This window comes from Daldinia childiae (assembly GCF_008694065.1).
Source record: "Daldinia childiae strain JS-1345 chromosome Unknown Scaffold13, whole genome shotgun sequence".
NCBI lineage: Eukaryota > Fungi > Ascomycota > Sordariomycetes > Xylariales > Hypoxylaceae > Daldinia > Daldinia childiae.
The window spans coordinates 681,384-742,369 of NW_022984654.1; the positions used below are offsets into that span (position 1 = coordinate 681,384).

The 60,986-nt window shown below is 42.8% G+C and overlaps 14 protein-coding genes across 15 annotated transcripts in view; 8 read left to right on the top strand and 6 right to left on the bottom strand.

Moving 5' to 3' along the window:
* The window catches only part of GL218_08614 (L-ascorbate oxidase), a gene marked incomplete at both ends in the record, with an annotated part of 2,079 nt that extends 920 nt beyond the window's left edge, over positions 1 to 1,159 (top strand). Inside the window, 3 exons of the mRNA XM_033585418.1 lie at positions 1 to 417; positions 479 to 948; positions 1,011 to 1,159. The exon at positions 1 to 417 is cut by the window's left edge and continues 584 nt beyond it. Coding sequence (XP_033440372.1) covers positions 1 to 417; positions 479 to 948; positions 1,011 to 1,159 — 1,036 coding nt within the window. The remainder of the gene's footprint in view (positions 418 to 478; positions 949 to 1,010) is intronic.
* Positions 1,160 to 3,788: 2,629 nt separating this feature from the next.
* On the bottom strand, positions 3,789 to 4,331 carry GL218_08615 (uncharacterized protein; the record flags this gene model as incomplete). The annotated part of the gene is made up of 1 exon (XM_033585419.1): positions 3,789 to 4,331. One exon carries the CDS (start codon positions 4,329 to 4,331, stop codon positions 3,789 to 3,791), a length of 543 nt encoding a protein of 180 aa, XP_033440371.1.
* A 1,035-nt stretch (positions 4,332 to 5,366) lies between these two features.
* Positions 5,367 to 7,522, top strand: GL218_08616 (Vanillyl-alcohol oxidase; the record flags this gene model as incomplete). Its single annotated transcript, XM_033585420.1, has 7 exons — positions 5,367 to 5,632; positions 5,704 to 5,714; positions 5,761 to 5,916; positions 5,971 to 6,355; positions 6,415 to 6,499; positions 6,561 to 6,599; positions 6,656 to 7,522. 7 exons carry the CDS (start codon positions 5,367 to 5,369, stop codon positions 7,520 to 7,522), a joined length of 1,809 nt encoding a protein of 602 aa, XP_033440573.1.
* Positions 7,523 to 16,167: 8,645 nt separating this feature from the next.
* On the bottom strand, positions 16,168 to 17,307 carry GL218_08617 (putative wsc domain protein; the record flags this gene model as incomplete). Its single annotated transcript, XM_033585421.1, has 2 exons — positions 16,168 to 16,903; positions 16,955 to 17,307. The coding sequence occupies 2 exons, from the start codon at positions 17,305 to 17,307 to the stop codon at positions 16,168 to 16,170; spliced, it is 1,089 nt and encodes a 362-aa protein (XP_033440572.1).
* A 1,683-nt stretch (positions 17,308 to 18,990) lies between these two features.
* GL218_08618 (Protein AIM2) lies at positions 18,991 to 19,947 on the top strand (the record flags this gene model as incomplete). Its single annotated transcript, XM_033585422.1, has 4 exons — positions 18,991 to 19,135; positions 19,196 to 19,283; positions 19,334 to 19,686; positions 19,745 to 19,947. The coding sequence occupies 4 exons, from the start codon at positions 18,991 to 18,993 to the stop codon at positions 19,945 to 19,947; spliced, it is 789 nt and encodes a 262-aa protein (XP_033440370.1).
* A 1,683-nt stretch (positions 19,948 to 21,630) lies between these two features.
* Positions 21,631 to 22,560, top strand: GL218_08619 (uncharacterized protein; the record flags this gene model as incomplete). Its single annotated transcript, XM_033585423.1, has 3 exons — positions 21,631 to 21,658; positions 21,724 to 21,792; positions 21,860 to 22,560. 3 exons carry the CDS (start codon positions 21,631 to 21,633, stop codon positions 22,558 to 22,560), a joined length of 798 nt encoding a protein of 265 aa, XP_033440369.1.
* Positions 22,561 to 24,365: 1,805 nt separating this feature from the next.
* On the top strand, positions 24,366 to 25,106 carry GL218_08620 (uncharacterized protein; the record flags this gene model as incomplete). The annotated part of the gene is made up of 1 exon (XM_033585424.1): positions 24,366 to 25,106. One exon carries the CDS (start codon positions 24,366 to 24,368, stop codon positions 25,104 to 25,106), a length of 741 nt encoding a protein of 246 aa, XP_033440413.1.
* Positions 25,107 to 25,453: 347 nt separating this feature from the next.
* On the bottom strand, positions 25,454 to 27,202 carry GL218_08621 (Proline-specific permease; the record flags this gene model as incomplete). The annotated part of the gene is made up of 2 exons (XM_033585425.1): positions 25,454 to 26,930; positions 27,015 to 27,202. The coding sequence occupies 2 exons, from the start codon at positions 27,200 to 27,202 to the stop codon at positions 25,454 to 25,456; spliced, it is 1,665 nt and encodes a 554-aa protein (XP_033440414.1).
* Positions 27,203 to 28,483: 1,281 nt separating this feature from the next.
* On the bottom strand, positions 28,484 to 31,453 carry GL218_08622 (putative endoplasmic reticulum mannosidase MNL2; the record flags this gene model as incomplete). 2 transcript variants are annotated; one of them, XM_033585426.1, is made up of 4 exons in its annotated part: positions 28,484 to 28,562; positions 28,624 to 28,839; positions 28,923 to 31,209; positions 31,261 to 31,453. In XM_033585426.1, 4 exons carry the CDS (start codon positions 31,451 to 31,453, stop codon positions 28,484 to 28,486), a joined length of 2,775 nt encoding a protein of 924 aa, XP_033440415.1. The 2 variants fall into 2 exon arrangements, with proteins under 2 accessions (XP_033440415.1, XP_033440416.1); XM_033585427.1 differs by having other exon boundaries at positions 28,923 to 31,453.
* Positions 31,454 to 33,046: 1,593 nt separating this feature from the next.
* On the bottom strand, positions 33,047 to 33,792 carry GL218_08623 (uncharacterized protein; the record flags this gene model as incomplete). The annotated part of the gene is made up of 3 exons (XM_033585428.1): positions 33,047 to 33,276; positions 33,332 to 33,475; positions 33,585 to 33,792. 3 exons carry the CDS (start codon positions 33,790 to 33,792, stop codon positions 33,047 to 33,049), a joined length of 582 nt encoding a protein of 193 aa, XP_033440417.1.
* A 1,994-nt stretch (positions 33,793 to 35,786) lies between these two features.
* GL218_08624 (uncharacterized protein) lies at positions 35,787 to 36,927 on the bottom strand (the record flags this gene model as incomplete). The annotated part of the gene is made up of 3 exons (XM_033585429.1): positions 35,787 to 35,924; positions 35,984 to 36,451; positions 36,664 to 36,927. The coding sequence occupies 3 exons, from the start codon at positions 36,925 to 36,927 to the stop codon at positions 35,787 to 35,789; spliced, it is 870 nt and encodes a 289-aa protein (XP_033440418.1).
* Positions 36,928 to 38,122: 1,195 nt separating this feature from the next.
* GL218_08625 (putative sterigmatocystin biosynthesis peroxidase stcC) lies at positions 38,123 to 39,191 on the top strand (the record flags this gene model as incomplete). Its single annotated transcript, XM_033585430.1, has 5 exons — positions 38,123 to 38,222; positions 38,280 to 38,472; positions 38,591 to 38,638; positions 38,698 to 38,969; positions 39,019 to 39,191. 5 exons carry the CDS (start codon positions 38,123 to 38,125, stop codon positions 39,189 to 39,191), a joined length of 786 nt encoding a protein of 261 aa, XP_033440419.1.
* A 6,823-nt stretch (positions 39,192 to 46,014) lies between these two features.
* On the top strand, positions 46,015 to 47,918 carry GL218_08626 (Oxygen-dependent choline dehydrogenase; the record flags this gene model as incomplete). Its single annotated transcript, XM_033585431.1, has 2 exons — positions 46,015 to 47,303; positions 47,372 to 47,918. 2 exons carry the CDS (start codon positions 46,015 to 46,017, stop codon positions 47,916 to 47,918), a joined length of 1,836 nt encoding a protein of 611 aa, XP_033440420.1.
* A 773-nt stretch (positions 47,919 to 48,691) lies between these two features.
* GL218_08627 (uncharacterized protein) lies at positions 48,692 to 50,579 on the top strand (the record flags this gene model as incomplete). The annotated part of the gene is made up of 3 exons (XM_033585432.1): positions 48,692 to 48,881; positions 48,974 to 50,462; positions 50,513 to 50,579. The coding sequence occupies 3 exons, from the start codon at positions 48,692 to 48,694 to the stop codon at positions 50,577 to 50,579; spliced, it is 1,746 nt and encodes a 581-aa protein (XP_033440421.1).
* Positions 50,580 to 60,986: the final 10,407 nt, after the last annotated feature.

Genomic DNA, 60,986 nt, shown 5'->3' on the forward strand with positions numbered 1-60,986 from the left:
AACTACAAAGAGTGAACATGAACTTGAAGCGGACGGGAAGAAGGGTCAGTATTGGTTTCGATTCGAAAGCCGTGGCCGTCCAGAAGACATGGGAGGATATGCGCTATTACAATACAACATCGATAGCTTAACAGCGAAGACAAGGAGAAATGCGGTACAAGAACATCGGTCGCCCAATCCACGAGATGGAAAACATAAGCGTAGATTGCCGAAATTCCCTGATAAGCCGCCTGTTACTCTACCTCCAGATGGTAGCTCAATTCCTCAGTGGCTAGAATACACTCTGTCGCCCTTGAATGTTAGCAAGCCATTCCCTACGCTCAAGGAAGTAACCCGGACCTTGTACATCACGGTGAGCCAGGATATTATCAATGGCACATACGACGGGAGTACAATAAATGGCTCAATGGTGTGGGTGTAAGTATTAACTCAGCTCATTTATGACTAGCATAACATGGATTATTAACTGACAGTGTAGGCAAAATAATCTGACATGGACGGAAGTAGAAGCGCAGAAACTACATTATACACCATACCTAATTCAAGCCTACATCGAAGGAAAGACGCCAGACTACCAAGCAGCATTAGCCAATAACGGATGGGACCCTAAAACAAGAGCATTCCCAGCCCTAGTTGGTGAGGTCCTAGATATCGTATGGCAAAGTAATTCGGGCCCTACAGGTGGCTTCGAGTATCATCCTATGCACGCACATGGCGAACATTATTGGGACCTTGGATCAGGCGACGGTACATACAATGCGGTGGCCAACGAGAAGCACTTCAAGAATTATACACCTATGAAACGAGACACGACGATGCTACATCGATATGCATCTAAGGGTGCCGATAACACCACGTCCGGTTGGCGAGCGTGGCGAATCCGAGTTACAGAAGACAATGTGGGTGCCTGGATGATGCATTGCCACATCCTGCAGCATATGATTATGGGTAAGACTACTTGATTGATACCGAATTTATTAATTTTATTTATACTAACATTATCGTGCCAGGTATGCAAACCGCCTGGGTTTTTGGCGATGCACTGTCGATCCTTCGGGAGATCCCCCCACCGTACATAAGCGGCTACTTAGACTACGGCGGTAATGCGTACGGAAGCGCAACCGATGACCCGCTAGTCTTAGAGTATTATACAGAGTAAATGACTGGTGGCGTACCTACCTAATAATCAATTGAACGCCTATCTCCTAGGTACTTAACATCAAACACGTCATGTCATGATTAGCGATCAAAAAGGATATTTAGAAGGGCATTTATTGGTTTTAAATGGGTTGTACGCGGGAGTATTCTTTATTTTAATAATTGCATGTATTATATCCTATCTTACATAACTTCACTATATTATATACCTGACTACCTCCTTCTATTGATATCCACTTATATTGCCCTCCAGTACCATGGTTCTGGATTCGTAGTGTGGTCAATTAAGCTATAACCGGTACTATCTTTGAACCTGTGCCACCGCGTTGCAGCTGAGCTGACTTCAGCTGCTCAGGTACCCGAACAACCGCCGGGGTCGCCTAGATCAAGATGTGACCAAGTTTTCGGCCGGTTCCGAGCTTAGGTAACTGGTGGATTAATGCGAAATACGGAAGTAACGTGGGCTCTTGAGAAGGTTTAATCATAGGGAAGGTCCTGCCGGTCCCCGACACGCATTGGCCACTGGCAGCGACAGCTGTATGGTCTTTAATGAAATGGTAGGTGTCTATCTACATCTTGCAAATGGAAGTGACTACCTCAAGAAAGAACTGTAGATATTGCGCAAAAGAACTTATCTAACATTCAAGATTTAAGTTCAGTGCTCAGTACTAATGTTCTCTAAAACATCATCTCTTCAACTTAACAACTACTAACTACACTTCTGGTAGCTCCACTCCGTCTTTTTCCTAAATCGTATATATTCATTCAGCCCATCTCGGCAGAAGGATATACCACAGATACCACAGATACCACAACGTCTCCCCGTCTTCTTCATCCCCAAACCTCATCCCCAGACCAGACCTACCCCTCTTCCTTAGTCAAACTTAAAACAGATGTCAGAGGATGAGATAGCAAATTGCTGCCAAGTGGCTGCATTCCTCCACGAGAACAACAGTCTCCCTTGGGTGCGTAAGATAACCTCTGAGAGGACACGAATTATAGCATTCGTAACTCTATTACCTCCAGAGACCAAGAGCAAATATCAAGCTCCCCCGCCATCTTCCAGACCAACACAAAGGGCTCAAAGTCAAGAGCTCAAACCCTACCCAGACGAATGGGTCATAGATACCTTTAAGGCGAAAACACATGTAACCCAAGCAAAGAAACTTGACCAAAAAAAAAAAAAAAAAAAAAACTATCCTAACCAGTAACCTGACAACAACTAAACAGCTATAAGCGAGACCGTATCTAACTATATTACGGCTTACAACTACACAACAGGCCAAAGAGGTTATATTTAACGTAGACCAACAGGAGATCTTCAATGTCGAAGACTAGTTCCACGACAGAGCAAGGAACTGCGACATGGCTAGCGGGCAGATGGAATGGATCGTAAAGCGCGTAAGTCACAAATATGTATATTTCATTACGGCGTTTCATTTAGATGCTAACATTTGAAAAGGATGATAATGTCCAGACGCAAGGGGAAAGGGTACGACAGTATGATCGACGATTTAACAGCCACACCTATAATATCACATCCATTGATGAACTAAATGATTCGTCGACACCCATACTCGGCGTATCAAGCCTGCATAAAACAAGAGCGCATTTCTATCAAGGCAAACAACTTCTACTACAACAAATGCGATTAGATAGAAGGTTACCTACCCAAGACATAGTGGTCGCATCATGACGACAAAAGTTTCGTTGTCTATTTGCAATATGTCATTGTCAACTTTCCTTATCAGTTAATTACCATCGCAATACAAACGCGTGCCTCAACAACAAAGGTGACAAATACGTCTCTCTCAAGAAAAATGGCTTCTGACAAAATATGCATACACCCATGAAGAGATCCGCATAGCTACACAAAAGTTAGATGGAAACCAAAAACCAAAAATCCGAAGAGGCGCGGAAGAACTTACGGAGAAGACCGTTTCGGTCTGAACGATGCCCAAATCGTCAGCAAGACAAATACTCCGACCAATTATTGGATTGAAATCCTACTAGCCCACAAACCCAGATCCAGCTACGATAGGTACCTAGGTACCTATTCAATTATAGAAGACTTGACCCAATTGGAAGTGGGGTGTTAGAATCGTCCCAATACAACATCACATTATCCTATCATTCCACCGATAGTGATCAACGATAGCAATGATGAAGAAGTGGAAAAAGAAATCACCGCAACAGGTAGATACTCATTCAACTATTGTTGAATACCCCAGAACGATGTATTGAACTTTAAGGTGGAGGCTCTTAGATAATGTTTAATAATCTGATATCTGACTATGGTTGAGAAATGTGTGGTTCTACGGTCAGCGAATTTCACTGTTGTATAAGAATCTTAACATGTGTAATGATCTTTTAGGCATGAAACCTTGCTATCCTTTTTACCCTAGTTATTAAATTCGCGAGAGCATTCTCTTCTGGCTAAATCCGATAAATCAGAGTGACTTGGTCGTGGAATTTGTGTCAAACGAGGCCAAAATATTCCGGACGATAACAAGACGTAGCCCACCAAAGTCCCTATAGCAACATCCAGATTGTAGTATAGGCAAATCGATCCCCAATCCTAGTGGGCATAGTCCAATATTGTCAACATACTGTCTATTATGGCTTCCTTATCAAAAAGGATAGGTCTCCTTCACGATATCTTCCACTTCTTTACCAAAGTCAAAGGGTTGGCCTCCAACCATTAGTCGAGCTTTAATGTCGGTGCGATTCTCGAGGATTATCTTCCGAGCCATGAACCCTCTACCTAACACGTCGCTCATCTTATTAACAGCATCGGCTTCCGGCAACTTGGGGAAATCGATAACATTGCCATCCTTATCCTTCAACGTCGACGTCTGCTCGTCCCACTCCCACTCCCACGAATAGGTGGGATCATTCCACGCCCATGGGTTAGCGATGGCTTTACACTTTCGAGTGGCGCCGGCTGGTAGGAAGGGGACGACGTATTCGACATAAGTCCTCTGAACGAAGTCGGAAACGAAGTAAAGACCGGCGGGGGTATCATCGAGGTTGGGTTTTATGAAGGTTGGCGTGGGGTCTTGAAGGTACTTGTACCGAGGGTCGAGAAATAGACCCCGCAGCAGAGCGGCATGGTTAGCGGCAAGTTTGAAGGCTTCAGCTGGGGTTGGATGCTTGATTTCGTCTCCAGGCATTTTGATAAGATAATAAATAGGTTAGTACACTTTAGCGCTATTGAAAAGAGAAGATGGAGCTGAGACAAAGAGGAAGCTGACTATTTTAAGACAGTTTTTATGTAAGTTGGATTCTTATTAGTTTAGCTAAATTTTAATAGCTTCTTTAAGCTGTTGGAGCTGTTTCGGTGTGGATGTGGAACAATGGAACTGTGGGGTAACTTGCATATTTTGAGGAGAAAAGGCGGGTCAATATGCGGAAAGTTGACGTAGTTTGTGGCACAGTACGAAGTATAAATAAGGGTGTTTGAGAAAAGGAGATAGGTAGCTCAATTCATGCATATGGCTGTTAATAGCATATCACAACCCCTTTTCTATCTTTTAGTGAGATGAAATAATTTCATTATCACCTGAATCATAATTAATTCCTTGACTTGATGATGCTATGTTTCAAGATTTCAGCTATATTCTGTAGCAATATGGTCGTATACTAAGTATTAGTTTCGCAGATCACGAACCGACTAAGTAAATGTTAAAAGCACACGATAAATTTGGAGAAGTATTCGGATACTGAGATACTGAATATGAGGTCCAGAAACCTCGGTTTAGCTATGCTCTTCAAACCAACAATTGCTATATTCCTACCTACTTGACATATTGGAGTCTCGAAAACTTCTATCATAAGGTAGGCTAGTTAAGAGCTAGGATGATGCACAAGCAGCTCAGCTGACCCCAAGTAGGCTTAACAGCTGCATGCGTGTATATTGGAGAAGAGTGACCCGAAGACACATCTGCTTGATAAAACTGGTCTAGATCTTCCGCCGTTCCTGGGACATACGAGTTTCTGGAGTTGGAATCCTCCTTTTAACGCCGGCGATCGGCACAATGCAGGGTCGATATTCGGCAGATGAGTTGACGAGGTTAGCTACCTGCGGGGTAGACGATAGCCCTTGGCTGCACGATATATGAGTGGCATATAAATAAGATGATCTAACAACGGAGTACCGTATTTGGTCCCCTAATGCTTGGTTGACTCACCTGTTAGATCTTTACGCCATGTCCTTTTTAGATGAGGCTCAGTCAGACGTGCCGCTTCTTTCGGAGAAGCACTCTGGTATCCCGGAATTCCTACTAGAGAAAGCTCGCGAGGCTAAAGCCGGCGTCTTTGAAACAAGAACAAAACCCAAAGCCACAAGTGACAGACGACCTGTTATCCCTCCTGGTGTTGAAGAGCAGGTGTTTGTTACTGCGCTTGGTGAACTTGAGAAGCAGCTGGGCCAAGATAATGTCGAACGTAATAACAAGCCGTTGAAAGATGGATGGTAAGTCATCAGTATCGTACTATAGACTACCTAGTCTACTAGTAACATGTATTCTAACATTGGTGCAATAGGTACATGGAACGTTAGTGAAGCGTAAATGACTAGAAACTGTTGTCTAACATATGTAGATCCGAATACCCATGACTTGATGACAATCCTCGATGAAGAGGAATTGGTACCATCAGCAATGGTCTATCCTGGAAGTACCGAAGAAGTCCAGCAAGTTGTTCTATGGGCGAACAAGTACCACATACCCATTTCCCCCATTTCAATGGGTCGAAATCGTAAGTCAGTGGGCAGAGGTAGAATATAATGGACATTGTAACTAATGGTATCAGTGGGATATGGCGGTGCAGCTCCTCGAGTGCGTGGATCCGTCCTTGTTGATCTTGGCAGACGCATGAACAAGATACTTGACATTAGCCCAGAAGATTATACGTGCCTTCTTGAGCCGGGTGTCTCCTTCTTTGCTCTTCATGACGCGATCAAAAAAAAGGGATACGATCATCTTTGGATTGATGTTCCAGATGTCGGCGGCGGTTCCGTCATAGGGAACACTGTAGATCGCGGCGTTGGATACACGCCTTACGGAGACCATTGGGCATGCCATTCGGGTTTAGAAGTTGTACTTCCAACGGGAGAGGTCATCCGAACTGGTATGGGCGCTCTTCCGGGTAACAATACTTGGCAGACGTTTCCTTACGGGTTTGGCCCATATTCCGAGTTAGTCATCCCCATTGACATTGAGAGTGGCAACCTTTTACTCACAAACTGGCATCTAGTGGAATTTTCTCGCAGTCTAACTTTGGCATTGTGACCAAGATGGGAATGACGTTGATGCCGAACCCAGGCGGACATGAAGGTTTTGTAAGGCTTCAATCATGGCTGGAAATCTGCAATTGTGAAGTACTAATGTTGTATTTGGCAGATGTACACCTTTCAAAAGGAAGAAGACCTTAACCAGCTAGTAAGTATCCTAATCAAGACAACGTTATGCGGAGTGCTAAAAGCTAGTACCTTTAGATCGAGATCATTCGTCCGCTCCGAATTAGCAATATCCTAGAGAATGTTGCACAACTGCGCCATGTCACGCAAACTATCGCAGTCCGCGGTAGACCGCGAACCGACTTTTATAAAGGTGAGGGTACGATTCCGGATAGTGTGGTCCACGAGGTTGCGGCCACTCTACCCATTGGTGACCATACGTGGGCATACTATGGCATGTCGTATGGCCCCCCGCATATCCGCCAGTATAAGCTCTCTATTATCGACACCGAATTCAAGAAGGTCCCGGGTGCTCGTCGGATTGATCCGTCGACGCTGCCACCAGATGAGTATTTTTGGGCTAGGGACCGCATCGCCTCAGGTACTCCTGAACTCCATGAGTTACGTTGGGTCAATTGGATGCCCAACGGCGCCCATATCGCATTCTCGCCTGTCAGCCCAATCCGTGGCACCGACGCGACCAAGTTATTCGAGCTAGCTAAGAAAAGACATGACGAATTCGGAGTTGACCTGTTTCCGGCGTTCTGCGTCGGTCTACGCGAAATGCATCTCATCGTCGAGCTTGTATATGATCGCGCAGATCCCAAGCGCCGAAAAGATGTGCTAGACTGCCTACGACATCTGGTGGAGGACGCCGCGGCGTGTGGGTATGGAGAATATCGAACGCATCTGGTGCTAATGGATCAGGTCGCTGGAACATATAACTGGAACGACGGTGCGCTGATGAAGTTCCACGAGAGGTTGAAGGATGCGCTGGATCCTAACGGCATCATGGCTCCCGGGCGCTGTGGTATCTGGCCGAAGAAGTATAGGAATCGAGGGTGGGAGATGACGAAGGCCAGCGGTGGGAATTCTCAAGGCGATGGCGTTGCGCCACCTTCATAGGGTGGTTAGCCTGCTCTGCCGTTATTAAATGAGAGTTCCAATTAAACAGCACATAAGAGAACTACAAGACATCGAAGTAACTTACCTTCAGAGCGGGTTCTTGACAGTTGCGGGTCGAGCAGGATATTGTCGGACTATGGTTCACAAATAGAATTTCATAAACTCTCACTTGCTACCATCAGATCAACATACCCCAAGGTCATATGCTGCTTTCGAATGGCTTAGAATCTAACAGTGATGGCCGCGGGGTGTTATGAATCGAAGCAGTCATATCTAGTCAGATGGGTCCGATAGATCGATATATCGGTTCCAACAACTCGGAATAACCGGTTAGGTCGACCTAGACCTACTCTATAGAACTTTTGGGGTTCTGGCTCTGATGATCTTTCCACTGTAGATAAAAAGCAAACAATAGTGTCTAAAACGAGAGCACATTCATTGGCCCCCTACCCAAATAGGTCGTTCTCGGTGTTACACGGCATATATATAAAGTACGTTGCTTCCAATAAGGACAGGCTCCATACAAACAACTATCGTCATGCAGGACGACGTGTAAGAGGGTTACGGCTTTACCTTACGAGCGTTTTTCCTACCTTCAAAGCTAGTATCTCTGAGCTCTTTTATACTCAGTACTGTAAGGTATTATAAGTTAACGTGTACAATATAATCTGCTAGTTAGATGCTTCTAAAGTTACGTCTCTCTGAATATATATTCTGTTGATCCCTCTAACACTTGTCCTACTTGGTAACCCGGACGCTGAGAGTTTCCTATGATGCTTGTCTGGATTTTTCTGATTGCAGCAGCCGTGGTCTCCTTCGTCTACCAAGCTTATAATGCGTTAAGCGAAAAGGCGAGACATTTGCATCGGCGATTAGGGGCTGATTCTAATATCGTGCAGGCGAAGTCATGTCTCGGGGAAGGGGACATACTTAGTTGCGACTCGGTCACACTGGCAAATAGATGGCCCCTGGGTATCGACTTGTTAGTAAGAACGCAGATTGCGTCTGATGAACTCTGCGTTATGGAGTTCTTCCTAGACAATTTCCGTAGATTTGGGAATACCTTTCGACAGATTATCGGATGGAATGAGTCTCTTATGACCGTTGACTCGGCGGTCATCGAGGCTATACTTCTGTCTAATGCCAAGGGTGAGCAATACCTATAGAACACCTAAGGGCTATGATGTTAACTACCTATAGATTGGGGTTTGGGTTTTCGACGCACCATTTTCTCTCCGCTACTTGGAGATGGTATCTTTATTCAAGAAGGTGATGTATGGAAACGTTCGCGGGATATTTTACGCCCACATTTCTATCATCGGAACTATGAAAGTTTAGATATCCTAAGACCGCACATAGATAACTTGTTACAAGTGATTACTAGCGCGACTACAGATATTATCGACTTGGAGCCCCTATTCTTCCGCCTAGCGCTCGACGTAACTACCGAATTCCTCTTTGGAGAGTCTGTAAGAAGCCAGCGCCTAGACTCTAGCGTGGCAGGTCGGGAATTTGAAGAGGCGTTCAATCTGGCCCAGGCCATCTCAGCTAAGAGGCTTCGACTCCAGAAGCTGCATTGGCTTGTTGGCGACAAGGAACTTCGAAAGGCATGTAACGTCATCCATCGATTCGTAGATCGTGTGATACACAAGGCTCTCATAGCTGGCGCTGATAAAGAGCATTTTGGGAGACCCCCTTTCCTAAAGAATATCGCTCAGTATTGCCCTGGGCGAGACACGCTAAGAGGCCATACTATCAGTATTCTCACAGCAGGAAGGGATACTACGGCTACTTTCCTATCCTGGACCTTGTAAGTGGCGTTCGTCTTAGTAAGTTTTAATGCGTCGGATTCTCACATTCAGCTAGCTTTCATCTCGTGAGGCATCCATCAATTATGGCGAAACTCCAATTGGAGATTTCTCAAGTAGATGAGACTGTTGTTCCCCTGACACGAGCAGATCTACTTCGATTAACTTATCTTCAAAACATCATAAAAGAAGGTAAGTTGGTGTATCAAGGAAGTCTGTATGCTCAGTTTATCTGATATGATATTACAAGTATTAAGATTACACCCTCCACTACCCCTGATATCTCGCACCGCACTCCGGGATACGATACTCCCAGCTGGGGGAGGATATGACGGGAAGTCGCCTATCCTCGTCCCGAAAGGAATGAGTGTACTATATAGCGCCTACTGTATCCATAGACGACCCGATCTCTACGGAATGGATGCCGAGCTGTTCCGCCCTGAAAGATGGGACGAGGAACCCCTCCGTTCTCGCGATACGATCCATCGTGGATGGACGTTCCTACCTTTCGGCGGTGGTCCCCGGACTTGTCTAGGCAGTATGCTAGTAGTCTATGCTAAGGGTTTTGAAACCTTGTACGCTGACTTGATCTACTAGTGGACTTTTCCTTAACCGGGGGCGCGTATGCTATAGTGCGCATCCTGCAGCGCTTTCCTTCCATCGGACTCCCGGCCGGCGAGCGGATACAAGTGTCGGGAAAGGAGAGACAGATGGCAACGATATCTCTGAAGCCAGCTGATGGATGCAAGGTGGATTTAGGCAAGAGATGATGATTCTTTTGAAATATCGCATTATGTGTATATGTTAGATCCGTACGTATAATTACTACTTACGAAATCATGACGATTGCGTCTGCCCTCCTAAAATAATGGTAGGCATTAAAGGAAGAACGATTAAGTAGTGAATGATGTGACACTAATATGAATAAAGCAATGGAGTTAGCATATCCTATCTCGATGGCCGATTACTCATTCTCCATCGAATCGCATCTAGAATCTTAAGCATATTGAGCGTTGGTCGATAGGTTTCATAGGATTCAATTAGGTTTAAATACTCGGGGTGGCCGATGGTCTATTTTTTATATATCCACACTTGATCACTTCCCGCCCGCTAGGGATTTTTAATCCCTATTGCAAACGAGAATACCTAAAGTTTAAAGCGTTTTCTTTTCAGATAAATCGTCGAGATGCTATCCTAGAACCTTTCGTGCTAAAGACCTAGAACCTCTTAGCTGCCGAGACAGAGTTTAGTGATCTTGAGTCATAGAATAGTGGGATAGATCGCTTGAGGGCAAAGAACATCTATTTATCTTGATCCATCGGCGGATGATTATCCTATTTCGGATTTGATATCGGTGATATCGGAGAAATGTAACGAGGTTGGTATTTATGGTGGTAGTTCTATGCTTTTCTAGATTTCTTGGAGAAGTTTTGTTTTTTCTTTCCACCCTAACAAATCGAAGGATGGCCCAAGGTTAAGTGACGGAAAAGCTAGTTTCTGTTAAGGCTAATTGGCAATCATATAGTGCATAATACTGTATATTATTCTTAATACCGTAGGGCTGGGTTTGAAATGAGCTTGTTTATCGCGTTCTTAGTTCATAATGATTACCTGGTATTCGTACGGAACATGCTTGAATTGGGCTGCCAAGATGAGCTGACAGACCCCTGGTCTACGTATGTAGGTACATATGCTGAGAAGATCAAAGCGCGAGCCGTCCCCCGGAACCATACATTCTCTTTCCGGGGCTCATTCACATCGAACTTACAGATTAGACCAGGTCGTCATTGAGCTCATTACTATGTACATACCTACTTACACCTCCAGCAGCATGGTAAACCATAGCGTACCCACTAAACCCATACATACTCCGTAAGTAGTTGCCAGGGGATTTTATATGAAAAATACCCTGGCTTTTACTTGCTGATCTTTTATTGATCTCGAATTTGAAAATATTAGGCCTCGCACAAGCCACTGCATAAGTTACTACGTAGTTTTTTCTCATATAAAATCCCCTGGCGACTACTTGCGGAGTCTAGTGGGTACGCTATGGTTTACCATGCTGCAGGAGGTGTAGATACGCAAGCGATCGCCTAGTCTGTAGAGTGGAATCAATCTAAGAGCTATTGTATGTACAAGCTTGACATCGACATCAAATCCCTTGTCTAGTCGGTCCAAGGAAACGGTTCCTCACCAGCTCAGGGCATTTAACCCCTCTGCCCGTCTACCCCTTACTGTTGCAGCCTCCACTTCCCCCGTTCTACACTAGAATCGAGAATCGCTCCCTAGTATCCTTGCCAAGGACTCATAACCCATGCGAAGCACGTTACTTCTCGCGTGACAACTTCTGTTTCGCAATATGCAAACGCTCATTTTGAATACACCTCCGATAGGTGTTGCATTGCTGAGAATATATATATATACCTACGTATAAGCTTGATTTGGTAGTGATCGAAATAAGTAGTATATGTAGATGAGTAGGAAACATTTACGTGCCTTAGATCTCATAGGTATTCAAAATGGGTCTATCGAATAATAAAAATTAGGGGTAGATTAGTCTAAGATTACTTGTACTTTTAAACCTTCATCGAAAGTACAGTAGAGCTGTAAAACAGCCCATAAATATTAACAAGTTTATCTAAGCGACTTGAGAACAGACTCTAGGGTCAAGGTTCGAAACTACTATCAATGCAGCTAAACCATGATGCGGATAGCTTCAATCATCATAGCTCAAGATCGACCGGCATAGTCCTAGAAGAGGCAAAGCTCATTCTTCCGTCGAACCAAAATTGTAGAACTGCCAGGTTTAACTACCCGCCAAGCCTTGAGTTTAACCGTCTGTTAATGTAGCATCTCCTAGCGGCAACCAACCTATCGGTTTCCGGTTACATGGATCCCTATCTCGAATTTCGGGCTCTACACATACTAAGTTCTATTATCCCATTATTATGTTTCCCCTCCAATCGTTCTCCCCAGTCGTGCAAGTCACTAGTTTCTAGCTTCGGGGATCAACAAGGGCTAACCTGTGGGGAGATGCTAGTTAATAGTAAAATAAGGCGAACTTAGATGATGACGACTCCGCTGCGAAAGAAAACTTGGGTGCTACTCTACATACCTACATAGTAGATAAACGACTTCTATCATTTTCTTCTTCATACATTTTTTACCTTTCTTACGAGATGCGCTAACGAACGTCGGACAAGATGCTTTAAAGATCGGTATTCTGTCATGGGAATCATATTCGTCTGAATCTACCGAACGTTCTGGTAGGAACTTCGGACGAGCCCGAGGAGGATTCGGCGACGATATGAGTTACTACAATGGCATGGACCCGGAGGAGATCAGTCGTCTCCCCCACGACAACCGCACCAGCGATACGATAACGGCTGTAGTTTTGTGTATGTTCTTCGCGACGGTAGCTGTGTGTTTACGATTATACACGAGGCACTTCATCCTGAAGGGAGTTTGGTACGATGATTATATGGCTCTGGCCGGAATGGTAAGCCATTTTACCACGTCTGCGAATTGATATCAATCTGCGGCATCGAAGACCGAACAATACCTAACTTGTTCTACTAGATCGGAATGCTCTGCAATGGAATAGTACAATGCATACATACAGGATACGGACTCGGCGCGCATATCTACGACATACAGGACGAAGTTAAACTGGTTCAATTCTTCAAAGTAAGAATACTGACACTCCCCGCCGTAACCCAACCGGTGAAGTTCTAATTTATCCGCTATAGATATTTTACGTCATGACAATTACTTACAACACATCATTGATGCTTATAAAATTCAGTTTATTCCTCCAGTATTACCGGTTAATCCAGGAGGTACCTCACTACCGTATATTCTATCTCGCTACGATGGCTGTAGTTGGAGGTTGGCTTATTGCACAAGAATTTACTCTTATTTTTCCGTGTTCGCCTATAGAAGATTATTGGACATTCAGTTCCAATCGCAGATGCTTGGATAGTAATCTTCTCGGATGGATGAACGCCGTTGGCAATATCGTAACCGATCTAATCATCCTCGCACTCCCTATCCCAGTTGTGATCGCTTTAAACTTGAAGAGGGGGAGGAAGTGGGCAGTTCTTGGCATTTTCGCTCTGGGGTTCTTGTGAGTATTTCAGATCTATCTAAGCCGTATCATTGTCATCTCTCCTAACTAGAAAAAGCACATGTATCGTATCGATATGTCGCATGGTATTCTTCGCCAGGGTAACCGATGATCTCTCATACGATCTCGTGCCAGTTGCGGCATGGGGAGAAGCTGAGTCTGCCTCTGGACTCATATGTTCGGCCCTCATTGCCTTAGGCCCACTGATCCGCCGATTTTCCCGACGTTTTAAGTCCGTCAGAAGGTCAACAAATACACCACCGAAATATTCGCAAAAGTATCTGGGCGCCACAAACCCCTTTTCGAATCGAGACAAGAGCTTGTTAAGAACGAACGGCTCTAGGAAGCCTTTTGACGGTAGCGAGACGGAGCTCAACCGCATGGACCTCGAACGATCACGGAAAACCGATGGGCAGGACGACGGAAGATCGATCCGAAGTACTAAATCCTCAGAATCATCGATGCCTAACCTTAAGCTAAACCTCGAGACTGGGATAAAAACGATCATAAGTACGGGGAATCGTGATAGCATGCATTCTCAGTCGTTATCTATGGCGCCTAACGGCATTGTAGTAAAACAAGTGTGGTCAGTTAGGAATAGAGAGCCCGACGAAGAGGACGGCTGAATTAGAATCAATATAAAGATAAAAAATACTACCGAAGCGCTGGCATATGCCATCGTATCTTATGACTCCGGTTCGATATTATATATCTTAATCTTATAGGATACCTCGAGGTTCCTAAGCGCCCCTATCACTTTACTAGAAAATCACTTCACAATAATGATCAAATATTCTTCTATAGGTGTATTGCTTTCCTAATATCTACCGTTCCTAGCTTTGATCCCCTCTCAAGTACAAGCAAAGCCGAAAACGCACCAAACATAGCCCCTTGATGTCTAGAAGACATACGAAGGACAATAATGGGCGGGCCGTTCTTTCTTTGGCATCATATGGCGACAGTGAGGGGGGTAAATCAGTAACCTTACATCGTCATGAGGGCAGGGACAATAATGATCTATTAATCCACCAGTGTCATGGAGACAAGGGCAGTAATGGTCACAATAACCCTCGGTCTTCCAACGTGTTCGACGACAGAAGTGGTCAAGGAGCCCTTCGGTATCGTGAATAGGACATCCCACAGGCATTGCGAATTCGCAAGAGTCGATTAAAACCTCGTGCCTTGCATGAATGGGACAATAGGGCCCGCAGTCACGCTGGTCTGCATTATATCTGAATAGTTCGAAGACCCTGTCATCCCCATCGAGTACGTACTTGTCATCTATGCGTGCTGCAAAGTCAACTGGCTTCTTATTTTCGTCAACAGCAACGTGGATGAAGCCATACAGAACTAGATTATCGGGGGTAGTACCGAAAGCTACGGCGATATGGGGATCTATAGACCTAACCCTATTGCGGAAATTTATGCGATCGGGATTCCAAATATGAATTCTCTTCCCGTCTCTATCGACGAACATCTTAGTCTGCACAGAACATCTAATATAGACGTGTGTTACCGCCTCAAGACGTCGAGCGGCCTTCCGTACAATATCTTCATTGGCTTCTCTAGTTATGGCATCGCTAGGGATCGGCCCCAGCCAAATAAGTTCGGGATCCTCGATTGTACCACTGCCAGAGATTCGATTTTCTTCGGTCTCACCTATGAATATAGGTCTCGGTTTACCTAACGGCATGTCCATACCCTCATTCCAGAGCTCCAAATTGCCATTTACCTTGGTCTTCTTAGGCAGTGGACCTTCCGAGTGACTGGCCGTATTTATGATTTCCTCATTTGTTTCTAAGGAAATTTCGTCTGCCTTTCTCTTGGAAGAGACATCTGGGCTGAAGTCGCTTCCCATTTTGGATGATGCTGAGGTATCTAAGTGACTTAGACGATATGGTACCTTAATTGAAATGGTTTTCTTGTGGGCGTGTGTCTTAAAATCCGGCGAGTAAGCATTCGAGCAGAGGACTTAGTTTAAATATAAAGATGTTAACAATGAGATTCTCTTTGAGATTGTTTATTATACAAGGTTATTGTTTTGACAAAAGTGGTATGAACTAAGAATAAATACTGCAGGATCTGAAAACCGACAATGAAACGAGTTGACCAATGAATAGAATGAGGCATCAAGAATCAATATTAGATAGGAATTATGAATCGAGTTCTATTCAGGTCGTTTCCCTTCGTTTTGTCACGGGAATTTTATGTAGTAGCTCTGAGTCATCTCCTATTGCCAGGAGTCTCAACGAGTATTCCATTGTCTGTAAGTGGAGTAACATAAATATTCTTGCTGTAACATAGTTCCAGGTAGCTGTAGAATTAAGAGGGAAATATCTAATTCGAATAATTTAGTTTAGGTACTCAGGTTCGAGTATCGCAATTACGAAGGTAAGTAACAGAATAGCTTAAGTTGATGATGAGACAAGAAAAGGATTGCAAATCAGCAGGTTATTTAACTCTGGTAAATTGATACTCTATCCTTTTTCATATCCAACCCTTGTGTAAGTTTATACAGTCTTCCCATACTCCTGGCTAGAAAACGATTGGTAATACATGTTACAAGGTTGCGCCAAACAGCCTGATGCCCTCCCTCTGGGCCAGCAAGATATATATACATGAATAGAGAGATACTCATAAAGACGGCCGGCCGTAGGCAATATATACAGTCGTGAATCGAACAGAGGGAAAAAGTAATCAAGCGGTTACGCTTACCAACCCGACACCGGGTTGTCTCCCGGGAGCTGCGGGATCCACGCCTCAGTTGGGTCGGGGTTAACAGCGGGAATTTGGCAAATCTCAGTGTTCAGGCCTCCTGGTATGTCGGGGCACGTATCCATGCCGATAAAGCCGGCATTGCACGTGTCGATGATCCTTTGAAGGGTATTCTGATCCCACCCGGAGATGAAGTCTGCGTGGGAGCTGTATCCGGTCCGGTCGCCGTTCGACAGCACAAACGGTTGGGTCTGGCCATCCGCAGTCCACTCGTTCTGGAACTGCAGAGTGTCGTAGTAGACCTCATAGAATAAATGAGGGACGTGCACCCAGCCCTCGGGACAGTCTGCCTTGCCATCGTTGGTAGGCGTCGGCCACGCCATGTTGTTCTTGTAGTCGTCCAACCCAGCTTCCGGGTTGTAGCAAGAGGGCATGTGGATATCCTGTCTAAGAGGGGAAGCATAGCCATCGCAGTTCACCACAGGGAAACCGGCTCCGGCGCCAGCATTTACTGGATCCGCAAGTCCCGCTTTAGTTCCGTCCGAACCGGCCGGATACCGCGCAATGTTGGCATCTTGCGTGGGACATGTCCATTGGACTGCTTGAATCTCGCCTTGGGTAGGGTTAAGCTGGAGACCCCCTGTTGCTGGAGGCGTTCTCCTGTCAACATCGCCGCTCATGATCTTGATGCCTGGAGGGAAGGCTTTGATCTCGTCATTTGTAGCATCGAAGCTGGCGCATCGTTAGAAGCTAGCTAACAGCGATTCGGAGTTGGGGACTTACAAGTAGTAGACATTCATATAGAACAAGGGCACCTTCTTGAAAGTACCATTAGCCGGGGATTGAAACCATAAGTTAGGAACCCAGTAGTTCGATTTGTCGTTGAGAATCTTGGCGTTGGTGCAGCTAGCATCGAGAAGCTGGTCGCCGCTGACGGTCACATCGAAGTTGCTTCCACCCATTACTCCGTGCGAGTGCGTCTTATCCGAGCCGGGGCTGACGATGGGGTCCATTCGGCCCTCCGTAGAGAATTGTCCACCAGCATTATTAAAACGCAGTACCGCATAAGTTCCTTGGTCCTTTGCGCTTACGCCTGCGACCAGCGCAGCGAGGAGATATGAAGTGGAAGCTTTCATTGTGAATGAGAGATCTAAGATAACCGCTGCAGATCACTTCTCTTATTCTGCCGTGTAAGACTACTAGATATATAGTTTTCAGATCTTCCATATGCCTCTTCCGAATATAGCACATCTGCAGCCAAATGCTGAAACACTCATCCTTAAACCCATTTTCACCTTTTCTGGTCGGGTTTAAGGGTTGTTGGCGGTAGCTAAATTGTCCAGGTAAGCTTTTGCAAGCTGAAATAGGTAGGTATTCGTAGGTTGAAACGAAACTTATTAGCATGATTTTATTGGTAACATGACATATCAGCTATGTTGATAATATTGTGTAGATGTAAATTGTCAGGGTTGAAGGAGGATTCAGGAGCTGAATTGAAGGAAAATGAACTTCCGAATTGAGCATCTATACTGACCTATTTTTGCCCATTCCAACATGTCTAAAAATAACTGCTCTCACAACTTTTATGAAGTATCTAGATGACCGAGATAAGAAATCTACGTAAGAAGTTGAAGTAGGCATAATTGTAGATATTATGCGATATGTGACTACAGCTGCAATGACGATAAGTCTTAATTGCTTCATGACAAGCGACATCTTACTGATTAATCATCGTATTCTATCGGCATATCTCATAGGTTTTTAACTTACAGACTACGGGCGTGTTCAAGACATGACTGGCTTATCTTACCACATCGCTCATCTAGTATCGATTAAATTGGCATTTTGCCATCTTGAGATATCTGCAGGGTGAGGGCGCGGCGTTTATCTCGGACAAGCCACTCGGTTCCTCCCGCTAAACATATCTAGAATCCAACATGTCGGATTAAATTTCTTCATTGAACCTCTACCACGTGTTTTCTCTTTGCAAGCGCTTAATCCACTTCGAATAATTTGGTAGATTAAATTGCGTTCGTAAGAGGAACCTTGGAATCTAGGTACTGCAGAAGGTTGAAGATGTACTGGTCAATATAGAATGTTATTGGTTATAAAGGAAATCTAAGAAGTAATTGATCGAGATTATAATAACATGCGATGTGCTAACTATCAGTGTAGTGCATCACAAGGTCTCATAATTCGACTTGGAAGCTTTGGTAATGAGATCTAACGTATCTCAAGCTCGGTCTAAAGCTTAAAAATGGGGTTACTATGAGAATGCTTGGATAAGTATTGAGACTCATATCAATGGATACTCATCACGCTTATTCTTAAGCCTGGTGGAAATGAGAGTAAGAAGGAAAGACATGAGGCATGAAGAAGTAAAGCTCTGCTACCTAGTCTGTATATCGTATTATGCATGTTAAGCTATACGGAAGGGACTTGCATATACGAGTATCTTACACCGGTCTTTGGGTAGCTATATACGTAAACTTAGAAATTGACGTAGCATAGAAGCGTCAAAACATCATAGCCAAAAGAACGTTAACGCGCCATGAACGTCTTGGAGTCAACAATTAGCCGGCAGTTCATTCTTGATTTACCGTCGCAATGCGAACCCCCAAAAGAGCATCTGAGAGCGTTCTCCACACGCTTGATTTGCTTGAAAAGGAATCCGGTGAACTTTTTTGCTTGGCGAACGGGGTTATGTTCTGAATATTATAGATATATAATCAAGCCCTAGACACAAAAGATTGAAAACGTACCTGGGCACTCGTTAAGTCCTTGCACCTCATCCCATTGCTAGTCTACACATATCAAAGATGCTGAGGTTTACGTCTTTAATTACGCTCTTGAGCATTGGCGCTGTGGCTGGCGCGACAGCACCAGAGGACTGCCCTGCTACGGGCGTTTCTATAATTGCTCATAGCGGCGACCCGGTCGGAAAGGAGCAGGTCTATGAAGGGAGTATGTGTCTTGGTTTCAGGAAATGATGATGATAATAATTGGCTGACTCTTTTGATATAGTCAACATGTATGTCACGGGTAACACGTCGGACGTAGGCGTGTTATATTTGACAGATGTGTTCGGTATCCAGTTGCTGGAGAATAAACTGTTCGTCACGATGATACTCCATTTATTGGGTTTAATTGACATGATTCAAGACTCGCGGATAGCTTCGGACGAGCGGGCTATCTTACCGTCGCGCCGGACTTGTTCAACGGCACACCGGCTCCGGGGGATATCAACGGGGAACCGGATTTCAACGTGACCAAGTTCCTCGACGACCATAGGCCCGAAGTCAGCGACCCGATTATCACGACGGCCATTGACTTCTTACGCACCACGCTCGGCGTAAAGAAAGTCGTTGTTACCGGATACTGCTTTGGCGGCCGTTACGCATTCCGTTTCTTGGCGGAGGGGAAAGGTGCCGACGTGGGTTTTGCTGCTCATCCAAGTTTACTAGAGGATGCGGAGATTTCCGCAATACGAGGCCCAGCTAGCATCGCAGCGGCAGGTTAGTAATATTCGCTAGCCTTTACATATATCTGTTTACAAGCTAATTTGACCTTTAGATGCGGACGATATGACACCGGCTGCAAGGCGGTCACAAATCGAGGCATTGCTTCTTGAGACTGGGCTGCCTTACTCCCTTGCGTTATATGGCGGTACTTCACATGGATTTGGTGTCCGAGCCAACATTTCGGACCCGAAGCAAAAGTTTGGAAAAGAAGAGGCTTTCTTCCAGGCTATCAGATGGTTCAATGCATGGGTTTAATACTGTTGGGTACGTCCAGTCTGTAAAGCACCTTGGTAGTTATGTATAAACGTGCTCCCTTGTTGATGTGAAGACCGAAAGCACATATGTAGAAATGTAAAGGGACCCGATGAAGACCTAGCACGTATTATGAACTAAAGAGTAAGGATTGGCAGCAAGTAGAACATCGAGCGTAACAATAACAATCGTGTTTTTGAGTGTTTCGGATGATTTAACAGCGATGATCCTGAAGTCATGGCGATTTGCGTTGGACACGGGTCAAAACCGGGAAACCTCAACAGGGGGAGTAAACAAGTGTGGATCTTGACATTATCAACGTGTTCATATGTAGTTAGATGTTGATATGTAGCTGAAATTTATGGAGTTGAGCTAAACTTGGAATGAAATTGGATTATACGATTAACTTGTTTGGAGGGAAAACTGAAAGGGGTTTAAATGTGTATACACTAGGTTTTTGAAAGCAAAACATACCTGCGCACTAATCGATAGTAGTTCCTAGCATAACTATGGTAAAATATATTGAGTAAAGACGATAGACACAATGGGCGGGAAAACTTAATGGGGGATCGCAAATGCGAATTTCGCGGGGTACATTTTTGTGTTTGAGCGGAGACTTTTAAGACCAATTGTCGGCCGGAATCTCGGCAAAAGCGCATTAGTACGGTGAAGTGGATGAGGTGGACAAAGTACACGTCATTTGTTGTTGCATGGCGTCTACGTTGGTTGGTTGAACTTGGTTGAACTTGACCTCGCTAACGCAGGAACAATTGGCTATCAAGGTACATCGGCAACCTAGCCAACCACTCTTAAAAACAAAGTACCTATTTAGGTCGTAGTAAGACTTGGCGGTTAGCTTGGACCCACTAACGTTTGAGGCTTTCACTGGGCACATCGCTCTGGCAACCCCCAGCCACATCTTTTATTTACTCGGGCCAGGCCTTGGCTCCGATATCATCACGGAAATTCTGGTGGCAGGACCAATTGCAGATTCTACTGCAACTCATGCATCTTACATCTTTGAATCATACATTCGATCTTTACTACCAACCTCCTCTTTTCTGTTACAATTGTACTGTCAAAGGGCAAAAGGAGGGAAAGAAGACTTAGAACCTGCTAACCTAACAATTTACCAGTCTCTATAGACAATTCTACTCTTCTTCCCCATCTGGGCTTTTCTGAAGGGCAAAGGGCTGTTGTCCAGAAGAGAAAACCGATTGAACTTCTAAGTTACAATACCTAATCATATCATACCACTACCTTTTACCATACCAACCATTTTACTCCTCACCTTAATCCACCCTACCTCGTCCACCCAGCAACTGCACAATACCCTCCGTGCGTGTATTCCAAGTGTTAATCTGACAAGCACAGAAAAAGCATAGGCGATATCTCTAGTATCGACGAGTAGAAGTTGTTTCGACGACGTCCGCTTCCTTTTATATACGTGCCGACTACCCAAGTCTAAGCACGGTGACCGCATTCCACACGACGGCCTTGGGATTTTCGAGATTAACAGTGCTTTTCGCATTCCGTCTCGAGCATCCCCTCCACGCCGCTCCGAATATCGTCGCATTCCAGCCTTGGTGCTGCTCGAGTTCGTCAGACCACACCGTCGCTCCCCGGGAGGACGGGAGTGGAGAGAGGGTAATACACCTCGGGAACTTTGGGAAATAAAAAGAAGCCATGGCTAGATTTCAAATCGGTTGGTATCGTAAGTACATCTAATCAGCCTATCGAGGAATTGTCATGATCGACGAGTACTAACAAGCACTTTAGGGTTTATACCGTTTCTCGGATACCACCATGTTTTGATGATACTAATAGCAGTTTCAATAATATTACTGTGTACGTTGATTACATTCCAACTTCTTCCCTCATTCAGACCATTGTACTAACATTCCTTCACCGACAGCACTCCTATTAGCAGGTTGTTCATCATCCTCGCCGCTCATACCCGATATCTTCTTACTCTCACTCTACTACGAGAAGTACACAGCCGTGCCGGACACATCACAGGTCGATTACAATGTCAACCAGGCCATCAGCAACATCGTCGGGACTGCGCATCTGCAGGCCCGCGTCGGCTACTTTGGTATTTGCATCAACCCCGACGGAGGTTCTTGGCTATGCAGCAACAACGCAACGGCGCTGGCCAACGAGGTTTCGGTCGATCAGGACCCGCTGAACCTCATTTGGTTGGCTAGCCAGTTCAAGGACATGATCGTGTTCCCTTACTTGATCATCATCGCCATTATCTTCGCTTTTGTCTGTTTCTTGCTGCTGGCTACCTTCCCCGGCTGGCACGAGGAGGAGGACGAGGATGGATCGGACCGCGAGATCAAGCCGTTCCCTAGCCGACCCGTCTCCCAAGTCGCATTAGCCATCATCTTCATCGCATCTATTTTCGTCCTCGTGTCAGTGCTATGGCAACATACAGCATCTGTAGCCGCGTCAGTCATAGCACAAGATTTTGGTAACGGTAGCGTCTTATCTGGAATCGGTAGTAGCGCTATGGTTATGGGTTGGTTCAGTTTTACGCTGCTCATCATAGTTACGATCGGTCTGCTTGTCATGATTCTAAGTATCAGGGTGCTGTCGGCATTAGCGGACTAAAATGGTAATGAGGGAGGATAAAACGGCACGGAAGTATATTTTCGGAAAAGGCACTACGGCGGCGTGTCTATGTGTATATGGGAGGGGGGGTTCGTCCGCTACAGTACACGACGATATTTATTGTTGAATGGTCAGCATCTGGGACTGGAGTTGGCAAGAAAGGGGATCCTCGGTGAAATAATGATTTTTGTTTTTTGTTTTTCCCCTCTTTCACCTTGAGTTACCCCGTTCGCCGGCTCGATTTAGTTTTTGCCTACGAACGGTGCCGTCGATGGTGTCTTTACGAAACGATTCGGAAACAGGCACGAGGTTAGGAGGAGAGGAAAATGTCGACGAATTACATATATGAGGGTCAGTAATGAAGAGATGATGATAACAGATGAAGACCTGGAATTTCTGCGGAATGGAACACGCTGTCGTGATTTGATGAAGCGGCATGCTAAAGTCGCAGAGTTGGAAGTTCCTAGCTATGCATAGGATTTTGTATTACTTAGAAGAATGGCATCTTTGCACTTGAGACTCAGTCTATTGATAGTGATGCATGCATTTGAACGTGATTGATTTATTAAACTTGACTCTCATGAACTTGACTTGGGCTTTAGTGAATTTTAAATGGCTTGATTGTGACTTGTTGAATAGTGGCTACGGGTTGTGTTATCTAGATTGAAGTTGTGATCGCAAAGTTTCTTGGTGGACAGGATACGTAGATTGAGATCATGACGAAGGCGAGGAAGACTTGGCGAATTACTTTAGATAATTGATGGTGATGTATGGTGTTGGGAATACCACTTCAGAAGATAGTTTAAGACACAACGCCAACAAATGTCTGGATGGGAATACTGGCGTAACAATCTACCAACGCATCTATCGTGAACCTCGATCATTAGATTATGAACACAATAGTGGAATTAGACGCAATATTTCAATCGATCAGAAAAAGCGAGGCTATATTCTACCTACTCATTGCATTCTAATGAACATCATGCATCCACAGGTATTTACTGGATACTAATTACTGGATCTTCCTCATGGCGATGCATCAAGGCATCGCGCACAATGAAAATCAAACAGGTTTGAAAGACAGCAAAAATTCCGGGAACTACGATCCACGAAGGATAATAGAAGAGGGTCGACTCCGCGCTGTGCAATGCAGGTCTCCCCCCTTAAAAGCCCTTTTTCTTGAGCGAGGGCTTTTCTCCCAAGGTAAGTATGAAGAAGAAAGGGAAAAAAGAATTTCTAAGATGGTGGGAGGGAAGACGGGTATTTATATCTTTTTTTTGGAGGGGGAGTTTGGGAGGTGGGGCGGCAATTTGTACCTGCGCATTGTTGTAACTTTGGTTGTAACTTTGGCAGTTGCATTTGGTGGTCTGTGTTACCCGTCTTTCAGGCACTGACTGCATTTTGGCATTTGCACGGTGCATTTAATAGCAGGTACGTATCTTCTCAATTTATGTATCTAACATCTTGATTAGATAGAGTCGTGATACTTCATCTATATGTCAAATTGAACGACAGTCGATTTCTTCTAGATATCTCATAGGGACCCATGTAACTTATATAAGTTACGTTACTATAGCAGCCAGGCAAGAAGCTCGGCGGCGGCAATAGCAAGGGTGTTTATTGGCTTGCCTAATACAACTTCACCATTGGAGCCGAGCTACTGCGCCGTCATGTTCATTTACAAGTTATACCCTCTTATCTATTTATGCGTGAAAGAAATGACATGATAAAATAAACTCGGGAGAAACATAATATATAAAACATCTACTCATAATAGAAATCTAACAGTAGCATCATCATCAACAATGGCATCACCATCCATCACAACATCGATTCCTACCGGTGATATCTCACAATGGTGTCTATACCCCAGAAACTCCCGCGCAACTCTATTCGGTCTCAGTTGCCCTCAACCCTATGAAAAAGGCACTTCCATCTCACCCGCCGACTTCCAGGGTATATGCTGCAACGGCGTCATCGTCGACACTTCCTTCGACATATACGGCAACTCCTCCTCGCCCATCGTCCCCTACTCCAACCCAAACGGCGGGTCGCCCCATCCCGTTAACCTAGAGAATCTAGTCTGCTGCGGCGTCACCGGTGTTCAGACCGCTGCTATAGATTTTACGCCTACCCCTAGGACTGCCTGCGCCCCGGGCACCACTGGAACGCCGCTGGCCAGCCTAGCCGCGACGAATGTCACTCGGGCCACGCAGTACCCCGTCACGTATGCGGATAGCACTCCTCCATCGAGCAGCGTTGATCCATCTGCTACCGTGACGAATGATCTTTGGGGCTGGGCGAGCCCGACGTACGGCGCGTCGGGAATGCCTATATGCTTTCTGGCTAACACGAAGGCGAGCGGTGTTAGCCTGGCTGAAGTGACCGTACCCGCAACATATGTTCCTCCGACTGCTTCGGCTACGGGCTCGGACTCGGCTGCAGAGCCCACTTCGTCGCCTTCGGGCGCTGCATCTTGGGCTCAGCCGAAGACTCGCCTGTGTCTTACGTTGGGGCTCATAGTTATGAGCCTACTCGTAATGTAGGAAACGGGTTGACTAATTTTTTATTCTTATACGACTGGATGAGTTGGAAATGATGGACACGAATATGGAATATTTAGTATATGCGATACCTTAATAAAAATGTACATTTGTTAATTATTATGATATTCTTTATGAATGATGAAAATGCGGAGTGATAGTTTCTTCACCAATAAGACGTATTTAATGCAATATACAATTTGCTATCAGTATTGCGCAATTCAATGTTTTGATATAGATCTAAATCTATCTTGCACGGGTATCTATTCAAGATTCTTATTTTTTCAAGGTATCATACATAAAACCCACTACATATACAACCAAGCTTAACCTAACGGGTAAAAAGCAAATCAAGCAAGCCAAAACCACACCTTTTCATACCAATTCCGCGGTACCCGCTCCTCCTCCGCCGCGCTCAGATCATCCATCTCCTTCTTGCCTGTCCAGGCATCCACGTCCTCGACCTTAGTTGCCAAAGGCGTACGGTAGATGATCTTGTGCACAAGGTATAGTGCTAGGAAGATCGGGATGGTGATGTACGCGGCGAGGAAGTTGGACACGCTCCACTGCGACGGGAAAAAGATCTGGAACCCGTTGGTCAGGGTTAAGATCACGATGATGAACAGTACGGCGTATGTAGCGTACGGCTGCAGCGGCGTCCGGTACGGCAACGCGTCGAGCAACCCGTGGTGTTCCATGGCTTTCCGGAATCGTATGTATGTGATCATGACTACGATCCACGCGATGAAGCCGGAGATGGTCGAGATGTTGGTGAACCATTGGAATACCTGCGCACCTGAGTTGGATACGTTGAGAAAGGCCAGACATGCAACCAGCAGGGTGAAAAGTACTGCCACATACGGTACACCCCGCTTCGTGGTACGCCCGAACCATCGCGGCGCTTGGCCGTTGATCGACATGGAGTAGAGCACACGCGACCCTGAATAGCAGAACGCGTTGCCCGCAGACCAAGCCGAAGTAAGAACCGCAGCGTTGATAACGTGGTTAAGCCCCTTAATCCCGGCGCGCGAGATGCCGAGGACGAACGGGCTAGCAGTCGCATTAGACTCGCCCGTTAGGTTCTTCTCATCGTAAGGGACGATGATGCCAATAACAAGCGATCCCAGGCCGTAGAATATAGCCAATCGCCACACGAAGCGACGGGCTGCCTTAGGGATATTGCGCCGCGGCGCAACAGTCTCACCCGCCGAGAGCGCGATAAGCTCAGGCGACGTGACGAACGAGAACCCAGCGCGCGCAAAGGCCGTCCAATAAGCCAAGAACCGGCCAGTATTCCCCTCCAACAGATACGGGTGGAAAGCCCCTGGTTCCTGCCAGTACCTGAAGTACAGATGATCGTGTGTTGGTCCACCGCCGAAGAACAGCACGATACCCAGGATAATCAAGCCGGTTATAGTAATAAGTTTTATACTCGCGAACCAAAACTCTGCCTCGCCGAAAAACGACACGGCGATGATGTTCAGCAGCAAGATGACGATGAGCTGGAGAGCGATCCAGACGGCTACGGGGACGGCGTTGGTCCAATACTGTAGGATTATAGCGCCGGCGGTGCACTCGGCGGCGAGCAGCATGGTGTAGGCGTACCAGTAGTTCCAGCCGGCGGCGAAGGCGAGACTGGGTTCGACGAAGCGGCCGACGAAGTACGGGATCGAGATGCCTTTCATGGGCAGGTACGTCACCATTTCCGCGAGGTTGTTCATGATGACCCAGACCACAATCATCATAGACAGGTACGCCATGAACAGCGGTGCCGGGCCCGTGGTGGCTAGGATCTGGCCGGAGCCGACGAATAGACCGGTTCCGATTCTAGAAACATTTAGCAATTGGTCTGATTTACTTACTTACTAACAATGTAGTATGTGACTGTAAGGGGTAGGTTAGATAACTTACGCGCCTCCGAGAGCAAGGAATTGAATATGTCGACTTTTAAGCCCTCTCTTGAGCTGATGACCGCTCTCGAGGTTCATCTCCCCGATCTGATTTGATGTAGTGCGGTCAATCACATCACCTTTCGGCTCAGACTCGACGCGACTGGAATCGCCCGTGGCATATGCCACCTCTTCACTTTGGCGGCCCATCTTCTTCCACTCTCGCGAGACGGATTCAAAGCTGTGATTTCATGCGATAGAACCCTAGCCCCAAGGAAGTTTGCTTTAAAAAAAAAACAATACTTACACAGATCTTCCTCGCATAGACGTAGACAAAGGTATAAGCGATAAGCGATTGGCACAGACGTCTAGGTAGGGAACGTGAGATGCAAGGTGTGCAAGATGCAATGCGCAAATGCAAGTAAGACGCGCTCAACACATGATATGTAAAATAAAATAAAAATAAAAATAAAAATATCGAAACCTTCTAGATTTATTATCACGAGGGCCAGATCCTATTAAATGGTGGTATTACGTACATATAAGAGATACAGCGTTTTCATTCCTCTCCGCCTTGATGGGGTTTAGTGGACCTTTTTGCACCTGGTTTGCCTTCCTAAACCGCAGGATCTGGGCTAACCGTTGCCTCTTGAGGATTAGTGAGTTGCGGAGAAGATGGTTCATGATTTTATTTGTTATCGTAAAGATAAACCTGGGCTGTTCTGGCTGTCTGGAGAGATATGATCCCTACCTAACATTAGATAGGCCCGAACAATCTGACAACTAGGCGGGACTTATCTTTAAGCCATGTTTAAGCATACTACACTAGTTTCTTATTATAACTAGTTAATAGTTCTTGTTGCAGTTGTTATATAATGCCATGGATTAAGAACCTCTAAAGGGTAATGGGTAGCAGAGGCTAAAGCTTCATTGTTCAATACGAAAATCTAATCTTTACCCACATAGGTATCGCCCCTATCATTGCCGGCTCGGCGGAAGCTAAGATAAAAGAAATCTATGACGATGCATGAATACACCACAGTCGGTGTCTTAAATTGGCCTAGGTATAATATCTCTAAAGCCGTCTCTATCCGATTTTTGCCCACCGTTCCCAAAGCGTCCATAACACCAAATCAGTGAAGCTAGAATCTCATCGAGATAGTTTATATACATATATATTGTCTCGTCTGGAATATACGACAGACTACACTGCTTATCATGTCTGGACGAGTAAGGATAAAAGGATGGGTAGTGTTAATGTGGTGGATGTGATGACGACGCGTCACCCCTGCACTTACGTGGAACAGCTCAATAAGTAGCCAACGAATTCCACGACTCCTGTAGAATAGAGTATCCAGCAAACGAATGCTCAACTTTTAAACAAAACCTAGCCAAAATTGACTTCTTACCGCCGACCTATTGCGGTTTCGTATTCTATGCAAAAAAATAAAAAATATGATGATTTCTTGAGTCTATTGCCCAGGCACCCGTTCAAACGGGTCGCTTAAAAGGATGCGCTTCCGTATTCAGCACCCACTCATCTAAGCTGATGAGGTTAGGATCTGAGTATCTATAGAGACTGTTAGTAATCTTGTTCGAAAAATATCATAAGTTGTTGTGGGACGACTTACAGCAGGTAGAAATATTTCAGCGTTTCGGCCAACCAAAAACTCTCCATCTCGTCCGTTTTAACGGGGTTCTCCAACAAGACATTGTCGATGGCACTGCTACCAGCCTCTGTCCGAGTTTGGCTAACAATAGCATTGAACATCTTCCATCCTTTCTCCTGCCAAGAGCTGTCACCCGTGATGCGGTACATGTACCAAACGGATTCGATGGCTTCCGGTCTACAAAGATGGTTAGTCGGGCCTCAGGACTTATAGCACGGCGCAGCTATGCTTCCGCTATTATATACAACGTTCTCACTTACCTGAGGATATATGCATGATAATTGGCACTGACAAAGCCAGGTGGGAGGTTATCGGATTGAATACGATTCTCTGCGTACTCCTTAGAGGATAGCGGGCGTATTGGTTCTGGAACTTCGCTGTCATCTTCTTCTGGCTGGAGAGGAGCCTGAACGCTTTCGCCAGTCGTGTCATCCGTCGAACTGCGTATCGGCGAAGGGGGGGCTCTCTTATGAATCCCAACGCTCCCCGATCCGTCCTTGCTCGAAACCGTTCCATCGGCCACCGTACCGAGATTCGGATGTCCCTTCATCGTCGCCTTTTCCGTATTCAGCAACTTCTTGGCCTTTCGCTCCTTTTGTTCCTTTTCAAAATTCATAACCTCTTCATCGTGAGTCTCGTGAAGAGGGTCCAACCATTGCCAGTAGAGAGTTTCGTTCCAGTGGCAGTTGTTCGCCTCGGCACAGGGGACAACGGTGGAGCCTTCAGGCATGATACCGCTCGGTGTACTTTCGTAAGCCCATACGCAGCCGTCGGTGAGCTTCTTTCCGATCTCTACGTCTTCCGGCACTTTGAAGATCTTCCCGCCCAAACCGAACATTCCTCCGAGGAAGCAGGTGAGATGGGTGACTTCCCACTCGGTTGAGGCATCGGTCTCTGGGCTCCCTCGAGTGTTGATCTTAGCAGAGAATAGGATATCACGATCATCAGGAACCATGGGCCGGAATAGTAGCCATTTCTTGACAGCTGCGGCAACTTTAGTATGCAAGATCTCGTACTTGGGCTCGAGACCGCCGAGGAGTAGCCACTGCTTGGGAAAATATTCATATGTGCTGTCTTGGCTTCCACCCATGCTGTATTGTTGGTTGGAATAGAACGACCCGGAAGTAAGCCCCTGTGGAATACATTTATCTTTTTTCTTTGGCTCTTCCGAGTCGTTACTATGACTTCGCGATACGGTACTACTTTTTCCCTTATCGCTTTTGGGAGAAGCTGTCTTCTCTGACGGCGCGTATATCTCCTCACCATTGGTTACGATCTTGACTGATTTGGTACCATCATCGTTGGGCGTTCCCACTTGAGAGCGGCTTTCTAAGGCATGGAACTCGCCCTTACCAGATTTGCTTTGGCTACCGTCCACCTCGATAGCCTTGCTCTTAGCAGTATCGGAGCCAGACTTCTGGAGCTCAACCTGCCGCTGCTCTTCCTCTTCAGCCTCCTGGGCGGCGACTATGGCCTCTGCAGTTCTATTACAGCCACTGGCATCTATATGTTCTGGGAAGATACCGGGGATTGCGGTTCCTCGTTCTTGCCATTCGTAAAAGGCATCTGTGATGCGTGCTACAGCATCATAGTACCTGTTCTCTTTCGTGATCTGCGCTAGGCGAGTAAACTCCATGGCGAGAGAGCCTAGTTCAGCAACACTCGCTCCCTGGGCTCTCTTGGGAAGCGACACGGATGATGGTTTCCAGTTGTAATATAGAATAGGCATGCGGTTCGGCGTATCGAAGACGCCCATGAGTATTTCAGCAAGCTCGAGCGCCTTCTCGAGAAGAATATCATATCCTCCAGCTTTACCGCCACTGACATCGTACGCTGCGACTAGACCGCCAAGATATCGAATGGTCGTTTCGAAAACAGGAATTTCGGATCGATATTCGGATGTGGTAAAGTCGATCTTCTCGACTTCGAGAAGAGCCTCTTCAAACTCTTCCTTCATGCCCATAATCCATAACGTGTCTAGCGCATCGACCAAAGTTGCGGCCCAGCCACAGAACGGATCGCGAAACTTTTTGGATACGGGACTCAATTCGTCATGTCCTTTAGCATAGGTCATATAACCATTCCAACCGCGCACCATTTCTGCCTTCACCTTGGCGAGACGTTCTAGACGCTTCTCCCGAACCTGGGGCAACTCTGTATCGAAGTCGTATTGGACTGCGGGGATAGGCTTGGGCTTCCCAGTCGGTAGAGGGATTATTTCGTCTTCGGGGACGGGGAAATGTTCAGGGAACTTCTTCCAGTGCTTAGGTGGTTCGCCCTCCGGTTTGGATTTATGCGTGCCAGGTTTTCCGTGGACGCCTTTGCCCTTAGCACCTTGGCCGACGTTCTTATCTGGTATATCGATCAACGGAACGGTAGTGGTCTTCGCAGCGCCATCTTTATCGTATACCATTACTTTGGTCCTGCCAGCGTCCGTCGTCGCGGTCTCTATAGAAGGATCGAATTTGCTGAGAACATCTTCGCTAGTGGTCGGTTTTAAGCTAGGGATCTTGACCTCGTTGGTATCGTCGATCGTCTTCTCCCGTCCTTGACGTATTGAGTCACTATCACCATCCGACAACCTACTCCCGCTCTTACCGGGGAGAGGTTGTTGAGATTGCTTGTTGGTTGTGCCGAAGCCTCGCTCCGGGGATGACTTGGGGGGAGCTTTATAGGGAATGGCCGCCGAGACGGACTCCCACTGATCACTATTCTGGGAAACACGGTATAGCAAGAATACGATGATAGCGGCAAAGAAGACGTAGTAGCGATATCTCCGTAAGCGAAACATCTCCGCGGTTGCAGTCGATATACAGAGGCAATTGGGAGGCGGGGCAAGGATAGACGAAAAGCCCTCGAGCCTTCAAGCCAATGCCTCGATCGCGCAAAGTCGAAGAATGGTGAGGAAGGGCGCAAAGACGACGAGCATCAACCTAAAATCAATTCTATCATTTTCATCCAAGAACTATATAAGAATCGCTAAAGAAGACCAAGCAGATCCAGAGCTATTACGGCGTAATCTTAAGCAGACGAACTATGTGGAATACGAGTTCCAATAAACCGAGGCTAAGCAAGCGACGCAAATTCAACGATTCGATCTATCTTAAGGCCATCAATGACAAGAACGAGAATGAGAATGTAGAAAAAAAACAGAGACACACAAAAAAGTTGGCCAAGAACGACAGAGGGATAGACAAATGAATGTATGAAACGAATTAGAAGGACAGATGATTAGGCAGAACGACCATAACTAGCAATTGCCGTGCCGCAGGGCGGATGAAGTGAAGTGCTACTGCAATGGAAATGCCAAGGGCCCAGGGGTCTAGATGGTACAGACGGTACGGATCCGTACAGCTGAGCGGATAAGGCCACAGAAAGACTTGGCATCTTCCTTTATTGGATATCTTAGGTGAGCCAAGAAAGCCATCATGTCGTCGGAGGCTTATTCTTGGCGTCCATCCGACCCAAGAAACCCACTATAATGATGCTTGGAACACGGGAAAATAGAACCTGACAAATAGAGAAGGTATTTGATAAGATATGCGAAAGTTTACCGCAAGTTGGGGGATATATGGCGGTAGATGGTTAAAATATAGAAATTGTTGTTGAGTTTATGAAATGTGAAATGTAAAGTTTACCTAGTAAGAAATATTAAGACATTGAGACATTGAAAACAAACATTTAATTGGATTAACTGAAGGATTTAAAGTAAGCATGTAAGGGGACTAGGCAGCGACGATGCAGCAATGATGGTCTAAGTTAGTGGTCTAGGTTAGCACTGTAAGGCTGCTTGCTGTATACTAAGTTAGGTACCTAACATAGAGCTACAACTTCGGTAATACCTACCTACATACAAAGTTCAGCGGCGTCTCTCGTCCCGCAGTTCCGCTTTAAATATGGACATAGGTAACCCAGGTTGTATTCTCCGCCGTGGCTGTGTGATACAGAGACAATCTAGACCTTGACATCTTTTTTCCACCTTCTGTTGGTAATCAAGCTGCAGTAACAAATCACCTCAATGGAGAGAAAAAAAAACTATACATCGTCAAATCATCGAATGTCATTAACTACCAATAAAAACTTCTACCGCACATAAATTCAGTCGCACATAAGCGTAAACGGTAGGTACATACGAGATACGAGATATCCTTCAAACGCCCATACACAAAATCATCGTGGCTGGATATCGTACTCGCAAATTGACAGCATTGTTCGAATTGGCGATCTTTGTGGGGTGCATTGAACCCTTGATCAATGGTTGATAACCCCTGGTCGAATCACTGCGCGACATGCTCGTAACGTTCCCTTAGCACTCTAAATTAACAGTTACCTAGTTCCATCATATCCATCGTCAATATCTATTCTAGCTTCTTCATTAAAAGTATTACTGCTTTTTCGATCTCAACATAGGCGTGCAAGGCGGCGGTCCGCCGTATCGTATCTCGATATCTTGCGCCTTGAAACCGCATCGGTCACAGATGCCCATACCGCGTATTCCGGCATCGAGATAGCAAGGTATGTCGAGGCTATCAGCTAGCTTCGTCGCCCATCCCATAAGTGCTGATGCATAGCCTCTTCCTCGACTATTAGACTTCGTCATGACGAGTTCGATGACTATGTGTGGGTCAGGTTTGCCATTTCAAGACATTTTAACTTGGTGACAACTTACAGACATGGCCCTCCTTTCCTACGACCAGATAATGTGCTTTCGCTAGAGGCTCAAAGAATTCTGAAAGCTTCTCTTCGCTCATCCCTGGTATGTCCTCGCATCGCGACCATCGTGTCTTCCACGAGTTGCCGGTAATATTTTGACCTGGGCGAACGATGTGAGCGATTACAAGGGCAACCGGCCTACCTATACTGCTTTTAGTGACCAATATTTCAATCATAATGGGAGATGTTATCCCTGGTAGTATCCATACTGTTAAGATTCCTGACGACTGCAATCTTTGATTCAGGTCTGTAGTAAGACTTCTGACCTAGGAAGTTATCAAAACTTCGCTGAAGCCACTTTCGTCCTGCCTCGGTATGGGGAAACACAACCTCGCCCGGTCCGCTGAAGGCTTCCCAGAACATCTCCATGAGATCAGGGATATCATCCGTGTTTGCAAGACTGACTTTGCCCGCCATATCGTATATAGTCTTTGATTATCGGTAATGAGGATATTGATAAAAGTGCTCCTAGGTAGTAGATATATGTCGATAGATATGTCGATAGATATGTCGACCTAAGAGTGGCTGACATCTCGTTAATTTATCCTAGATCATATTGTCACTTTTAACTTTATAAAAATCCAGCTTGCCGACGCGTTACGTTGTCAACTTTAACTCTGTTCATGATAACATTTGACAGTCCCGTCTGATATAGCTTTAAGCTTGTCTTCCCCGCTAAGATTTCGAATGACAGGTCGTCATTGTGATTCATAGACCAGCTCCCACCGCGCTCCAAGTACGAAGCCAATTCGTCAGCACTTGTCGAAGATATCCTTCGCATGACCCTTATTAGGAGTATCTTTCCTAAACCGAACCAATGATGAATTACTATCTGCGAAAATCACTGAACTTTCTCGGTCGACGTTCGTAGTTCTTTATTAGTCGGCTACCGCCCGGCATTTGCGAGATACGTTATGTTTTCTTTCGAAAGACCAGTCTATGAACAGCATTCGCAAGCTGTCTTACAAATAGGTGGCCTGATATGAAAAGCTTGCGAAAGCAAAAGCGTATTGATGATGTATTATATTGGTTTTCGAACCGGTCTCAGTACCAACTTGCTGACGTCTAGTATTCCTCGGGTGTTCTAAGTCGAAAGGTCACCCCCTAGGCGTTATTCCATGTGCGCAAGGCAACTTGAAGTGTTTTGCTGCTGAAGTGAGGACTTCATATGATAGCTCCGAGTCCTCATCTCATGGGAACTATCACATTCTGCAAAGGGGCTTTAGTTCTATACGCGATCTTAACCTGCGGTCTAGAAGAACTAGATACGTTGAGGCATTGTGATTCCTCCTATGAATTGTGGCTAAATCATTGTCATCTTTCCCATAGAGCAAATCCTCTTTTAATGGCCTAACATCCTTGATTATCGAGGCTGTCTTACTGATTATCCAAACTCCTGCCTCTAGCACGATGCTTAAAACATTTATTCAGATAAATATCGAAAGAAACACCTCTTCCTGGAACTTGAGCTCCGGATTCTACCACGTCGGTTCGATATTATACCGTCGTGTCCACAGGAATCATAACTAAGTTTTTAATACCTCCTATTGTCAAGGGGTATTATTTTCGGCTCTTATCTAATAATGGGTTTATAGCCCCCTGGACTTTCGCACCCACTACGACAAGAGGGGCGCAGTTTACACAGCAATGCGCCTCTTCCATGCTCTAGATGCAGAACATATCAACCAAAATGGAAAAGATCTTTCAAATTACCTGTAACAAAACTAGTTTGGCTACTAGTACAGGATATGATAGGACTTCCTGGTGATTTTAACTGGGGAGGTGATCAGCGGCTATCACAGATTGATCAATCCTAAGCATGGAGTTTTGAGACTAAGACTAGGTGAAGCCTAACGAGAGCTTTGGCTCTACGTCCTGCCGCGAGCAATTCGTCATCTAGCTGACTAGGAGACGGAAACCATATTACCGAGACGTCTATATTTAGGAAAATGACCTATGCGAGTGCCTTATTGACTCGTTTCGTGGTATCTGGAAGGCAAAAGGGGTTCGGTTTCTAAAGGTAATCCTCGCTATAGCTATAATTTTACCCTTGATACATCTGGTACGGCGTGATTCAACTGACCGCAGTCTCATTCTCAGCTAGCAAGTCTAGCTTAGCGTTGAGATTGGGGATACGGTCATAGTATCTGTACATAGATCGTCTTACGACTAAACGACACGATTTGGATTGCTTGCTAACATATCTGTCCTGATATGGAGTCCGAATGCTATGACCTTGACGGTGAGCTCATTTTGTGAGGATATCAAAATGTTGAACATAATCTCTCATCAATTACCATCCTTTACTCTTCGAGATAGATTATATAGGTAATATTGAATCAAATCTAATTTCAAATCATCAACCATTTTCATGGGCTATAGTAGTACGACCGCGCTCTACATACAGTAGTTTATGCTAATAAGTACTCAGGAGACATCAAATCGACCCATCCAAGATTTGGTTCGGATTGCTTCCAGCCTAACCTATCACGCACCAATTGTGAGTAAGTCTTTACTTCTTCTATAGGATAGCTAAGGAAGGGAATTTCCTTTTCAAGTTAGTTAGCAAGCATCGGTTACGAGATGGTAGACATAAGCGGCATAATACCTCTTGACGATGTACGCCACTACACATAAAGAATATATGTACGGTGCGGTTCCCAGACGGCAGCGAATAGTGCCCAGCGCCGTGATAGAGACTCCCGAGCATAATAAAGGCATCCGTTCTCTTCAACTCGGCATCGATGACACCTGCATCACCATTGGGGCCAAAATCAGGCTTTTCGTCACCCCAAAGGTGCGATCCAGGCACAATTCTTGTTGCACCATTCACCTTGGATGTGTCGCAGCCTGGTACAAATAGCCCTATTAACATGTCTCGGCCTTGGGAGTACTTATCGGTCTTTGCGTGTCTCGCGTGGTGATTCTTGTCGTCTCGATGTAGACGCTGAGCTTTGCACCCGGGCCGGGAGTCCATTGTAATTGAGATGGAGAGGAGAGGGTGAGACTTGTTAACTTGTGGCTCATCTCCATACCAAGTCGTGGACTCGACACCAATAAAGTGCTCCGCGAGTTCCTGGTTTTCGAAGCTATTAGCTTATACAAACTGGCTTAAACAGACTAGAAACAGACTTGAGAAGTCTCTGGGTAAGAATGCTCATTGTCAATAACTTATAGCGACTTCACTCCAAGTTATCCCACTTAAAAACCCACAATCTATATGATTCTTGAAGTCGAAAAGTCCCTGGCCTAATCTTAGATACACTGACGAGAATGTGTTTTCAATACCTGGTACAAGGGGTCAGAGAAAAACTTCTCACGAGCCGTCTTGCTTCTGCCGATTAGGCGCGTGCATGTCGCAGTGCCTCCGTTCAAAGCCCCAACCGTGCTTCCGCTAGCCGAAATGGAAGCATCAAGGTAGGGTTGCACTTCTTCCTGCGCGTCGGCAAGCGCCTCGAGGGTGGTAAAGCCTTCGATGATGACACAGCCATCCTTCTCCACAGCATTAATGAAGGCCTGTAAGTTGGCTTCTCGGTGAATGCGCTGAACCATGATAACTTTGTCTAGGTAGCTTTTGATACATATGTATCGGTGAGGCTATAATGCGGGCTCTTAACCATTATCTCTATTATCGCCGACCAGGATTTCCCCCTCCCCCACCCAAGGAATAATGTGGATCATTAACCTCAATTTTTTGACAAAAACTCCCCGATTAAAGCGTCTTTAGATACCGAGGGATGTCGTCGTAATTTGTTTAGCTTAATTCGGGTATTTACTATCACATTAGTTCCTGAAGTTGTTCATAAGATAACTTGATATAGGATTCGATAGGACGAAAACGATTTCCTTTTGGATGATAAACGTTTACTGCTTGGGTGCATACGTCAGTACAGAATAGTAAGATAGACGACCCTAAGGTCTACCTAGACAATAAATGTACCGAGTATCCATTCCGCCTACCTAGGTGTGTCATGAGATGGAGCAAGAAGCAAGGAAATGTCTTCATTGTTCCGGGAGGAATTCTAAACTAGCTACCGGAACCTGCGGATATGCAAAGGTACCTACATATTGAAATATCTTTTATTCTAGATGTCTCATCTAGAGTCCTAACAAGGTGTTTATGATTATAACTCATACGATATGATTGGTACCCCTTTTTGTTAGCAAGATGCCAAGCGGCCCGACCGCCTTGGGCATACGCACCTCCGTGTAGAGCACATGTTAATTAAGTGGCATGGCTATCCTTACCTATAAATGCACATGGCTTGAATCATAGGTACTGTGATTACGCCTGCAACTTTGGGATGCTATGTTGCATTGCATGTATGGAGACTTAAAAGCTTCAGATCAAATGGTTATTGAATCTTGCCGCGTCCTATCGTGAGGCTTAGCCAGCTCCTAGCAGGGTTGTACGAACAAAAGCGAATTCGTACAAACCTCGCACTTCGCACAATACTCGTAAATCATTATAAATTGGGAAGCATTACAATATCTAGCCTCTTATTGGCTACCTGCTGTTTTGTTGTTATAGAACGGCTGTCGGGCAATATGTAGTATCCGAAACTATGATGATGATCGTCCAAGCAATTGGTCTAACCATGTTATTGTTACCTGCGATTCCTCCTAAGCTAAGGGTAACTCTTATTGACTTAAATACTTCGTCTCTTCTCCGTGAAAAAGATGCATCATCATCATCCTCAACACACTTCAGATTTCTTATATCTATTATAAACACTATATCGAAACCATGAGGCTTATTTCTCTTCCAGTTGCCTTCGGTATCACATTAGCAGCTGCTAGTGAGTTTCCAGAGGGCCATCCGTGGATAGCCCCAGGGCCGAATGACTGTATGGTAAATTGTATAAAACTTCGGAGTTTTAGTTGCTAATACCTACTGTTGATAGTCCGTGGGCCCTGCCCAATGCTCAATACTCTTTCAAATCATCAATTTCTACCGCACACGGGTCGGAATATCACGAAAGACAAAGTCATTAGTGCCATGTCCTCAGCTCTCAACTTCGATGAATCACTCGCTTCCCTGATGTTTGACATGGCAACTATAGCGAATCCAGAGCCCAATGCCACGTTTTTCACTCTGTAAGAAACTCAGAACCCCTATACTACCAAAGGAATATGAATTTGTTGATATCGAGTCATATTTTCTGGACCTACGTTCTTTTCGAATATAGATCCACTAATATTCATCTATAACTAGGGATCAATTGAATGTCCATAACGTGCTTGAGCATGATGGCAGCTTGAGGTGAGATCATTATATGGTATATTAGAAGACGTGGCACTGATACTAATTATATCCCACAGCCGCACAGACGCCTTCTTCGGCAACAACCATGTCTTCAACGAATCTATCTTCAACGAGACGAAAGTATACTGGACCGGCGAGATCCTTGATGCAAACATGCTGGCAAATAGCAAGGTTGCCCGCCAGCTCAACTCCAAGGCCTTCAACCCCAATTACACATTCACTTCTACGATCGAAAACTTTAGCCTTGGCGAGCTTTCTGCCCCGGTTGTTGCTTTCGGTGACTTGGAAGCAGTGACCGTCAATAGAACTCTGGTGGAATATTTCTTTCGTAAGTTTATCTATATATGTATTTGTGCCTAAGTTAACATTGCTTAAAGAGAATGAACGTTTGCCCACCGAATTGGGATGGAGTACACGGTCTGAAGTCATCACCAACGATATTATTTCTAGATTAACCCAAGCCATCAGTAACGCTTCAAGCCTTATAACACCCTCTGGAGCAGTCGTTTCGACCCGGCGAAGAGATCTTCATGGTGGAATCTACCAGTAACAATCGACATTTGACAGCTTTTACAAAGCCACAGCTCGAGTCACATCAGCCTCACAGTATACTCCACCAGAAATCAGCTAGCCGCCAATCATATTACGTAGAAAATATATACGTATACTTTGATCTAGGTCAAGTCAAGTTATTAACTGGCTCATTGAACTCGTTGAGCTCTAGATGGTATGATGAGTTTTTATTGTTGGAGATAGGAGATGCTGTCCATAGAAAACATTATATGGCTCGGTAACATGATTTAACTGGCTTAAGTTCTTTTACCTGCCAAACTGGAAAATATGATACCGGGATATAAATGTATAACTTTCCTTCAATTTACTTCTTTTATATATTAGATAGTTACTTTCATTGCCGCATTTGGTATTTCTGCCTTCTCTGCATGAAGAACAGAATATTAGCCTACTAGCATATGAGAGAAACTTGATTTAAGAAGGCATATGAGTGATAAAATGGAAAAAGTTCGGAGTTACCAAAGATTGTGATAACTTCGTATATCAGCACGCTGATCCACATACATACAAAGTTATCAAGGCGTTCGAGACTACATGCGATGTATTTATCGAGTGTATTCACTACTGGCGAACCCCCTCAGTGTGTGATAGCCCTGCTCGTCTTGCGTGGTTATACACTAACACCGATCTTTCAACCTTAAGGCAACACTATACTAATTGCATTGAAACTCTTTATTAACTAAAAAGAGTGACATTGCGGGTTTGACTGCTGGAAGTTTGGCTATGAAGTATAGATTGCTATGTGGAAACTGAGGCAAAACTTTTCCAGGAAGCCATATGTTAGTTAGGTAGATATAGCACAATACAAGTTGAGTCGAATATAAGAATTGCTGGCTAGGCCTCAATGGCCACATTAAATTGCATCCTCCCGTAGTAAGACATGATCAGGTTTTGTGATAACCCTAATTTCGTAGCCTATAAACCAAATACTCAGAGGCTAGTCCCTTCTCGTCAATATGCCAGCGTCCTTGGCCTACAAGAATATCCGTCTTCATCCACATTAACCGCGGATCCGTTGTTTCGACGTCCAGCTTTGTCAGGGGGTTTATACCCAGGTGATTGATGTCATACACAGAGTGAATATCTAGGATAGGTAGACCAAAAGGATGATATGTTGAACTAGTAACGCCTGGCTTCTACTCTCTTTCGAGGGCGCAGAGCGCCCTTATATAGTAGATAGACCCATGTAGGCCTCCTTACCCACTTATACCCTGACAAGCTTAGTAAACCATGTGGTATCTCCGAAATTCGTAGGCTTAGCGCTAGGCGCCTTGGTGACCAACTTTTTCGTAACCTCGTCTAAGAAGATTGTGCCAACATATGAGATATATATTTCTCCTTTGTCAGTTTTGGCTCGAGCTCGTGCGTCGATGTAGAGGCAGTTGGCATTGAAATCCACAAGAGGCCAATCTCCGCCAAGGGGGATAATTTGAGCTTCTATGTTCGAGTTGCTGAATTTAATAAAGCCACCAATGACGTTTGCGGCTAGTCGAGTGGCACCGGATGATTTTGGACCAATGTCTCCGATATCAGAATGGATTTGTTCTCGCATAGTGAAAACATATTCGAGGGTAGGAGGTGTTGCAGCCATGATTGAAAATTTGGAATAATTAAAATTGGAATTATTGTAATACCTGCTTTACCAACCTCTTAATATAGGAATTTATCAAAGGAAAAGGCGATTTATAATATAGACTTGCTATTTCCTTGATGGGGATAGTATCATACTGTACCTGCGGCTCCGGTCCAACCTTACGGACCCACTAATCAATGCATCTGCGGCTCCGATCCGGACTTGTCGGATTGAAGTGGATCCCATATTAATGTAACCTACGAAGTACCTAGGTACCTAAACATTAGAGTGATTTTATAGGTTTTGATGAAAAAAATATTACCAACCCTTACACATGTGCTGTCATATTGAAGGGACTTCGTAGTAGTATATATGTCTCTGAGGCGTACTATTGTGTTGTAATGAACTATTTAGTAGGTACCTCTACGGGATGGACTCTGCCATGATGCACTTCATGTCTCTAAACCAACAGCAAAGTATCTTTATGACTACTTCATTTCTTTCGCGTTTATCCCAATGTACGACTCCACTCAACATAACGTTCCTGTCCATTATGGCTCGAAGAGAATATAAGGGCAAACTGTTCTTTTGCCTGCTCTGTTAGTTCCTGACTGATTCTCAGAGGCCATCTCTCGATTATTGTGTGTGTATCTTTCATCCGTAGCCCAGAACCAAGCGCCACGGAGTTGAATTCGTGTAGCCTCATATACCTATAGTATGCAAGGTAAGCAATCAAAGGTGAGAAGGTTGGAATGACATTTGATACATACATATCGAAGTACCCATCCACGTCTTGAACTAGATTCATTGCCATCATAGTCTTGATCAATATAGTTATCGCTTCGGTGGTCATGGACGGTCTAAGTTCAGGCATATACTGAAAAACTATCTCCATCTGCTTCGCTAAGTTTTCTTTATCTGGCGGAGAGAGTAGTCTTTCTTTCGCCATAATCATCTCTGGAACGGCGTTCAAGAATAGCGTGATGAGAGTCGCATGTCGATTGATAATAGTAGGCTGAAGCAGTGGACCAAACGTCTTTAAGGTTCCTTCAATGCCAAGATAACACACATCAGTAATATTGCTTACCTACGTAGGTAAATGGTTAGACACTAAAAATATATCAACAAAAGAAACTAGGTACTTACATCGATGCGATCAAATTTCTTCTTATCTAGTTGTAGAGATCTTGCATCTGCCTGGAAAAGTTCAAATTTTATCGGGAAAGATCGTAGTCGGTGATGGAACTCTACAAAAATATGTCTGAGGTAATGATAGAGCTTGCCATATACGTCGTGCTTCGTTGGCCCAATATTGAACTCGAGGAATGATTTAAGCGGCCAACTGGATGTGGGGTCGGAATTGTCCATCATGGGCCATGCCGAATGAAACAAGCTTCTGGGAAGGGTTAACTATTAAATATGGATAGGTACCTATTGAAATTTATATCAACGTGGAATACTTACGGGTTTGGTACTATAAACTCTTCACGAGTATGACTGAACGGTAACAAAATGCCGTCAACTCGAAATTTTAACAAGCCGAGCCTTTGGGGCGGAATTTTCAGACACATTACTCGATGAACATAGTCAATCCTCTCGGGAGCCAACATAACTGCTTGTCGAACGCGTTGGGCGGTGTCTTTGGTCAACCCTTGGGGATGGTCAAAGTATGATAGGAAAGAGAACCATTTATCTCGAGATAGTACTAGTCGTAGAGAAGCGTTGCTAAACGACCATGTCTTGGCTAAAAGCGATGAGCTAGGCTTATGTATGATCTTGTCGCATACATCCTTTACCATTGGTTGGAGCTTGTTCCGTAGAAGGTTTTGACAAGGTTCTGTGATCAAAGCTGAATACCAAATGTGAAGGACATGTTCTGCGGCGATAATCGGGTTATCCTCAATAAGAAAGGTCAAAAGAAATATAGCATTTCGAGCTACTATATCCATTTCCTTGTCGTTCAATACTATACCGAGCGGCCCATCACAAGAATGGAGATTGATAATAGAGAGGATAACATTCCTCATATCCCCCGAAGCTGGATATAACTTTTAGCTAGTAGTACCTTACAGCTAAGGAATATTTCGTACCTGGGAAAAGGAGGTTTAACGGATTTTTATACTCAAGACCTTCATTGTGTTTGAGTTGGATTATGTCAAACGCTGGGACGTTACCCCAGAGGTATTTATTTGGCCCGTAGGATACATGTGCGGAACTGTTACCTATGAAGGCGGGCACTCGGTTTTCTTTTTCCCACGAAGGCTGCCAATTGTTTATGGATTTACAATCCTTACGGTGAGTAGGCCAATGGACAGTCTGGCAACGCTTGCTGCAGTACTATTATCGTTTAGAAAAATCAGCATCAGTACTATAGTACTTCAAATCTGGCTATTAGTGAAGTGTTAAGAAGACTTACAGGAACTAAGAGACAATTTTTACATGCCAGTGAACCAATGCTTTTGCAGGGTGTAGCTGCATCTTGGTTGGCACATAATAACCTTGGACTCTGCATCGTGGTATTAAGGTCTTATGGAGAGTGTAGGTTTGCTGCCGAACTCGGTATTTGGGGATAATCATTCGCTTTTATGTTCGTTTCTGAAGATGGAATTTAATGGAAGGTATAAGGCACTCTTTGAGGCGTTTGTTGAAAGGTAGTTGGGTAGACCATGGCTGATTTATAGAATATCTTAGGCAGTAATGGCGGGCGAAATATCTAGAAAGTATCACTGTGGTAGGGCTGCCGCATCTTGTACTACATAATAAAGGATACGGTACCTACGTAAGGTAAGTATATCTTTGAAGTAGATGTGTGTGTTTACAATATTGAAAATTATGCTACGTGGCAGATATCTTTAGGTACTGACTGGTCATATGTCAAGACGTATAAGAGTTTAGAGTCGTACGAGCTGTAAATCTGTCATCAGCGTTTGAAGATCCCCTTATCAATATGATATATCACACGTAAAGTAACATAGTATGCTTCCTCCCGAGCACATTCCCGTCATGTCATCAACATAACCCCTGTATCCTGACAAACACTCACTTCAACCTATTCGGATAAGTAGCTTATTCGGATATCTTGATAACCACTTTGCCAAACTGTCTATGGTTCCACTATTGATAACTTTGGTTAGTATTTTTGGCAGCCCGGCCAAGGGTTCCGGATAATTCTTCACGTACCACATAGTCATATGCTTCTTTAGCACTTTCAAGGTTGAAGATTTTCTCATCAATCACAGGATGAATATCATTGGCTTCGATAGCCCTTACCATATCCTCCATTTGTTGTCTCGAACCCACGTGAACGCCGCGTGCTGTACAGCCGCGGAATAAGAGCTCCATTGTAAGCTGGGGTTTTTTGCCACTGAGGAAGCCGATTAGGTTAATGATGCCTCCAAGCCTTTTTAAGTCTTAGTTAGCTGAAGATATATTTATCTACCCGAGAAGTAGATAGGGCTGTTGGTGTTTACCTGACTGCATCAATACTATGGTGGAGAGATTCACTTCCTGCTACATCAATCACGAAGTCGACGCCGCTCTGTCCGTTCGTCAGGCTCTTAGCGGTCTTTCCCCAGTTGGCATCTTCTTTGTAATTAATTGTATGATGAGCCCCTAACTTTTTCAGTGCCTCTTCTTTTTCCTTTGTAGATGTGGTAGCTATGACCGTAGCTCCCGCAGCCTTGGCAAACTGTAAGGCATGTAAGAAGTAATACCATTTAGAATGATACTGAATACCACGTACCTGAAGTGCAAAGATACTAACTCCGCCTGTACCTTGAACGAGAACTGAATCGCCTGGTTTCAATGGTTTCAATCCGTATAATGCGTTCCATGCAGTCAAGGCAGCACATGCTTTTTCAAGGTTAGTAGGTAACTACCTAAAGACAGCCGCGATAAATATTAACTAACATAAGGTACTAAACAATAAGTTAGTTAATCAAGAAGGGTCAAAGCGTCAATGAGAGTTGCTAACCTTGACTCATTCAGATTGAGATTATTGGGAGTTCTGACCAACCCATTTTCATTATAGACGCCGAATTGTCTAAGTGTCCCGTCTTCCACCCTTTCGTTAGTTTATAAACGTCAGAATAAGAGAAAAGGGATGAACAAACCAAGGAAACCACCCAGCGACGTTGGGATGATGGAAGCGTCAATATCACCATAAAGATGGCCTTGATGAAATAGCGTTGCTACTTTGTCACCTATTTGAAATTTGGTCACTTTAGAGCCAGTCTCTATGACTTCACCTGCGCCGTCCGAACCAGGGCAGAATGGGAATCGTAATGGACTGGGGTATTCGTTCTTCGCTATGGCTATGTCTCGATAATTTAGAGATGCAGCATGCATTTTCACGAGTACCTCGTTCTCTCCCACTTTTGGGACAGGTACTTCAAGGAACTCCAACCCGTCGAACCCTTTCTCTTGCCCCTTAATAAACCACTGCTTCATAAAGGATGCCATGTTTGACAATAGATATAATTTAAGTTACTTGAGTTTTAATGTAGGTTCTGGTGTGTAACATAGCCAACTCATCTTGGCGGCCAAATGCCTATAATATACATGAAAGTGTACCATTCATGTATATCTTGAGGCCGGGGCTCGGATGCCGAAGGCCGGCAACAGTTAGATATTTATTCTAAGTTACCCAAGTTATAGTTCCATACAACGTATCAATTCCATTTTCATGGACAAGTCTCGCGAACTAATCCGGATTGTACGGATTGATGATAATGGTTATTACCATCTTTACTCCGTTGGGGGCTAACGAGGGACTCGGCTCGGCGGGCGAGCTCCGAAGCAACGAATGATGTCCGATACCCCTATAATAATAAGTGTCGTTATCGCAATAAACTCTATAAATGCTTAAGCTCTTTAAAGTGGTATATTGCGCTTCACTCGGCTCAATCTGCCACCGCAAAGGCTAAATGAAGTCGGAGATAATCTAGATAGACAGGTACATACTGGAACTACCGATATACGACGTTAATATATATTATATGAAGCGTAGTTTAAAGTTGGAGAAATAGTGGAAATCACCGATTTTGACTAGTGTTATTGGCTTGTTTATGTTATAATATGGTGATCGTGATGAAGGGAGGAGATAAGATGATTGCCATTATCATAAAAAAGGGGTTATAATAAAGAGAGAACCTTTCCCGCGCTAACATACGTAGTTCGACTAGTTTTAAGAATAAGTAGTAATATCAATACTCATATCACGTAAGAGATGAGACTCATTTCGTACTTCCTTGTGGCTCTGGCCTTTGGGACGAAATACGTAATAGGTCAATCAGAATATCAGTATGTCATTGCAGGTAGCGGGGCTGGAGGAGGGCCATTAGCAGTAGAACTCGCGAAGGCCGGTTATACAGTACTTCTCTTAGAAGCCGGATCAGACCTCTCCGAAGATCCATTGTATCAAGATCTCGACAAAGCTACGGAGGCGAGCAACGATCCAAGGACAAGATGGGATTTCTTCGTGAAACACTCCAATGATTCTGAGAGGGAATTGAAATATGAGCATACGACCTGGCGTACCACCAACGGCTCTTTATATGTTGGCTTAGATCCTCCGAGAGGAAGCCAGCACCTAGGCGTGTGGTATCCAAGAGCAGCAACTCTGGGTGGATGTGCAATGCATAACGCCGCCATTCTCCAAATGCCGAGTGACGATATTTGGAATTATATAGCTAATATCACCAGCGATGACTCATGGAAGGCTTCTGAAATGAGAAAGATTTACGAAGAGATCGAAAATTGTAATTATTTACCGAAAGGTTCGGCAGGCCATGGATTTTCAGGTTGGCTTGAGACTAACCAAAACGATGGTTCCTGGCTGAGCAACGCTACCGACGGGGCTACAGTCCTAAAAGCTATAGCGGAATTGACTGGTTCAATAGGAAACGGCACTGGATCCGCAATATCAGACGCTGAACTGAAAGCCTTGTTAAATAGAGACGTCAATGGAGTCGAGCCTAACCGCGACCAGATGACAGGAATTTTCGCCATGGCTACTCATACTGATTCAGCTGGCAGGCGTTTTAGTCCAGCGAATTATATTAAGAAGGCATTTGAAGAAAATCCAGACCTCCCACTTACCGTTCAACTTAACGCATTTCTCACAAAGATCTCGTGGGATCAGTTACAAGGTCCTCCTGCCGTAATGTCAATAGACTACGTTGTCGGTCCCAGCGCGTACAAAGCTGACCCTCGGTATGACCCGAGCCGAAACACCACCGCTGGCTTTAGCTGGGTCGGTAAAGAATTGATTATCTCTGCTGGGGCTTTTAATACTCCTCAAATTTTGAAACTTAGTGGCGTTGGTCCGGCGGAGGAACTCAACAAGCACAACATCACCGTGGTAGCAGATGTTCCGGGCATTGGCGAAAATCTTGGGGATAATTATGAGGGCGGCGTCTTGTCACTCGCATCAAAGCCATTTGAGGGTTTTGGTAAACCTTATGCTGTGCAGTTGAAAACATCTGCTTCAACGCAAAATCGTGACATATTTTTATGGTAAACTTACCCCAGAACGAATATACACCATCTACTTTAGGAGGTAGCTAACAATCCAACTTCATCAGGCCGGTAAACTCTGCATTTGAGGGCTTCTGGCCTGGGTATCCCTCGAACCGCGGCCCAAGCGCGTTTACTCTTCCGTTTATCCTTATGGATTCACATAGCTCAAATCGGGGCACTGTCACCCTGCGCTCCACAGATCCGTTTGAACAACCTGAGATAAACTTTCAATTCTTCGAAGAGGATAGCGACGAGGACCTGCAAGCTATGCTTGAGGCTGTAAAATTCGGCCAGAATATCAAAGGCTTGCTTGGAAGCTCCGGACTGGCCCCTTTCGACGAACTTCATCCTTGCACAAGTGAAACCAAATGTACCGACCAGGATATTAAGGAATATCTGAAGTTACAGGCTTATTCACACCATGCGACTGGAACGTGTGCAATTGGTAGTGTATTGGACTCAAGATTCCGCGTCAAGGGAGTAAACCGCCTTCGTGTGGTTGACGCATCAGTCTTTCCTAAACCCCCTGGCGCATTCCCTGTTCTCCCTACATTCATGATATCGAAGAAGGCAGCTAAGGTCATACTGGAAGATGCCGACGGGATGAATTAAATATAATGGTCCGTATTTCCTCATATGAAATTAAAACTCGAAACTTGTATAACGTTTTAATTATACCAATTTGTTGTGTGATATGTTGCGCAGTTCAAGTAAGCACAGCCTGCTTTTACAAGACTTAAATCTAAGGTTAGCTAAGATAATAAGATAATAATAATGACTAATATCTTATTTTCTGGCAAAGGTGAAGCTTGCTTATAACTATTGGACGTTAGACATTTCGCTCTCGTGGCCCACCAAACATAACCAATCCCAATCTTCCACGAATTTGCCATGGGTAGGATATTATATATATTAGGACGTTGACAACTTATTTAGGTATTCAGCCCTTTCCAAAGACTTTCTGTTTGAACCCCTATTTGGGCAATATCGGTCAAGTAGCTTGGGCATCATTGCAAGCTCTAACAATGAAGCTCAAAACGACTTGGCAAAAGTTTCGGCCATACCCGAACGGACTTCCTCCACTACGCGGGCTCTTAAAGGATCGCTTCAAAAGATCATCTAAAAAAAGAAGTGTATCACCTGAGTCGGCTGAAAATCAATCACTAGCGGAGTCAACGGACGCACATTCACCGCGCAAGTCGGGGAATAATACATCATCATGGGAGCTCGCCATAGGTTCTAACCTATGTCACTACTGCACCAACATTGTATGCGGACTGTTCACGTTCGAACCTGGCCTAGATATCTGGATGAAAATACCGTATCATACCTCCATTATAGACCTCGAAGCTACCGTAGCTTCCACGGGGTGCTCATTATGCGACATGATCCTTGTCGCTCACTCAGACACAGAGCTTCAGACCCTCCGTGGGAGAGAGGATGTCAGTTTAGTGGCTAGGCTCGGTTTTTTCGATAGCAACCGCGATACTTTTGTGTTGCATTGCGTAGCTACGAATAAGGAAGAGTGGATCGGTGAAGGAGCTACTATTTACTTGCTTCCGCCATGTGCATTCAGTGAGTAACCCCTTTTCCTTCATATGCTGGGAATCTAGCTATATGGCGCCGATATTTTTTGGTGCACTTTATAAGCTTATATTTATAATAAGGCGATTCTTCAAGCTTTACTCACTCGACTGGTGACCCCGAAACACTCGATTTAGCGAAGTCATGGTTCAATGAATGTTGCGAGTCTCATGACTCCTGCGAAGTTCGACAACCCAAGAGCTATCCCGCTTGCCTCCTCCATATCAGAGGAGAGGATGATTCTATTCGCCTCGTCCCCACCTCAGACTTATTGCCCAATTACCCCCGATACGCTACTTTAAGTCACTGTTGGGGGACGGCGCGTCATCTTATGTTGTTATGCAGCAATAAGAACGATTTCTTGCGCAATATACCGAAGGCTCAGCTTCCCAAGACTTACCGAGATGCCATTATGGTAGCTCGATATTTTGGCATCGAATACTTATGGATTGATTCGCTGTGTATCGTCCAGGACGATACAGATGATTGGCTACGAGAGTCCGTCAAGATGGCTGACGTGTACGGTTGCTCGAGTCTTAATATAGCAGCTACGGGCGCTCGTGACGGCACCGTCGGTTGCTTTTTCGAGCGAGACGAACGGCTTATTCGGCAGCTTCCTAGAGTCCGCGTTCGACTTATCCATAAAGGAAACGCACCAATAACCAATGGTAATAGTGATGATGATGCTGATGACACTACTAAAAATTACTTGGTCGATATCGTTAGTTCAGACATTTACAATCGCGGCATCGAGGAGTCACCGCTCGTATCCCGCGCGTGGTGTTTCCAGGAGCGGTTCCTTGCTCCTCGGACCTTGCACTTTGCTGAGCCGCAGATATTTTGGGAGTGTCAGGCGATGAGCCGCTGTGAAACGTTTCCAAACGGTGTGCCGTCTCAATACCACCCGAGGAACCTTCGTCCAATCGTAGAAGTAACGACAGCTCCTAATCGGGCACACGATGTAGCACTAAGATCCGCTATGCGGGGTTTCTGGAACCCCCGGTTGCCTTACGAGTTCTTGCTCTCTATGGAGCACGGGGAAAGGAATTCCATCTCGACCCTCGCAGAGATATGGGCTCAGTGCGTCTCAATGTACTCTCGGACCAAGTTGACGCGCCAGTCTGATAAACTCGTGGCTATCTCTGGTGTGGCACGCTGGATCCATGAGCAGGAGGTATCTCTCCGTATCAACAAGTCTAGCTGGAATGAGCCGAAAGGAGATGAGTACTTGGCGGGGTTATGGCGTAAGAACATAGAAACGCAACTACTATGGTATGTAATACGCCCGAATACGAAAGCGGATGATGAATATCGCCGCGCTAGGCCTGGGGAGTACCTCGCGCCCTCTTGGTCGTGGGCTTCTACGAACGATCCCGTTGAGTATGGCGTCGCGTTCGATGTTGAAGCTGGCGACGGCGATCCGTCTTGCCGCTGGGATAGACTCGTCACTGTTCTGAAGGCTGAGACGAAACTTATCAGCAAGAAGGACGGTACCTACGGAAACGTTACTGGAGGGATCTTGCATGTTGCATTTGACAGCATTTATACAGATAGCATCCAGATTCGTAACGAGTCCAAGGGGAACATAGGACGGAATATTGACTGGGACAATGCTGGGCCAGAATGGCGGACGATGATGAAGATGAAAACCACCGTGTATTTCTTACCGGTGATCTCGTGCTGCGATAGCGATTCTAGTGACTTATGTTTTAAAGAAGGGATTGTGCTGAAGGAGATTTTAACGCCTTTGAGGCCCGGGAGATCACCAGTATTTAAAAGGCTGGGTCATTTTTGTACTTTAGGATGTAGGTGTCGGATTGGTGAAGAGGTGAAAGATTGTAAACGCTTTAAAATTGTAAGAAATTGTAAAATATATAATTGTATAAAGATTATTTAAAAAATTCTAATATATTTTATTTAGATACATGAACTGTTCATTATGCAGTTGACTGTATCTACATATCACGAGATCAAAATGTCAATAAAAAAATAGTGATGTTCACTAGGTATTCATGGCATCATTGAATCTAGTTAGGAGAATAAAAAACTTCTACAGAGCCCTCTTATATTCAAATATCATAGTCTATCTGGATATGCAGTTATCTCGATGCCTGTAGATCCTGAAAAAGAGAATAGCTGGAGATTTTAAGGACTTTGGATACATCGGGAGGAGACTTGGTTTCTTTAACAGTTTAAAGGTACAAAACGGGACTTAGGTTAGAGGTTAGCAAGAATCAGTTAGGAGGCAATTTAATAAAAGTATCGTAGGTTTCTTTTTTATGTTGTGGGCATATACATCCTGTAGCGTAGTACCTGCAAGAAGGTGTAATAGGTACTTGCCTGGCTCTTAATTGGCCTGCGAAAAATCCAGGCCAATATTTTAGGCTGAAAACGAGATATATTATAATAATGAAATTTCCGAACATTGAACTAAGTATAATAATCCTGGTGCAATCAACCCTTATTTGCAACCGAGCATCGATGCAATATTCCCTTTCGCTTTAAATAACTAGGGGGTAGGGGGGGGAGGGGACAACTATTCATACTACGAATAACGCCACTTTTGTTCTTATGGTCCTAAACTATTGCAAAAGTAGATAGCTCCCTATCTTTATGCGAGCTATTTCTGACTACTATAAGGAATTCCAACATCATACTACTAAGGGTTTAGATACCGACGCCGAAGGGAAACAAAACTTGGAAACGATGCAAGCGGTTATGATAGCTGACTGCACCCGTTTTACAGAAATCCGCCCAAAGGTCCCAAGAACATGAAAGTGACCGCTAAGCCTCCAGATCATCGAAGACAGCCCGGAATACCCCAAAGAAGAATGGATATCCGAAAAATACCACCCTGGCAGCAATTAAAAACCCCCCCCGTATGAAGAAACCAAACTAATTGAAATTAAGGGGGGTTGGACAAAAGAGCATCACCGGGCGATCATCCGAGTAGTAAACGAAATAGAGGATTGGACCAGAGTGAAGCTTTGGAGGAAAAGAGTGCCCCTGGATTAAGATTCTAGAAGGCCCTCGTTAGGTTAGAGTTCCTAACGAAACAACGAAGTTGTTGCCATCCTGTTTGGTTCCATCTCATGATAGCTCCAGCATTGATAAGCAAGCTCAAGTTTCTTTGGTGGGCTACAACTAATGCTCCCACCGCTACTGTCTTTGCTATACTTGCTATCATTGTGACTTGGTGAAGAATCCGTCTGTTGAGTGTGTGATGTTAGGCCGTGTACGATATGTCGAAATAATGGTCGGTATGTTGGTATGGATGTGGCAAGGATACCCGCCATGAGCTCAATGAGAGAAAGAAGACTGATAAGTATGTTATCATCTATGTTAAGCATTGTTAATTGGACTCATACAATAAAGATTGATTATGAATCGAACTAGACTTACAGCTCGGATCAACGGTTGAATCAAAGGTCAAGCTGAACCCAAGGCGTATAATAGAAACTATGCAAGCACTGCCACCCATAGCAAAGGTAAAAATTAACAGCCGCTTCTTGTTCTTCGATGTCTGGAGTCTTAAAACTAATGGGATAGGAGCACATAGAATAATAAAATCGGTAATAATATTGACGACCCCGGTCAAGAGAACAAAAAGCCCATAGTTTATGCATGTAGCATGCTCGATAGTTATATCCCAAGAAAAGGCAATAGGGCGGCATTCGAATATGTCAATGATGGAGGCCGTTAAATGGAATATAATCATCAGAACAGCAAATATCCAAAGATAGCAGTGGAATCTTCGTGATTTGAAGATACTCCCATACAGCCTGAGGATACTGAGCTTGATGAAACCTAGCGATATAGTATACAGAACCTCATCACACACTTTCCAAATATTAAGCATGCGCGAGTCCGTAACGAAGATAACATGGCGTCCTCCTCCATATTTAACTATTATCGCTAGGCCAATGGTAAACGCTACGGCGAAGCACTGCAAACCATTAGCTTGTTGAATGAAATGAAATGAAAGTCGTAAACTAAGTCATTAGTTATTAGTTAGTAATACTTACCCAAGCTATTAATAATAGAATATCGCTTTGCGTTACGCGGAACTTGCGGCGTACTAGGTACTGCGAATAGAGACGAAGAAGTACGAAGATGGTAGATGCGACACCACAAATTGAACAGGCGACGATAATATTAGGCACTAAGCTGTCATTCTTGTGTGCTAGCATATAAGCTATTTGCTCTTTCGATGGCCGCGGTGTCATCTTTACATCTGAATTTTGCAGGATCGCTTGAGAGACTCGAATTTTCGTGGAAGAACGTGAAAGGAAGTGTCGGTATGATATAGGCGAAGACTGAAATTCAATTTGAAGACCTCCAATCCATAGCCGCCCCAGGAGCAAGCAAGGCAGTGGTTAGGTATATATTAGAAAGATTTGATTTGTGTACCTTACCGCCAATACTATTATACGATATGCAGTATATTTCCCCTATCACCAACGACTAGATATTGAGACTACATGGGCACCTAACCTATCCAGTAAGAACTCTGAGGGCTATGTAGCATAGCATATATTAAATTTACTTGACATCTCGTCAAAAATAACCTAATGTGTTTTTTAAAGACTGCCGAGACTGATAGCTGATGCTACCGTATACTCTCGCACCGTGATCTCTACGATGAGCTAGTAATTAAACAATTGAGCCTTTGAAAGGCGCTGGTGTAGGTCGGTACCTTCATATTTATATCATTATCATAGTGTAGGGTACGGCGTACCATGTCTGATACGCATGCTTCCTGCATTTCCCCGTCGTATTGAGGTATGTAACCACACATCGATTTGGGGTGAGACTTATGCTTAGCCCCCACATAACAAGTTATATTGTGTCCCTCCAACAGGACAGTAATTGGCGGTGTACCTAATAAGGCTGTGAGTTTCCAAAAATACCTGCAATACTGTAGACCTATTTTTATCTTTATATGTGGTTGATTTATCGCTCGTGTAACTCGAGGCGCTAACATCCTCTTAAATTACCATACCGGCAAAATGTGGTTTTGAGATATGATATTTGGGGGGTGGAATGATTTTTGTATGGGATATCCTTTTTTGTACGGGAATTAAAATCTTGATTGAATAAAATATTATTACAATATTAAAAAAATGAAAGTATGGGTAATAAGGTTCAAAAACGGGTAAACTTTCAACAGCACTAGAGGACTGGCCACCTACTAGAGCTGCTAGCTCAATCAAAACACTCCCGCATTAGTGGGACGTGCTGTGGTGGGGCTAGGAGCCTGGGGTTCGAGTCCCAGGCATCCTAGCTTTTTTGATTTTTAAGGTTTTTTGGGGTCACATGACCCAAATCCCACTTATTTCAACCAATCAGAGCCTTCAGTTCTAAGGAATCATTCCTTTCCCAGGAATGATTCTTTCAAAAATAATCATTATTTTATAAAATATCATATTTCCCATTTTAACCATTATTATGGGTAATATGATAATTTACGCATGGAATCCTTCCTGAAACCCATACACTGCCGCTACGGTAATAACGACGAGACTATGTTTGATAGTTAAGATTAGTTAATATGAATAAGTGATCTCTTTCGATATGGGAACATTACTCAAGTGTGTTTTTACCTCTCGTTTCGCGCCCTTGCTGCTATCCCATAAAACTCTAGACATGGGTTTTAAAAAGACTTTACTCTTATGACATACACGTGTGCCCGAATTTACGAGGGGCATTGTCTAGGGGACATTTTACCGATGTTATCTAGCGGTCCGCCAGATAACATCATCACTCACTACTTGAGCTAAGGCCTTTATCTTTTTCTGTATATAAACAAGCCTTCCAGCTTTGGTGCAAGGATCTGATGCTTTAGTTCCTCAGAACATCATCTTCGATAAATAACACCTTTTTGTTTCAGCCTCGTAATAGGCCATGATGTTTACTTTTATAAAATAGAGCAAATTCAACATAATAACACCTCGTAAACTCGGGCGCTCGGGCAAAGGTCATTCAGCAAAACTTTTGATAAAACCTATAATAAATATATTATAGTTAAAATCCAAGAACGCAACTAATGTCTTATTTACATGAAAAAGCCGAGTGGAAATAAATGACAAATATAAATATATCATTAATGTCGTGATCCCCCTGCTGATATACGAAGTTATCACAATCTCTGGTAACTCTGAACTTTTTCCATTTTATCACCCCCATACCCTTATCCCTATTTCCATCCTCTATGGATATCATCGGGAACTTTAATCCAATTACCTCCCATATTAGTATATCTAGTAAGCTCAATGTGTTTCGTCACATTGATACCGGAAAAATTGCTTTCAAGTTGCCCAGCCGAAATATCAGCACATATTTGAGGACTAGGGCGAGCACTGCCACCGCTGTTCCATTTGCTATCTTTGCTATCGATATTATTTGATGAATTAATCAAAGACGGACTGCATAGTGCCATAATATGTCGAAATAATGGCCAGTATGTTGGTATTGACGTAGCAAGAATGCCGGCCATTAGCTCAATTAGTGAGAGAAGGCTCATACGTATGTTATCATCTATAAATAAGCGTTAATACTACAGCTCTTTGTTTTCCAAGGAGTGAAAGGTGACTTACAGCTAGGATCACCAGTTGCGTCAAAATCCAAGGAGAATGCAAGACGAACAATAGAGACGACACATGCGCTTCCACCCATGCCGAAGGTGAAAATTAGGAGTCTCTTTTTCTGCTTAGAGGTGTGGAGATGTAAAACCATTGGGATAGGAGATAATAATATAACAAAATCGTTAATTATATTGATGACTCCGGTAAGAAGCATATACAATCCGTAATTCAAGCAGTAGCCTTTGGCTGTGGAGTCCCAATAATATTGGATGGGAATGCATTCGAGAATATTAACGAGTATTGATGCTATGTGAAAAGCAATGAGAAACAAGGCGAATACCCATAGGAATCCACGGAACCTTCTCGATGGGAAGATGTTACCGTATAACCTAAGAATACCGAGTTTCAGAAATCCCAAAGACGTGGAATATGACACTTCATTGATAATTTTCCAAGTATTAAGCAAGCGCATGTCGGTAACCATGATAACGTGTCGCCCTCCTCCGTATTTGGTTATCTTGTTTTGGTATAGTTAGTAGGAGTCAGTTTACGTACTTTGGACGGTTAGGTCTAGTTACCATGCCCAGCCCAATGCTGAATTCTGCGTAGAAGACCCAAGCTATCAACAGCAAAATATCGCTTTGTGTTAACCGGAACCTGTGTGACACAAGATACTGAGAATAGAAGCGCAGAAGAATAAATAAAATAGACGCAACACCGCAAATAGAGACACAAATAATTATATCTGGTACGAGGCTTTCGTCGCTGTGAGCTATCATGAAAGCTATCTTCTCCTTTGACGGTAGCGCGGCCATATTGACTTCAAGTGCTTATAACGGGGGAGGGATTGATAATAGAACACTCATATCTTATTGAACATGATACAGGAGGAATTCTCCAAATGATATAGGGGATAGCTAGAGTGTGGCTTGGAATTCTTGGAGTACCTAAGATTGGTAACTAGCTTGAATACTAGTAAGCAAAGAGGGCTATATTGAATCGGCGCGAGTGTGTATCTTGTGCTACAATTATCATCGTGTTACCTTGTATGCAGGCTCCTCACGTCACTAACATGCATATATTAAGTTGAAGATGACATTTTTCTAAGTGATATTCGTCTCCAACAACTACATAATGAGATTATATGCAACTACTTTTGAAAGCGAGTTTGAGGCGTTGGTTTCTCGTGTATCGTAGGATTCCTATTGGTTAAATTAATCAACTATCCACCTAAGGAAGCGATCCTGTTGCACATTGTACTTCAGGTATGCAGCCACACTATCCAATTCAGTCCATGATACGTGCTATATTTGGCCCCCACATACAAAGTATGTAGTATCACACCCCACCAACGAATCAGTAACTACCTGTAATAGACTATCAAGTAAGGCTCTGGTTTTATGAATAACGGTTGCAATATTGGGGGCTTACTTAGGTAGGTATCTGTATATATAATTCGCGAGGTGTGTAGTACAAGTAGAAATTTATGGAGGGGATTAAAGCTGATAGTTACCTCTTATGTATAAGGCATCGGGTGTGAAATATCGTTCGCTTGACACTATCTTACGATTTTAATAAACAATTTTTTAGGTCATATGCTTCCTATCTTTTTATTAGTTTACTCCATGGTTCTGCTGTAGTGATGTATTCCTATGTGTAGGATCTAAAGCTCGCAATGAAGCTTATCTTGTAACATACTAGCAGACTGTAAGATATAAGATACATCAATATCGTAGCTAGTAAATCATAGATCATTGACCAACGACGTTAACCAATTTCAATGCGCTCGGCATTTAATATATAAGGGTAGTTATTTACATGTGCTGCGACCCTGGGGTATGGTAAGCTGGTAATACAAAACGCCAGATAATGTATAGCCGCTGCGGTTATGACCATACCTTAGGTACACTATAAATATCTAGCTCTGATATAACTAGGTACGTAGGTATGGAAGTATATCAATTCCCGATTTGCTTCAAAGGGATTGGCATTCAAAATAACTGACCCCACGATTAGATGATAGGGTCATAATACTTGTATTAAATCTACGAATATTGGCTGGCTATTTCTATTTTCTTAGCTGTATCTTTCCGCCGGTCCAAAGTATTTAATGTTTCTTCACACTTTGCTTTCATCTTCGCCCAGCCGCCACTACTTGAAATGGCTCGTGTTTCCCCGCCGCCACCGCAGAGCCTCGAACTAGGTCGATCACGATCGATACAACCTTAGAAGCGCCACCAAGCTCATTTCCTCTATGCAGACTGCGTACCTAGGTACTTGTGGAAGCGTTGAACTCGTTATAGCCCTGTCTACGACGATCTATTACTGAACAACGTCGATGCAAAGTAAACGCGTCTCGATAGGTATAGGTAATCTTCAGATTAAGGGGTGAATACCTTGGCAAGAAGCTCTATTAGTGCTGTTTACACAAGTTCAACGTAGCACCCCTAAGGGGGTGCTGCGCATTGATTAAAGAAATAGATAAAATTTGGAATTTATCTAAAATTTACCTTATATATATAATTTTGTTAAAAATTCTATATAATTTAAATATATCCTTTTTAATATATATATATTTTTTTATAATAATATTTTATAATTTATATAATTATATAATTATATTATATTTTTATTATAATATATATTTATATATTAATTTATTATAATTTTTTATATTTTATTAATTTATTATAATTATTTATATTTTAGTATTTATTTACGTATTAATTTTTTATATTTTAGTATATATTTATATATTAATTTATTATAATTTATTATAATTATTTATATTTTAATATTTTTTTATATATTAATTTCTTATATTTTAATATATATTTATATATTAATTTATTATAATTATTTATATTTTAATATTTATTTATTTATTTATATATTTAATTTAATTTATTTTTATATTATATAATTTATTAAAAAATATTTTTATATATTTAAATTTTTATTTTTTTATTATATATTTAAATATATTTAAAAAATATATAAAAGGTTAATAATTAATAATTAATCTTTAAAAAAATTTTAATTATAATAATATAATTGACTATTGCTATTGGTACACCCTCGTTTTGCTATCGGAGCTTATTGGTACACCCAGTACATTCAAATACATCCCACCCATTTTCAATCCTATTATATTAACCCTCATAACTTATTCAATCCCGCATCTCAATATATAACGTTTATACCGCTATTTTCGCCTTAATTAGAGCTTTCTACTGATATAAGTCTCAATTAGATGCATGCGTTGTTTTGAAAGTTATTTGAATATATAGGTATGTATTTGATTGAATGTAAATGCGACCGTAAAAGAGCCTCCCGCAGAGCCTCCCGCAGAGCCTCATATCGAATATATCAACTATTATAACTTATTCAATTCAACAACTTGATTTATATCATTGATATTATTCGTTTCGCCTCAATTAGAGCTATTTAATGATATAAGTTTTGACTGGATGCATGCATTATTTCAAAAGCTATTCGAGTATATATTCAATTTAATAGAAATGCGACCGGGCGGCAGCATATCACGTGGTCTCCCCAGGAGCCACCACCACCACCACCAATATACATATTCGAATAACTTTATATTGAAACGCTGCACCAGGTTGACACCTATATTATTAGAAGGCGCTGATTAAGGCAAAACGAATGATATAAATTACATAAGTTGATTTCTTGAATTAAATAAGTTATAAGGGGTGATAAGTTAGAATGTGGTTTAGTTGATTTAATTGAAATAATTGGTGGGGATGTATCTATTGTACAGGGTGTACCAATAAGCCCCCGATAGCAAAACGAGGGTGTACCAATAGCAATAGTCATATAATTATAAAAAATTTTAATTATAAATTAAAGGTTTTAAATAGATTTTAATTATAGATTAAAGATTTTAAATAGATTTTAATTATAATATAAAGGTTTTAAATAAATTTTAATTATAAGTTAAAGGTTTTAAATAAATTTTAATTATAATATAAAAATTTTAAATAAATTTTAATTATAATATAAAAGTTTTAAATAGATTTTAATTATAGGTTAAAGATTTTAAATAAATTTTAATTACGGTTTTAAAATTATATAATATATGGCGGTTAATTATATATATTTTTAAATTTATTCTTAATTATTTTAGGATTTTTTTTTTTTTAAATCTTTTTTAAATTCTTTTTTTAATATTTTTTTAAAAATAAAATTATTAATATTTTTATTTATTAAAATTTTTAAAATAATTTAAATATTATTATATATTAATATAATTAAATTAATTTTATTAAAATTAAAGATTTTTAAATTTATTTAGTATTTAAAATAAAATATTTTAATATATTAATAAATATAAATAATTATTTTTTAATAATATTTTTTAATAATTTTATTAATTAAAAATTGGTTAAATTTATAAAATAATAAATAAATAAAGATATTTTTTAAAGATTTTTTTTATTAATTATTAAATTTTATTTTATTTATTAAATTTAATTTATTTAGGTTAATTTTTAATTTTTTAATAAATTTATGAAATTTTATAATATATATTTTTATAATATTATTTTTATAAAAATAAAGATCTTCTTATAATTTATATTAAAAATAATAATAAAATTATAATATATTATTATAATTTAAAAAGAATTTATAATAATTATATATTTTAAAATTTATAAATATTTTAAATATTATTTAAATATTAATAAATTATTTATATAATATAATGTTTTTTTATTATTATATTTTTTTTTTTTTTAATAATTTGGCGTTAGCGGTTATATTGTTTTATATTATTGGTGGTAAAATAAAGTTAATTATTTTTTATTATAAATAATTTAATATAATTTAAAATATATTTTTTTAATTAATGTTATTATTATTTAATAATTATTATATATAAATTATATAGTTTTTTTATAATTATAAATTTATTTATAATTATTATATACGTAATTTTTTTAAATTTTTAATAAATGTGTATTATAATAAAAGATATTAATATTTAATTAATTTTTAAAATTTTTAAATAAAAATAAATAAATTTAAAAAATTTATTAATAATTTATAAATTTATTATTAATATATATATAATTATTTAATTAATTTTTTTATATAAAGGTAGGATTATTAAAGCTTTATTTTTTTAATTAAAAATAAATATTATATAATTAGATTTATTATAATATAAAATAATTATAAAAATTAATAATAATAAATTTTAAAAATAATTTAATATTATTTATAATTCATAAAGATATATTTTATATTTATATAAAATATTTTTAATATTATTACATATAAATATATAATTATAAATAAAATAATATCTAATTAAAAAATTAGTTTTAATATAATTATATATATTAATTTTAATAATTTAAATAAATTATTATTAATATTTTAACTTTAATATATTAAAAAGTTTAAAATTAAATAATTAAAATTTATATATAAAATAAAATAATAAAAGAAATATAATAATTTTTAATTTAATAATTTATTTATA